The sequence below is a fragment of the Nyctibius grandis genome, chromosome Z (assembly GCF_013368605.1).
Source record: "Nyctibius grandis isolate bNycGra1 chromosome Z, bNycGra1.pri, whole genome shotgun sequence".
Taxonomy (NCBI): domain Eukaryota; kingdom Metazoa; phylum Chordata; class Aves; order Nyctibiiformes; family Nyctibiidae; genus Nyctibius; species Nyctibius grandis.
In genome coordinates this window covers 60,829,702-60,901,790 of record NC_090695.1, presented here as the reverse complement: position 1 = coordinate 60,901,790, position 72,089 = coordinate 60,829,702, and the positions used below count along the sequence as shown (strand labels likewise).

At 43.3% G+C, this 72,089-nt stretch overlaps 2 protein-coding genes across 4 annotated transcripts; one reads left to right on the top strand and one right to left on the bottom strand.

Moving 5' to 3' along the window:
- Nucleotides 1–15,679: 15,679 nt before the first annotated feature.
- On the bottom strand, nt 15,680–59,982 carry RAD23B (RAD23 homolog B, nucleotide excision repair protein). Of its 3 annotated transcripts, XM_068423044.1 has the most exons (12): nt 59,589–59,677; nt 56,139–56,193; nt 39,061–39,142; nt 38,120–38,284; nt 36,275–36,354; nt 33,889–34,136; nt 30,346–30,401; nt 25,907–26,034; nt 21,137–21,260; nt 19,856–19,983; nt 19,279–19,455; nt 15,680–17,432 (listed from the first exon to the last, which is right to left on the bottom strand). In XM_068423044.1, the coding sequence occupies exons 5-12, from the start codon at nt 36,284–36,286 to the stop codon at nt 17,319–17,321; spliced, it is 987 nt and encodes a 328-aa protein (XP_068279145.1). In that variant the 5' UTR covers nt 36,287–36,354; nt 38,120–38,284; nt 39,061–39,142; nt 56,139–56,193; nt 59,589–59,677; the 3' UTR covers nt 15,680–17,318. The 3 variants fall into 3 exon arrangements, with proteins under 3 accessions (XP_068279145.1, XP_068279143.1, XP_068279142.1); XM_068423042.1 differs by lacking the exon at nt 38,120–38,284; XM_068423041.1 differs by lacking the exons at nt 38,120–38,284; nt 56,139–56,193 and having other exon boundaries at nt 59,589–59,982.
- A 6,788-nt stretch (nt 59,983–66,770) lies between these two features.
- Nucleotides 66,771–67,694, top strand: LOC137676246 (E3 ubiquitin-protein ligase rnf146-like). The gene has a single exon (XM_068422942.1). The coding sequence runs from the start codon at nt 66,771–66,773 to the stop codon at nt 67,692–67,694; it is 924 nt and encodes a 307-aa protein (XP_068279043.1).
- The last annotated feature ends 4,395 nt before the right edge of the window (nt 67,695–72,089 follow it).

The following is a 72,089-nucleotide window of genomic DNA, read 5'->3' as shown; positions in this document are numbered from 1 at the left end:
AATCTTAAAGGATCAGAAGACATTTTAGCATCTCCCAAGAAGGAACTGCATTACTTTCGTGGATGAAAAGGAGCTTTGACCTTCTGGCTCTTAAAAGTCTTGATAAACATTTATCCTGTTCTACACCTCGTGGACTGACAGACTGATTCAGGGTAACAAGAGCCTCATTTTTCATTGTAGACAGCTGGAATGTGCAAGTTCCAAAGCACAAAAACCTGAGGAGAAGACATGACAGAAGCAGTCACTGCACCATGGTAAATGGTAAAAGACTGGTTTTGTTTCTAGATTTTCAGTACCAGCTGTTACAAGAAGTAGGACAGGTTTCCGCCTCTTCCCAGCTTCCACCCAAAGAAATAACTTGTTGACAAAGAAAATGAATTCCGTTTAGAAATGGCCACTGTGCTACTTCCCCCTTAATCATCAATGTTACTAGCTGAACTTAAAGATATCCCAACAAAGTAAATGAACTCATCTTGGCAATCCATCATGGCAGTCCCACAGTCAGAGAATACCAAAGGAAATGGTATAATGCCAAATCTAGCTCAACACCAACCCAGAGCAGAAAACAGGAACAGCAAGCACTGGCTTGTGCATCTGCTTTGTTCCCCGCTCACCAGAGTGGCCTGAAAACCCCACACACTGGCACACTGTGAAAGACTACTCTCTTTCTTCCAGCAGAACAATCTTGGCAGATAATTTTTAATCAGTCCCTGTTACAGCCAAAGGGACTCCGCTATGCGATTTCTCCCACCTTCTGACAACTCCCAGGTAGTGGAGGATCCTCTTCCTCCTCCACAAGGAGCAGGAGGAGACCTAGGGGATGGGGGGGAATGGAGGCAGGTCCCTGCTTGGGGTGGCAGGCGAATCCCATCCCAACCTTCCTCCCATCCCAACCCTCCTCCCCTCCCCACGTCCCCCTGCAGAATAGGTATGAGGTGCTGGAGCCTGAGCGTCTTCCTGAGTGTCAGGAAGACACAAATCTAGGTGAAAGACCCTCTACGGGGCTACGTAAACAGAAGCAACCAAGTAAGAGGGTTGCAACCAGCTCCAAAAAGGAGAAAAGAAAAGTAATTGTTATAGGCGACTCCCTGCTAAGGGGAACAGAGGGCCCCATATGCAGGCCAGACCAGACTCACAGGCAAGTCTGCTGTCTCCCTGGGGCTCGGGTAAGGGATGTTGCCAGGAGGCTTCCTGAACTGGTGAGGCCCTCTGAGTACTACCCACTATTAGTATTCCAGGTGGGTAGGGATGAGATTGAAGAGAGAAGTCCCACAGCAATCAAAAGGGACTTCAGGGCCCTGGGGCGTTTGGTGAAGGGGGTAGGTGCGCAGGTGATATTCTCTTCAATTCCTTCGGTGTTTGGTGAAAACAGGGAAAAGACTATGAAAGTACAACAGATTAATATGTGGCCAAGAGACTGGTGCCGTAGGTGGGATTTTGGGTTTGTTGACCACGGGGCGGCTTTCATGGCACCGGGCCTGCTTATGCCGGATGGGGAACAGCTGAATCAGAAGGGGAAAAGGGTTATGGCCCAGACGTTGACAGGGCTGATCAAGAGGTCTTTAAACTAGGTTTGATGGGGGAGGGGGATAAGACCAGGGCAGGCACAAATGAACCTAGGGGTGACAGGCCTGCGTTGGGGGCAAGGCCGCTAGCCCAGCTGAAGTGTGTTTACACCAATGCACGCAGTATGGGCAACAAACAGGAAGAGCTAGAAGCCACTGTACAGCAGGAAGGGTATGATGTGGTTGCCATCACAGAAACGTGGTGGGATGACTCTCATGACTGGAGTGCAGCTATGGATGGCTATAAGCTCTTTAAGAGGGACAGGCGAAGCAGGAGAGGCGGTAGGGTAGTGTTGTATGTTAGGGAGAGCTTGGACTGTGTCAAAATTGAGGAAGATGGTGAGGATGACAAGGTTGAATGTTTATGGGTGACGATCAGGGGGAAGGTTGGCAGGGCGGACATTACGGTGGGAGTCTGTTATAGACCACCCAACCAGGATGTGCAGGTGGACGAGGCGTTTTACAAGCGGCTGTCAGAAGCCGCCTGGTCGCCGGCCCTTGTACTCGTGGGCGACTTCAACTTGCCGGATGTCTGCTGGAAATACAAGATGGCAGAGAGGAAGCAATCTAGGAGGTTCCTCGAATGTGTGGAGGACAACTTCCTCATGCAAGTGGTAAATGAGCCCACTAGAGGAGGGGCCCTGCTTGACCTGTTGTTTATGAACAGAGAAGGACTAGTGGGAGATGTGAGGGTCGGTGGCCGTCTTGGGAGTAGCGACCACGAAATGTTACAGTTTTCGATAGTGGGGGAAGTAAGGAGGGGCAAGAGCAGAACTTCTGCCTTAGAGTTCCGGCGGGCTGACTTTAGCCTGTTTAAGAGGCTGGTGTTTAAGAGTCCCTTGGGAGTCGGTCCTGAAGGGCAAAGGAGTCCAGGAAGGCTGGACGTGCTTCAAAAGGGAATTGCTAAATATTCAGGAGCAGGCTGTCCTGGTGTGTAGGAAGACAAGCCGTCGGGGAAAAAGACCGGTCTGGTTAAACAGAGAACTTAGGCTACAACTTAAGGAAAAAAAGAGAACCTACTTGCTCTGGAAGAAGGGTCAGGTAACTTGGGAGGTCTATAGGGACGTGGCCAGGTCATGTAGGGAGAAGATTAGAAGGGCCAAAGCTCAATTAGAGCTTGATTTGGCTGCTACAGTCAAAGATAACAAAAAAAGCTTTTACAAATACATCAACAGCAAAAGGAGGGTCAAGGAGAGCCTCCACCACTTGCTGAATGAGGAGGGTAGTGTAGTGTCAGGGGATGAGGAAAAGGCAGAGGTGCTCAATGCCTTCTTTGCCTCGGTCTTTAATGTCAAGACCCGTTGTCCTCAGGAGACTCGGCCCCCAGAGCCTGAAGTTAGGGACGGGGGGCTGTGTGAACCTCCTGTAATCCAGGAGGAGACGGTTAGTGACCTGCTGTGCCAGTTGGACACCCACAAGGCTATGGGCCCGGATGGGATTCACCCCAGAGTAACGAAGGAACTGGCAAATGAACTTGCCAAACCATGCTCGATTATCTACCAGCAGTCCTGGTTAACTGGAGAAGTTCCAGCTGACCGGAAATTAGAGAATGTAACGCCCATCTACAAGAAGGGTTGGAAGGATGATCCAGGGAACTATAGGCCTGTCAGCCTGACCTCGCTGCCAGGCAAGGTGATGGAACAGATCATCCTGAGTGCCATTACACGGCACATGCAGGACAATCGGGGCATCGGGGCCAGCCAACATGGATTCATGAAAGGCAGGTCCTGCTTGACCAACCTGGTCTCCTTCTATGACCAAGTGACCCGCTTAGTAGATGAGGGCAGGGCTCTGGATGTAGTCTATCTAGACTTCAGTAAGGCATTCGACACTGTCTCCCACAGCATCCTCCTGGACAAACTGTCTGCCCGGGGCTTGGATGGGTGGACTCTTCGATGGGTTAAAAACTGGCTGGATGGCCGAGCCCAGAGAGTGGTGGTGAATGGGGCAAAGTCCAGCTGGCGACCGGTCACTAGCGGTGTTCCCCAGGGCTCAGTTCTGGGGCCGGTGCTGTTCAATATCTTTATAGATGATCTAGACGTAGGGATTGAGTGCACCCTCCGTAAATTCGCAGATGACACCAAGCTGGGTGGCAGCGTCGATCTGCTGGAGGGTAGGAAGGCCCTACAGAAGGATCTGGACACGTTAGATAGATGGGCCGAGACCAACGGCATGAGGTTCAACAAGAAAAAGTGCCGGGTCTTACACTTCGGCCACAACAACCCCACGCAGCGCTACAGGCTGGAGGAAGAGTGGTTAGAGAGCGGCCCAGCAGAAAGAGACCTGGGGGTGCTGATCCACAGCCGGCTGAACATGAGCCAGCAGTGTGCCCAGGTGGCCAAGAAGGCCAATGGCATCCTGGCCTCTATTAGAAATAGTGTAGTCAGCAGGTCTAGGGAAGTGATCGTCCCTCCGTACTCGGCACTGGTGAGGCCACACCTTGAATCTTGTGTCCAGTTCTGGGCCCCGCACTTCCAAGAAAGATGTTGAGGTGTTGGAGCGAGTCCAGAGGAGGACGACCAAGCTGGTGAAGGGTCTGGAGGGTCTGACCTACGAGGAACGGCTGAGGGAGCTGGGGTTGTTTAGCCTGGAGAAGAGGAGGCTCAGAGGTGACCTAATTGCAGTCTACAACTACCTGAAGGGAGGTTGTAGTGAAGTGGGAGTTGGCCTCTTCTCCTGGGTAACTAGCGATAGGACAAGAGGACACAGCCTCAAGCTTTGCCAGGGGAGGTTCAGGTTGGACATTAGGAAGAATTTCTTTTCAGAAAGGGTTATTAGACATTGGAATGGGCTGCCCAGGGAGGTGGTGGAGTCACCATCTCTGGATGCATTTAAGAAAAGACTGGACATGGCACTTAGTGCCATGTTCTAGTTGACAGGGTGGTGTCAGGGCAATGGTTGGACTCGATGATCCCTGAGGTCTCTTCCAACCTGGTTGATTCTGTGATTCTGTAACTCACCCAAGGGACCCAACAAGTTTTCTGCTCAAGCAAGCCTGGGAGTCTATGTCACTGAAATCTGTAGATTTTATGATTTATTCTATTCATTTCTTCCCAACCCAGACAGAATGAACAAGATCGCTGAGCTGTATGGCTGATCTGAAAATAGTAAGGGCTTTCTAGTAAGATTTTCCAAAATTACTTCAGTCTACCCTTTTAGAAAATTCATGTTCTTATTCATCTGGATGACCTGTTTTAAAAAGAAAACCCACACAATTAAGATTTTTGGGAGGGCTTTTGCCTCTTGAAAAGAAGATTTTTCACAAACACTAATAGATGCTTTTAGATGGAGGAAGAATGATGAGAAAGTGAGCCCATTGTGGAAGCAATGTTTTTGAAAATAAACAAATGGGAAGTTGCTTCCCTATCAGGTAGAGAAGGCCAGACAACTTTACAGTAAATAATAGAGATGCATAGGACATTTATATTATATGCTATTCAGAAATGCTTTTTTCAATTTATGGTAATGTCACACATCATTGGATAAGAATTGTCAGCTAACTCTACCCGATTCTGCAACTTGTTTTCCTCACGCATCAGAACCTAAGAAAGAAATAAATTTAAGCCTAATATAACTTGTGTTGACATCGCTGATGGAACTGTTAAAGAACTAATAGTGTCAGCCAAGCTTGCTTTGTTAATTTCTACAGGTCTGCTTAAAATATGAAGAGACACAGGAGGAAGGTGGCAGAACTGAGTATTCAAATGTTCTTTAGTGAGCCTCTACACTTAAAAAAAACCCAAACAAACAAAAGGACAGGATATGGAAATTGAGGATAAGCCTTCACAGAAGTTACATCCCCATCAGAATGTTGAAAGTAGTTCAATTTGAGACACTGGATCAATCAGGGACCTCAGGAGATCCTTAACCAAACCTGCTCAAAACAGGGTCAGTCATAGGATCATAACAGAATGCTCAGAGCTTCAGCAGTCTGGACTTGAAAACCTTCAAAGATGGAGACAGCACAACTGCTGTGGGCAACTTGTTCCAACATTTGACTCGAATCTTGCTTCACTATATTAAGAACAATGTCCTCCATTATTCAAATAAGCTTAGACACAAATGATCCTAAAACCTAAAATGACCCTGTGTGAACAACACATCTGTCTGCCAACCTGACCATAAAGTTAAGGCTGCCCATATGAAAGACTGATTCAAATTCCATCCCTTTGTGGTTCACAGATGGTGGTCAAAACCACACAGCCTTTCCACTTCATCTAAAGAAGCAGCTTGTAACTGTTATAGGATATTATTCTTCAAGCAGGATAGCAATAAGAACAAGATGACAGAAACTTTGTTAGTAGCCTTCACAGATACCTGCTGACAGCAGAAGACAGGTGATGCTCCAGATTATCAGGACTCATTTCCAGAGTTGAATGTGCCATAGCTTGGTGATTCATACCCTGTAATCTGCACAGTATCTGCAAGCAGGCACGCAAAGTGGTGCCAAACAGACATGGAACATCTCAAAATAATACATAAGCAAGGAGAAACAAGTGAGGAAAAAATGAAATTAATAAAAGTGCCATCAATGGGAACTCAAGTTTTACATACTTGTAAATGAAAGTTACTGTAGCAGCACAATACAGTCTCATTCGCTTTTGCTTGTTTTTAGTCCAAGTGGCTCAAAAACTCTGCCTCTTTTAACCAAAGCCTAATTCCCTGTGCTCTCTTCCTTTCCACTGGTCCTGTCCAAACTTCAAGCCTACAGATTTCAAGTGCTCTAACTTCTCACAGCACTCAAGAACAGCCACCTTTCCATGCCTACAATAAACAAGTGGTCTGTGCATGAACAGTTAAATCAGCATATTCAGAATAGGTCAGATAATTTAGGCACAGATGAGAAATATTAACTTGCTACATACAAGCTCTCAAATTTGTTGGCATGAACATGATGGATATAGCCAAGAGTTCCAGACTTCTTCCATCACAGAAGCTCTGCCTGGGCACTGAACATTGGAAGACAAAGAAAAAAAAACCTCAACCCTCATAATTTTTCCTCTTCCTAGCCCCAAGCACATAGGTGGAAAAAAGAGACCACATCCAAGAACACCTAGGTATCTAGTACCTCTGCTCAGTGAAATTAATTTGAAATTTGAAAAAATAATGCATTGCTTTTACCCCCAATATTATTTTCCAAAACAGCAGAACTAGTTTTTACCTGAAACATATCCAAAAAAAACCCCAGTCACAGGCAGACACCAAGCATGGAGAGTTTACTTTCAGATCGTTTAAAGTTGAAAAGTTAGAAAAAAATTATCAGAGGATCTTAGAATAGAAGATGTAAATCAGAGTTTCAGTTAGTGAAGTTAGCTTTCTAAAACATCCCAGAACGGCAAATATTTCCAAAATCCTCATCCTACCTCCTTTGTAATCATTACTTTTTCTGAATGTAATTGTTAGCCCTTTACACTATTTAAGCTGCTCAGATCTGCCAAACAACCTGTACTCTGATCAAGCACAGGACCAAACTCTAGTCTAGTGTCTCATACAAACTCAGATGACTGTGTTTCCCACCTCCACACTCAAGCTCTCCAAAGTTTTATCTGCTCTCAGATTTACATATTCAGATTTGGGATAACAGACTCCCTTAAGAAGTAGCATACATTCTGCCATCATGAGGTTACACTCAGTTTGCACGACGAAAGTGATGCAATTTTGAGTAGAAATAACAACTTCAGTCCAATCCTGATACTGCAAGCTACATATACTTTCATATTTCTATAAAAACCCTCACATAAACAACAGAAAAGTTTCTTCAGGTATCTACCCTCTCTAGCCACCTCATTTGCATGTTGTTAAGACTCTCTAACCTAGAACTTAAACTCTACAGTGCCTGTAGAGCTTCATAGACTGCTGCAGTAACCTGGCAAACATTCTACCTTCTCTTGCCCCAAATGCAAAATGAATCACTTTGTCCCATTCTCCCCTCTTCTCACAGTTACCCCATAGGCCAGCCATTCAAGAAGCCTGGTCAGCTTTGTGTGACCTCTATCTACACTTCTGTAGCCGCTAATTTAATTTGAGAGGTGAACTGTTCATTCTTAATTTTCATCTCTCAAGTGTAGTTCAATCCACAATTCTAAAATCTGAGTGTTAATATGAAGAGAAGCAACACTGTGGCTGGGGTTAGAGGTGAAGGGAGAACAGGATTTAAAGTAAGCAACCTATACTTCCATCTGATTAACGCCACTGCATAATGATAACCCTGCTACTGTTTCTACTAAAGAAAAACACTGCAGCCCTTTCAGGGCACTGGAGTGTCTATAAACACACAAGACGGGAGATTAGCAGAATCTAGTAGAAGGTAAGTATATAGAAAACTTTGTTTCATTTGTCTCAGCATTCTAAATTACTTGTTTTCTTCTCACCGCAAAGCAAAACTCTCAAGGAGAAGCTACATAAAAAGAGGGACAAAAACAATCATCCAGACACTTGTAAAAAACCCTAATTTTTCCATGCAGACTATAAAGATGATGTGACAACCAAGCAGAGATTTTTTTTTTCAGCTGGAATAAGTAATACGATGACAAGCTTGCAGTTCCTCCACCTACAACATGCAAGTAACATCTTACCATTAAGATACTTGTTTATGTAAGCACAGGCTTAATCACCTAGATACAATGCATTCAAAAGGTATTATTAGGGCATGTAAGGCTTATTAGGGCATAATAGAGCATTCTAAAAACACCACAAACTCCAGAAGTGCAGCAATGAAAAGAAACTGCAGCATCAGTGTCTTCAACTTCAAAATCTAAATACACAGAAATGACACAATTCTGCCTGTGCACTAGAAGAAGCTCCATTATTCAAACCTATTTTTCTTGCCACACGAGCTTCCAACGAGGTATTTCTCTCTCACTAAAAACACCACTTTATCTCTGTCACCTGACAGCATGAACACGAAATGCAGTACATTAAATGCATGACTTCAACTTCAGCCTCACTTTGCATCAGTATGCTTAAGTAATGTGACTCTTCCCAAAAAAAGGCTACGGTCTTATCACTTCATGAGTGACCTTCTCAGTTCTCCTCACTTGCATTCTTTGTTTTCAACTAGCCTCCCCTTTAAAAGCAGTGTAGGTACACAATTCACAAGTGGCAAAGTTGACTCTGTAATAAGCTTGTAGAGCAACAGATCCTTTCCAACAACTCTGAAGCAAAGCAAATGCTGAGCTGAATTCAGAACACAAGACTACCCTTATTGCCAGCAGCAGCTCATAAAGCCACCATTAAATGCTATTTACATGCCTCTCCCACAGACAATCATACCAACAGTTGTATTCAACAATAACAGCTCTCCATTCTGCCATGCTGCATGTGAGCAAGATCATCACTCGTTCACAAAACTGAGGTTCAGTATTTTAGGAATGACAGTTTGCCACCGATTTTGACCAGCGACCTAGGCACTGCACGCACACTTTAACCAGGTGTAGAAAATGGTCTTTTATGTATTTTACCTCCTTAATACTTTTATACCAGTGAAACAGTTACTTCAAATTCTGAGAAACGTGAAAAACAATATAGCTATGTACTCATTTAGCAACAATTTGAATTGAAGGTTGAATGTCTATGCACAAAGATCAGGGGGAAGGTCGGCAGGGCGGACATTACGGTGGGAGTCTGTTATAGACCACCCAACCAGGATGAGCAGGTGGACGAGGCGTTTTACAAGCGGCTGTCAGAAGCCGCCTGGTCGCCGGCCCTTGTACTTGTGGGCGACTTCAACTTGCCGGATGTCTGCTGGAAATACAACATGGCAGAGAGGAAGCAATCTAGGAGGTTCCTCGAATGTGTGGAGGACAACTTCCTCATGCAAGTGGTAAATGAGCCCACTAGAGGAGGGGCCCTGCTTGACCTGTTATTTATGAACAGGGAGGGACTAGTGGGAGATGTGAGGGTTGGTGGCCGTCTTGGGAATAGCGACCACGAAATGTTACAGTTTTCGATAGTGGGGGAAGTAAGGAGGGGCAAGAGTAGAACTTCTGCCTTAGAGTTCCGGCGGGCTGACTTTAGCCTGTTTAAGAGGCTGGTGTTTAAGAGTCCCTTGGGAGTCGGTCCTGAAGGGCAAAGGAGTCCAGGAAGGCTGGACATGCTTCAAAAGGGAATTGCTAAATATTCAGGAGCAGGCTGTCCTGGTGTGTAGGAAGACAAGCCGTCGGGGAAAAAGACCGGTCTGGTTAAACAGAGAACTTAGGCTAGAACTTAAGGAAAAAAAGAGAGCCTATTTGCTCTGGAAGAAGGGTCGGGTAACTCGGGAGGTCTATAGGGATGTTGCCAGGTCATGTAGGGAGAAGATTAGAAGGGCCAAAGCTCAATTAGAGCTTGATTTGGCTGCTACAGTCAAAGATAACAAAAAAAAGCTTCTACAAATACATTAAAAGGAAAAGGAGGGTCAAGGAGAGCCTCCACCACTTGTTGAATGAGGAGGGTAGTGTAGTGTCAGGGGATGAGGAAAAGGCAGAGGTGCTCAATGCCTTCTTTGCCTCGGTCTTTAATGTCAAGACCCGTTGTCCTCAGGAGACTCGGCCCCCAGAGCCTGAAGTTAGGGACGGGGGGCTGTGTGAACCTCCCATAATCCAGGAGGAGACGGTTAGTGACCTGCTGTGCCAGTTGGACACCCACAAGGCTATGGGCCCGGATGGGATTCACCCCAGAGTAACGAAGGAACTGGCAAATGAACTTGCCAAACCATGCTCGATTATCTACCAGCAGTCCTGGTTAACTGGAGAAGTTCCAGCTGACTGGAAATTAGAGAATGTAACGCCCATGTACATGAAGGGTCGGAAGGATGATCCAGGGAACTATAGGTCTGTCAGCCTGACCTCGGTGCCAGGCAAGGTGATGGAACAGATCATCCTGAGTGCCATTACACGGCACATGCAGGACAATCGGGGCATCGGGGCCAGCCAACATGGATTCATGAAAGGCAGGTCCTGCTTGACCAACCTGGTCTCCTTCTATGACCAAGTGACCCGCTTAGTAGATGAGGGCAGGGCTGTGGATGTAGTCTATCTAGACTTCAGTAAGGCATTCAACACTGTCTCCCATAGCATCCTCCTAGACAAACTGCCTGCCCGGGGCTTGGATGGGTGGACACTTCGATGGGTTAAAAACTGGCTGGATGGCCGAGCCCAGAGAGTGGTGGTGAATGGGGCAAAGTCCAACTGGCAGCCGGTCACTAGCGGTGTTCCCTAGGGCTCAGTTCTGGGGCCGGTGCTGTTCAATATCTTTATAGATGATCTAGACGTAGGGATTGAGTGCACCCTCAGCAAATTTGCAGATGTCACCAAGCTGGGTGGCAGTGTCAATCTGCTGGAGGGTAGGAAGGCCCTTCAGAGGGATTTGGACAGGTTAGATAGATGGGCCAAGACCAACGGCATGAGGTTCAACAAGAACAAGTGCCGGGTCTTACACTTCGGCCACAACAACCCCATGCAGCGCTACAGGCTGGGGGAAGAGTGGTTAGAAAGCGGCCCGGTGGAAAGAGACCTGGGGGTGCTGATCGACAGCCGGCTGAACATGAGCCAGCAGTGTGCCCAGGTGGCCAAGAAGGCAAATGGCATCCTGGCCTGTATTAGGAATAGGGTAGTCAGCCGGTCTAGGGAAGTGATAGTCCCTCCGTACTCGGCACTGGTGAGGCCACACCTTGAATCTTGTGTCCAGTTCTGGGCCCCGCACTTCCAAGAAAGATGTTGAGGTGTTGGAGCGAGTCCAGAGGAGGACGACCAAGCTGGTGAAGGGTCTGGAGGGTCTGACCTATGAGGAACGGCTGAGGGAGCTGGGGTTGTTTAGCCTGGAGAAGAGGAGGCTCAGAGGTGACCTAATTGCAGTCTACAACTACCTGAAGGGAGGTTGTAGTGAAGTGGGAGTTGGCCTCTTCTCCGAGGTAGCTAGTGATAAGACCAGAGGACATAGCCTCAAGCTTTGCCAGGGGAGGTTCAGGTTGGACATTAGGAAGAATTTCTTCTCAGAAAGGGTTATTAGACATTGGAATGGGCTGCCCAGGGAGGTGGTGGAGTCACCATCTCTGGAGGCATTTAAGAAAAGACTGGACATGGCACTTAGTGCCATGGTTTAGTTGACATGGTGGTGTCAGGGCAACGGTTGGACTCGATGATCCCAAAGGTCTCTTCCAACCTGGTTGATTCTGTGAATTTAATTTCTTACTGCAGCTGAAAAAAAAAAGGCTGTATTGATTTATAGCTGTATTTCATACATTCTGATAGCTTCTCATCTTAACCCTGCTGCTTTTCCGAGACTGACTATTCCCAGTTTTTGTGGCAGCTTCCCACAGGTCACAGTTTACAATTTAAGACACGTACTCATGGGTCATGAATTACATTCACACTCAAGAGGCATAATCCCGTCAGAAATAGTTGTCCAAATGGATTTTGCAGCATTGCTCCATTGGTATTCTGCATAATCTTACCTGGCCAAAGGGGAATGTGATACTTTACCTGAAGATACAAATAAACCAAACAGCAGTATTACTATGAAATGCACACTTTAGCTGGATCACTCATTTCTCTCACTTCAAACAACAAAGGCTCCTGAAGAGCCTCAAAGAGCAGATCAGGTCTTAACAATGTAACGTGTAGAAATAAAAATCAAATTACTTTTTTTTCCTCCACCTTTAAGTAGGAGCACCTCGGTGCAGTTAAGACTACCCAAGACTACATGTGGTCTGTGAGATCTATGCCAAGGTACTAACTGGTTTGTTTCTTTTTATTGCCCTGTTTGTAACCTCTTTTATCATCTCTCAGTTAGACCTGGTTTTAGAAGCAAAGTTCTAGATGAAAGACCTAGTGGCTGAAAAGGAAGCCATCATTTCCTTGTCTTTGATTTCTCCTTGAATATAAATGTTAATCCTGTTCCCAACTTCTCTATCAATCTAACTCTCGTTTATTTACACATGCAGAGTCCCAACAAAAGTTTTCTCATGAGCTGACTCTCCATTTGGTCCTGCCACACCACTCCATTCCTCTCAACCTTCAACACACTGTGTAACTAACTCTTTCACCCATGCCCTTTCACAAACACTGTGGCCTCTTCCAGGTACCAACTCCTCACTTCAACCTAACCTCCCTACAGAGGAAATCTCTACCCCAGGTACTCAGCAATCATTGTTTTGTTTCTAATCCCATGCAGAAGACTGACCATTTCCTTATTCAACACCTCAACTCTTGCCTCTGAAATCTTGTTCTTCCATTCTCTTAACAGGAGCTGACAGCACTCCCTTTACAGCTTGCATGCTTTCTCCAATAGTGAAGAGAAAAAGAAAAAAAAATTGGAGATTTAGGGTAAAGACAAAGGGGTGGGGAGGCAAGAGGCATGCTTAATTCAAATATATAATTAAAAATGTGTACCTGAATTTACACAGTTTTGACCAATTCTACAGATACAGCCACACAGGCACCTGGGAGACATTGCCCCATTTTTTCATCTTTGGTTGCTGCACATTTTAAGAGTCAAATGCTTCACATTACAAGCTGGCAATGAATCCTTCCCCTGGGATGGCAAACAGAGCTGCCTGCTGGAATATCTAGTTACTCCTACTCTATCACATCTAAAATCCCTATCTCAGGCAACAAGAATTTCAAGGATGTTGCTCCTTGCCCTCTGAGGCAGCACACAGTATTCGCATTAATGTGTTGAGCCGTAGCAAAATAGAAAGGTACCTATTTTAAAAGCAGAAGAAACTTTGCATTCTACGTCTCTAGGCACAGCTGCATAGGTATACACAACACAAAACCTTCACTTAAGTACTATGTTTAGCACCAGACTTTTACAAATGAAAGCATATAGCAGACACTGTTTTGTAAGAGTCCACTGAGGAAAATGACAAAGCAAAGGAATGAACCGGGAATAAGTACCTTCAGAGTCTACTACTGTTTTTCCAGACTACTACTGTTATTGAAGAATATGCACATCTTTATTAATTTCATTGCAGTCTGGACAGGGAATGCCACAGATGCTAGTGTCTTCATAAAATGTGCTTTGATTAGAACTGGAGTGAAACTGTGTGTCATTTATTTTTCTTGCCTAGCCAGTAAGTACTTCTCACTACCATGAAGGAGGAAAGAAGTTGAGTGCTAACAAGAACCAAGAAGGTTAATGTCCTTTTGTTTTTTTTCCCTTGCAGGTCGTATATTCTATGAGGAAATTATAAATACAGCACTGGCACTTGACAATTAGAAGTCAGCAGTATCAGCTACAGCCATCAGCACTGCTGATAAGTCATGTATTTTGTGGTAATTTAATAATTAAATTATTCCCATACATCATTTCAACGCAGGTAGAATGAGCCTGCTTCTCTGCATAGTTTAGTGAAGTCACAAAATTTTATAATTTGTGGCTTCATAACTACATAGCTGTAGTTTGAAAATAATGTTTTTTAAAAGATAGTGTGTTGAACACTTTGTTGGCATCCCAAGTCAGACAAGAAAAAAGAATTTAAAATGTTACTGACAAAGATGTTCTCTCTTCACTCCCATTTTATTGTTTCCATTGAATTATATAGTATTTTCAAGTGCAGAAACTCTAGATTTTGTGCACAGAGTTGGTCTTGAAAGAAATCAGCAAAAAAATTTAAACACTAACATGCCTTCCTCCAAATCTCTGTAAAACCAACTGACATATCCAATGAAACCACAGGTGACAGATTCGCTTACACTATTTGAGGACTTGGCTTTGTGCCTCCCAGTTTAATTCATTCATGTGCATTCCTGAGGTAAAGTTCAATCTGACACTTCAAAATCAGATCCACAGTTTGACTTCATGAGTGATTATCTCACATTCCTAAAAAGTTCTCTTAGTGTGGTAAGAATAAAGAAGAATAAAGCACATCTCTTGGGTTTTAGCTAGATTCGTAAGAGGATTCTGGACGAAGTTAATGAACCATAGCACTAAAATACAGCTGTATAAAGGACGTAAGAATAGACAACTATAGAATTAATATAACTCCAGAGTAATTTTTTTAATTCCAATTAACAGTGCATCATGAATAGCTTTTCACTAAGCAGATACTTAGAAGTTTTACTACAAAGGTAAGGACTCCAGTACCAAAACTTAGGAAGAAATATTTCATCTTCTTAGCTACTGTTCACAAAGCCCTGAGGAGACTGCTCCCCAGGCCCTTAAGAGATCTGCAGCAAACAAGTTGAAAAGCACTCTGTGCAGACAATTCCTGGTAGTACTTGGTAGAAAAGGATGCAGAGCATACCAGGCAACTGACACAACTTGCTGAGGTCACGCTTATCTTCTCAACGCTATACAAGTTCTACATATTCTTACCTTTAGGCTGCAACTACAAAGAGATACGTGATTCTCCCTGAGAAGTATTCTACTATTGAACAGATAACAGTTTTTGCTAGCATAGAACGTCAGACACCTGTTGTTCATCAGAAGTCATACACTGTTCCACTCCTGAAAAATGGGAACAGAATTACTAGTAAGGCTTCAACCCTCAGTCACTCAGCATGCAAAGTTACAAACGACCAAAGCTGCTAGCTTTTTCACAAAGACCAAGCTAAACAGTCTTTAATTCAAATACATTTATAATAAGTAAACATTTCAGAATCAAAATTGGAGGGAGTAGACTGAAACACCCACACACATTCTTGCTTTACTCTCCATCCTCCTGAAGAAGGAATGGTTATTTCTGATTGCAGTTTGATCAGTACAAAAGAGTCCTACAAATGAAAAGCTTTTGTCTTAGTTAGGTATTAGCTATGTAGTAAAGTACATTCAGTAAGTCCTTGTATAAGTTTGGCATTTTTCAAGTACTTGGCAGCTGGTCCTTTTACAGATAACAAATAGCCCCTTTTTGCCTACAGTGTTAAATCAAAACCCATCTCTTCCAGTCCATAAATACACTGAGACTCCTATTTAGCTGGTCTACTGGCTGACTTGGGTATTAGTGCTAACTTGTCTAAAATGAAAGCATTATGAAAGACTTTCTAGTTAGTAATATCACACCTCCTACTGATAGATTTGGGTTGTGCTACTGATTACTTATACATTATACACCTATGAAATTTTAGAAGAATAAAATCTGAATAATTAAAATACACAATATCTGAAAAAACATCACAGATGTCTGAGGACAAAAAGAAACAGTAAAAGGCTTTAATACATTTCACTATTTTGTGCAGATGATTATTTTACAGGCCACGGCCAAGCAATGAAGAAACAAAATACAAATACAAATGTTTCAGTCATTCTTGCTCTCTTTTCTCAGACACTTGCCTTGTACTTCGAGCTTAAGCAGTAGATAAATCCACTGATACACAGCCTAAGCAGAAAGTCATTCTTTAGTTGTACCACTAAATCGTTAATGTCATTAGTGGTACAACAGCTCAGTGCTGTACCACTAATAATATTTTCTTGTTTACGGTAGAGATAAATTTGTAATCCAGGTAGTTGGAGTACAACAGTAAAAACTCAAAACATCCCCAAGCTGTTGTACATAATAGTTTTAGATGAAATCAGAATTTGTTTTCATTGCTTGCTTTGCAATGATGGGCAAAATTGCCTCTAAAAGTCAACATATATTAAAAGGAAGATTGTTACATTTTATGATGAGCAAACAAAATAAATGACAAGTAGGTACTAGGAAGTAAGATTCCAAACTCTAAAACCAGAGCTTGGTATGACTGCATATTCTTTTGGGTTGGAATAACTTGTTTGCTTGATATCTCAAGTTATGAACTTGTCTTCCTCATAAAGCGAATAAATGCAAAAAGGTCCTTACTGAAAAGAAATAGCTTGATCATTACAATCTACTCAAGAACAACAGAATGCCAGTATCTTCAGATGCTTACAGCTGTATTGTAAAAGCTGGTTCAACAAAGGTAGGGAGGTGAAATTTGATTTGATAAATTGCAGCAGACAAGGAAGAAGCTTGCATTTTGTTTGCTGGCAGAAAAAGAATATTCAATTCATAAAAGTGCATATAACAAAACCAAATATGCAATCTATTGCTTTCAAAACTTTTACTGGAACATAACATTGAAGTGAACAGTAGGTTAGATATCTATGATTTTTCCCAAAAAGAAATGATGTAATCAGGATAATAATTTTACCTGTATGTTTACAGCTTCTCAGATCATTTGAGGGGGGCAAAGGAGGGGGTGGTGTTTCTCAATGACCAAGACACTTTTAACTAAAACGGATTTTCATTTGAAAAAAAAGCCAACATTGTTTTAATCCAGCATTAAACAAAATACTGTGCTTCTTGCACTACTTTAACACATCTGAAAAAGCAAAATAACTACCCATATTTTGGCATTCATGTTTACATTTGCTCAGATCTTTTAGATTTCACAAAGCTGCTATCCAGTGTTTCCATGAAATACAGACTGTAGAATCTAGGTAGCACAGGCTACTTCCAATACGAATACTAAGTAGAAAGGAACATGAAGAAGGGCACTACACTACATTTCTGTAACTAGTACAGTTAAGAGTGGAAATCTAGAAAAAGTTAACCTACAGTTTATAGAAGGAATTAATTATCTGCAGAAGCTGATTTTTGGTTGTATATTATTTTACACTGTGTGATTTTCTGGATCTGCTAATTTAAAGCAGACATACTTGCTGCTGTCTTTGCTTTGTTACCTATATTCTCTTTTCCTCCCCTCCACATATACCATATACCAAGCATTATGAATATAAGCTCAAATATCCCAGACAATCCAGTGAACAAAGTTAGTGTAATGCACTGGTGTGAGGTGTGAAATAAAAAATTGTCTCTCAATCTTCATCAAAGTTCTGCTGTAGAAGAAAGTTGGCAGCCAAGTTTTCATTCTTCTCACAAGCAAAATATGCCTGTATCACAAGTCCTTCAGGAAATCCTAATGCCTTTAACTGAAGAAAAGAAACACATTTAGAAAGTACATTTTGTATATTAAGCTTCTTTGTATGCCTAGTATTTTGAGATGCCACTTAAGCAATTACTGCCTTCTTGAAACAAACATTGCTGTCTAGCTCAATACAGCCTTTAGTGAGCAAAGAATAAGAAGGTGTTGCCTGTGTCTTTAGTAAACAGAATTCTCACTTGAAAAAGTTATTTCAATGAGTCTAATGAAGCACCATAAAACAAGTCACTTTTCTTTCACTGCCCCAGTAAGACACTAGAACAGACCTGGGTCACACTAATGTCGGGAAGTAATGGTGCATTGTACTGCTGCAGAACAAAAACTTGGAACAATGCCCATTTTAAACTATTAATTATACGAAGTTCAGGATTTTTAACAAAAGTTGCCTAGAGCAAAAGCTCGTAGCCTGTGATCACTAGTAAGTAGCCCAACACATGACATTAAGTCATACTTTCAATTGTTCCAACTGGACTTTCAGTTTTTAAAAAATTGACTACACATTGCAGCCACAGGAAGTAAGTTGAGAGCAATCTGTTTTTCAGAAGCCAAGGAACTAATTAATGTCTGGGACGCAATGACAACAGGGGATGAGAATACTAGAGAAGAGCTTGTTACTGTGCCAGGGGAAATTGGTTTAGCCTGCACTTAAAGACATTCAGCAAACCAATCTTTGTTTTAGCCAAAGGCAAGTACATACAACCATTTGGGGATTTTCTTAAAATCCTCACAGCACCTGCAAGGCAGTTTACATATAGGGCAGATCAAATCTCTGCAACAAATGACGTCCTATTATTCCTTATCAACCATTCTAAGATTTAATTTCATGCTTATAAACAGCATGAATGTGTCAGCTGTAATACTAAGTCACTTAAATTTTGAGGTGCGTCTTTCATGGAAAGGGAAAAAAGCATACAGATCCCTCTGTTGGAACAGGATGTAGAGGTAAAGCTCTAAGGCATAAAATAGTTTGAAAAGGAAATGCAGCAGACTAGAGAGGATGATCTCTCCAGAAGTACATGGACAGTTTTATTAGACTGACTTTATTATCAATTTCCTTGAGATCTAGAGAACTGACACCTATATTAACATTGTTCTTTTCTAATGATCCTTACATAACCTTTTGCTTTGTCAATTGAAAAACAGTCTTTGATGCACAAAACCACTACCACAATATGACATAAGTCTTTGCAATTTGTTCTAAGAAAAATCTCAGAGGCATTGCCATCTACGCAAATCCACACTTAGTCAGTGTTACGCAGCATTTATGAATGCAATATACCGCCCCAAGTATATTTTTATAGACATGTTTACCTGTATTTTTAGAAAGCTATAATTAACTAATTCTCATGGACAGACAAATAACTGGGTTAAGTAGCGACTTCAACTAATCTACTTAACTATGAGAGCTCTTACTATCCAAGCACTTTGTAAACAGTGCTCATGCAGACACACCTTTGTACCTGGAAACCTATCACAGCATGATCTACAACAGTACCGTCTGAGGCTGTTGCAAGAGGAATTACTGCCTGAGTTCCCATTCCTGAAGGAAACCCATTCAATCATCAATTATTACAGATGGCCTTTGATCACATAAAAGGCTCTGCATTTTCTAAGACAGATTCAAAAGATTTTAGCCTCAACTGCTATAAAGCAAGAAGAAATGTTATTTGAAACAAGGCTACAACAGCTATGAACTATCAAAATATGAAATATCAAAAGTGATGCAGAACTACTGAGCATAAACAAAGCTTAAGTTAAGGCATGCTTTAAGCATGCAACCAGCGTCAACACCCTACAGCAACAGCCAAGCAACATTTCAAAGAAGAAAGGCTCACCCTTTCTATAGCTTCTTTTTCCTGAGGTGTTACTTGAATGTAGTTCATATGACCATTTCCAGCTTCTGCTACTCCTCCAGTGCTGGCACCATCATCACTGCCACTTAAACCTTGGCGGGACTCTAGAACTGGCTCATTCAACATATGAATAAAATGTTCCTGGTGTTGGCTTATTTGCTGTGATGCATGGGAGAATAAAAGAAATAAATTGAAATAAAGCATGTTTAAGCCTGCCAACAGGCAAGTAAAAGTATTTATTTTTAGTGAATTAAGTTGTCAAAAGAATGTGTAAAAAGTGCATAGAGAAAAATTATTAAATCTAGCCATAAGAAATGCAATTTCATGTTTCAGCTCAGTTGCAGTGACCCTTCTTCCTGATGCCCTTTGCACCTTTTATAAACTCAGACTCATTTCTAATGTCATAGAAAATATGTTCTGTACAGCAACAACTGCTGAAAAACCAACAATAGAATGTTGTAACTGCTATTAACACACCATGCCAGTTAACATCAACATATACCTTTCTTGTAAAGCTGAATCAAAATTACTAGCATTATTTTGTTGTTTTAAGATTCACCTGCAGTAGTTGAGGGTTTTCCCGTCCAATTTGCTGTAGCAATGCCGGTAACAGAGAAGGATTTTGCTGAATAATTTGTCTCATCTGCTGGAACTGAGGCTGATTTCGTAAAAACTCAAGTGGATGTCCTGGAAATCAATGAAATTAACATATTTTTTAAAAAGTTACCAAGACTCTTAATAAAATACATCCTACACTATAACTGTAGATAGAAACAGGACATGAAAACAGACAATACAGCCCTCACTGAAGATCAGAAGAGCTTGCTTCCTCACACTAACTCACTCTAGCTGTAAGCAGGAGTTCTTTATACTAAACAATGCATTTTCTTTTCACCCAGCCTTCTCTTAAGATCCAACAGCCTTCTGTCCTTGATCCCCAGCACTTTTCTCTTTGTGTCTCATCTGTGAGTAACCTCATTCAGAGACACCTACTCAGCCTACTGTCTTGTCTCTATGCCTACAACAGAGTTCTCTACCTTCTGCAATAGGTCAGTTCTGTCTTCCTCAATTGAGTCTTGCCTTCCCATATATCCTATACCATTAGGTACTGCCTTGAATGCAGCACTGTCAAACGGCCTCTGAAATATCCCATTCCTCCCATTCTCTCTTTATGGATGATGTCATGTGTGCCTGTCACTACTACTTGTATGTTCAACACTCTGGCCTCTATCAAGGCTTAGGTCGTGAACACCATCTCTGCCACAGCCTACGACAGACCTTTCCTACTCCTTGATTATGCTCCTTTCATGTATGTATTTCCCTTTAAGACAGAATTCTCTTCAGCAGGCACTGACCACTCTGTCCATGTGCTGCGCTGCTGAGTGAGGAGTTCTAGGTTATGGATAGGTCTCTCAGGTGCTACACTTCATGGCCTTATTGCAGGTTTCTCCCTTGACATTCCAACTTCCAAGTGGAAATGCATTAAAACACTCACAGTTGACAGTGCACAATTAGCCACAGAAGTAGGAAGCCAGAGCTTAAGTGAGTGAAAACACAACTCCTCCACATTTGTGGTCTTACACTTAAATACAGAATACTGAACCAAAGGAACTGTGCAGCATCACAGCATTTTTAGAAACTTCATGTTTTATTCCAGATATATCCACATACAACAAGCCATTTGTTCCACGCAAGTACCACACTTACAGAATTTCCATGTTACAGCTCTTATCCAATTTACTTAGATCAGTTCACAAGCAACAGGAACTCAAAATTCACTGAAGCAGAGAATGCTTAAGTGCTGTGTTTATCACATCTTCTCAAGTATAACCTTTCTTACCTCCTAATGAACTAGTAGTCGTAGGTATAGTTGCTACTGCTGCTGCCACTGCTGAAGATGGAGAGGCACCAGTGCTTGCTGCTTGAGGGTGTTCAGCCACAGCCTGATTATCTCCAGGTATACCCTAAAGCCACAGTTCACATAATTACCTACAGAATGCTAAAAGATATGTGTTTTACTGCATGTATTATTTAGTTTCAGAACAAAGGTAAAAACATTAATGCTTTCACTGCAAATACAAAGCAAGAAAAGAGTAATTTATTTTTTGTCAAGAAAAATATGTGGTTTGCATAGCGAGGTAGTAAAACATGCAATGCATCAGTTTAAAGTACATTTCACTCCATAAACAAATACTTGCTTTGAATCCTGTTCTAAGATATTTGATACGTGTGAAAAAGTTAAACTAAATATAGTGTTACAATATGTTATAATGTTATGCAAATAAAGTTACATTACAGCAACAGAATTGTAGTAGACAATGCTAACAGTGAGATTACAGATGCCATACAACCTGGCAAGAAATTAAGAGATGAAAGAACGTGGCTCTTAGGACCTCCTTCCTCAAAGCAACAGCGTGACAACTGTCATTTACTGTTATGTGAAAAGGCCTCAATGTTATCAAATTTTAGCAGTTAAAAACACAGTTAACTTGCATTTTGTTTATTTTCCATGTGCAAACAACTTTATATAGGAACTAATTGCTATGGGGGATGAAACTGACAAATCTAAAAAAAACCACTTATATTAAATGAGAATGTCGCTTATACAACCGAGACAGACCTCATTCTATTACCTTTCTCCTACATGGGAATCCTTCAAACTTCCTGCCCAAACCGTGCTTTCCCCACTGTCACTGAACTCCGGCACCAAATTTATCCTTTCCATCCTCCTCCCTGAAGCCTAGAAACTTAGGCAGCTTGGCATGGGACAGACAGCAACAAAGATTCCTATTACTACAAGGTGGTACAGGCAAGGGAAGTTGCCCAACAGGAACCCAAAAGAGGCAGACTCCACAGAGCAGTAAACCTCCTGAAACACAGAGTAACAGCGGCAGAAGCCATGTTAAACCCAGCCCCAAAAGGGCAAGACTATATAAGATCTTCTACCTCACAGCACTCAGTTTCCAGGCCATCACAAAACTCCACTTCTACAGTCTTCCAAGCATATTCAATCCAGATAAGTCTGAGAAGGCAGCAGCACTGGTATAACTATTTCACCTGCCTCAAACGAAGAAGGCACCCTTCAGTTTGGGAACCACAAAACATAAGGAACAGGGTGGGTGGAAATAATCACAGAACTTCAGTGTAACAAGACAATGAAGATGTTTTGCAAACCTACCACAGAAATCAGTGATAGGTAGTGTAGATTAAAAATCCTGCTATAACATGTTCTTCACATGATACGTTCATCACTACAGCTGAACAAAAAGGACAAATACACAGCTAATATAAAGGCCACAACTAGAAAGGGAGAACTGGACAGTGCTCCAGGCAAAACTTTGCCTTACCTGTGAGATAAGAAGCACATCAAGGTATAAATCACCTGATCAAGTCCACGTTTAAGCCACTCAGAGGAATAAATGCAAGTTTTCCCTGTCACACACTTCATTACCATTATATGGCTTGGTCAGCTTGCTACACATCCCGCCCTCCACAGAAGGGGAAGAAAATTCCATTTGTGAAGTAATTCTGAGATAACTCTCTCTTATCAGTGCCTTACAGAGCACTGCTTAAGTAATTTTCCCCATCAAATGAGTAATTTCTGTGAATCTAAGTATAATATAGGAACTTGGGCTAATCTTACAAAATTACTGATTGATTTCACCTATTCACAGGCATATGTTGCCATTGCAATCTGTGCCCAAGTCAAACAGCACATGCTTGTTTGCTCTTGAATGAAAGCAGAATGGAAACTAGTCCAACCAAATTTACTTAGAGATCATTTGTCATCTTGAACATCACCTTAACTCTTAAATACAAGCTTGAAGTATCACTCTCCAAATAACCGGGACTCTGTACAATTGTAATAAGATGAGACTAGTGAGATATATGTACCCTTGTTCAGAGAGCAATCCGACAGAATAAAGCTTGCTATCAATTCACATACAATTAGTTCTGCATGTTAACATTACTCAGGCAGCAAAAAGGCCATTTTTGCCTTATGGTGGATTAAACAATTGTTTAGTGTTTAATTGAGCACCAGAGCAATTTCTAGTTGACATTGTTCTCCACAGCGCAATAATCACATCAAGCCCAGCCCCAAGGAATGTACACACTTAGAGCAGAATAATTCCAGTTGTAAGGGACCTACAACATCATCCAGTCCACCTGCTGACCACTCCAGGGCTGACTAAAAGTTAAAACATATTGTTAAGGGCATTGTCCAAATGCCTCTGAAACACTGACAGGCACAGGGCATCAACCACCTCTCTAGGGAGCCTGTTGCAGTGTTTGACCACTCTCTTGGTAAATAAATGTTTCCTAAAAATTTCCAAACTAAGAGGCTGCAACCAATGGTCTGGTTGTTGGACAGACAGGACTCCTTCCTAATTAAGGGTTAGGAAATCCTTGAGTCAAAAAGAGATCTGCATCTAAATGCCTCCAAAGATGAGTCTGGTGCACAGAAAAAGAAACAATGTCTTTTGGAATCTAGACCTCCTTCCATGACCACAGCTCAAGGACATAGGATTACACCTAGATCTTCAGCTATGAAGCCATGAACACCGAACAGTTTGTCAGCTGAACCATGTACAACAAGTAGAATCTTTGGGGCTCATTTAAGGAACAGCTACACTTTAAGCATAGATACTCTTTTAGTATTTTCTTTCCAGCACTTTACAAGTACCTTTGGTGTACTAATTCTTTAAACCAGGACAGTGGTATACACTTACAGCTCTCAACATCCTAATCCTGCCCTGCAGAATATATAAAAGATAACACTGATGATGGTTTGGAGACAGGTAGACGGTCAAAGAACAGTGTCATCAATGGACCAGTATTAACTAAAGAGAAGCTTTTTTGATGCAGCAGGATGGTAAGGAACATGTTTAGACCCCAGCAGATCAAGAACAGTTAGAAATACCATTTGCAGCAACAGGATTCTTCTAGAAGGAAAACAGAAGTCTGCCAGCTAATATGGTCTCTATGAGCAAGACTGTTCCTCCCCACTCCCTTTTCCAGCAGGAAGAAGAGGAAGAAAAGGTACTCTCAGTAAAGGATAACAAGAAACAGAAAGGGACCAGTTTATGCAACAGAAGGACCCATTTTAAACACGGGATCTACTGAAGGAGTAGAAACAAACTGCTCAGACCAGCCAGATTTAATCTATTTGGCAGATGTACCATGTGTTGAATTCCATCGTAGGGATGCTCTCTTTCTATTCAGGACTTCCTCAACAGAAATAAGGTAGAGCAGGGAAATACCAGACTGAGTGTACAAGCACTGCACGTTGTACATGACTGGCACATGCATAGCAAGGCCAAAACAGGAGGCATTGGATTTATGGTATATGTACAGACTAAATGCACAGTAAAAACAACATTTTTCAAGCATGAAAAACAAATGTTTCAGATTCCAGGCTTATGGCAGAGAGATGGGTGCTACTGCATTCGCCCTTAGGGCAAGACAATATTCGTTACTTTTCGTTGGTCTAATACTAGATAAGAACTGAACTTTTTAAATTCTGTTAATGTACTCAAATAAATGTACTCAAAACATTTATTGTCTGTTTAAAACCTGCAGGTTACAAAGTCTTGGGATCATTAATGTAAGTAGCAAGCATGCCAGTGACTTATAACTACTGAAGAAAAACTTCATTAACAAAAGGAAATTTTTATAACTGGAGGTAAAGATGATAGTTTTCTTATCAATCTATCAGAAATTCAATCCGCATGTATTTTGCAAGGACTTGTTCAAGATATCTGGCTTCAAGATTTTAATGAAGTTCAGATCTGGAACAAAGAAAAACCATATCAGGGAAAAAATGGTATGCTCGAGTGAAAACTAAATGTACCGGAAATACTGATTAAGCAACAAGCTCCGAGACAGATCCTCTGATGGTTACAATTCATCTGTCAGATTAAGGTATACAATGAGAAGTAATCCAAAAAGCCCCTAAACAACTCACAAGATTTCCATTAAAGTGAAGCTACTCTTCTATTTCCTCTCATGCCAACGAAGTTCATTTCACCCTTCAAACTGTATTAATCAAATGAGAAATTGTTTCTTCTCCAAAACACTGCTTAAATTTAAACACCAGTTAAAATAAGCACACTTCACAAAACTCTCAAACGTTTCTGTTTGGAAAGTATATTGTTAAGAACACTGTGCATTATTAGTAAAAATGATGAACTGGAACTTAAAAAAATGCCTTTGTGATGTTATAAATAGTAATGCAAAAATACAGCTAATGCTGTCACTAAGATGTGACACAAAATCATTCCTTGACCAACCACTGGCAGTCAAAACTATCACTGTAACTGGACATACTTCACATGTACATCCACATAAATCAACAAAGAATAAAAGCAAAGAAGTGATAGAGGTAATTAGGGATGACATCAGTATTTTCTGTAACACATTATAACCCTCGAAATCCAAATCTCAGCTTTCCAGATGCTCTGCTTAGAGATGTTGTTCCTCTGTGAACATGTATTACTCTCATTGATTTGATAATATTCAAAATAACAAGTAAATCAAAGTTAAAATTATTCTTCAGTGAGAACAAAATAAAAAGTGAAAGAACAGAGTGTAGGTAAAATAAACTGCTCACCATTAAAAGGTATTCCACTGCTCTGTCAGGATTGTTGAAGCTGGCTCTCAGCGCCGCAATTACTTGCTCTCGTTCATAGCCCAATGACATGATTTCAGTCACCATATTCTCATAAGACTGACCCGTCACTAGAAGTAACATGACCACCATTTTAAGGGAATAAAGCAAAAAAAGCACAGAAAAGTTTCAATGGATAAATTTAATTTCTACCCAAATTTGAGCTGTTTACTGAAGAGTAAAGAACAGCTCCTGTTAAACTTGCCATGGTTCTGCTGCTTTATCTCCAAATATATTCTGGTGGCTTCATTATCCATGGAATTTGATTGGAACAGTAGAGGGTAATGAACACAATGCAAACTTCTATTGAAAAAAGCAGCACTTGTGATACTTCTGTACTCGTAATTGAAATAATATTCCCTCTCTATGCTTTCATCTAAGGTCAAAGGCATCCTCACAGCTAATATTCAATTCCTGATGTAATCAAGATAAGTCTCCTGCAGTGTAAGTTTGGAAATTAAACTTTCTAAGCAGAAATCCGCCTATCAGCCTGTTAGCCATTGAGGCTTCCCAAATAAAGACTTCACACTATGTTATGGTTAGATGGATGGCAAATAGTGATGACCAAGTTACAACTGTGTATAGCTACATGCCGGTGATGATGATCTAAGTCATTTAATCAAATTAACATGGACCAAATCAAATCAGGCAGAAGACTTGAAGTTATATCCAAGAAAGTCACTCAAAACCTCAGTGAGTGTTTGGGAGAACAAGTTATCTCATTCAATTCATGCATATTTGACTAGACATCCATCACATCAAATCCCCCACCTCTTACAGCATAAATAGACTAAAACTGGCCCACACCTGCAGCCATGAAGACAAAAGGGTATACACACTTTACATGGAGCAATTTAAGGACAACTGATCACTGCACTGATGGTATCATAGGGAAAATTATTATCTCTTCATAATCCATCTTATTTCCCTTCCTTAAAAGCAAACAGCAGGTTTAACAATTCAAAAAAATAACTATACTATTATAAATGGCAATTGAGCAACATCTTAAAGGTTATCTTCCCATGTAAAACCAGAAAAAACCCACCCCAAACCCAGGCATTAAAATACCATTTCCTTCCTTGGATAAAGGTATTCCTGATCTCAGTGGAACCCTACTACTGTTCTGTAACACTAGCAAGTTAGTGGCAGGAGTTAAATAATTAACAGTCATGATAAAAACCAACAGATTTTAAAAAGTAGAGGAAACAAATACTGTTAGAGCTACTGTGTTAAGACAAGTAAGTCACAATTAAAAGAACCAAAGAAAATATCAAGTTTTACTTCCTTAAGAAGAAGGTGTTTAACTCAAGCCAACATTAACACAATCATATTGCCTGAGTTTTAAAGAATGCTTCTAAATAATCAGTGAATGTTATGACTGAGGGCAATATACTCAAGAACAAAAAATAAAACAGCCCTAGCCCAAGGATACTTGTGCATTATCCAGAAAGATAAATAATGGATTTACACCCTTGACTAATTTGAGTATTTATTGTTCAGACTTCAAAATAATAAAGCCAACCTGAGTTTAAGGAATGGGAAGTTCATGTCTTCTTACACAAGATCAGTCAGTTTACATCCACCTTCATTTTTTCAAAGACATTAAAAAAAAAAATCACCTAAACTTCACTCTAAAGATACATATTTCTGTACATATCTTCAGAGAAGCAAAAAAGCCAAGGCAACAATTGTCCCAGCTCAGTGATTTTGATAAACTTACTGCTCAAGTTCTTTCTTACTCAGCACTGTTTTACCCTTATTATTGCTAACAAACTAATCAAGGTAAACAGAAGACAGAACACCTTTTGATCCAATTAGTTACTACTTAAACATTTCTGTAGTGCTCTTTCAATATAAGCTACGTAGAGACTAGAACAGTATGAGACATGTGGTACAGAAAAAAAAGATGCAGGAAGGCTGACTTGCTCTGGGCAGACTGCTACATAAGCCATAATAAAAAGCCGAAGAAGGAAACAGATTTACAGTGAATTTAGGCACATGTACTCCATATACAGTCTACTTACACAAGTTGTGCAAAAATAAGACCAAGAATAATAATTCAGGAATTGCACACGAGCAATGTCATGATATAAAACCAGGCCTATCTCTGCATAGTGCTACTGGGAATGTTTGTGAAGTCAATGCTGAACTGATTCTGCTCTTTGCTTTGGCCTTTCAAATAATGTTTTAAAGCTGGATTGACTTTCAAATCCAGTTCATCACACTCCCCACAATAATTGTTGTCCCATGCCCTAAAGAAAGCTTAGGCTGCTCCAGTGAAAGATGGTTGCACAGGAACTGCATGTAGCACTGTCCTGGTTTCACTGGGATTTTGTTTCAGTTTGTGGCCAGCCATGGTGATCAAGGACCGTAGCAGCTAAATCCAGGGCAGCTGACACAGGCTGGCCCACAGGTGTATTCTGTATCATTAACAATCAAGTTCACTATAAAAGGGAGGGCTTGGTAGGGAGAGGTAGGGTTGGTTTTGCTCTTCTCTCTCCTGGCCTCTTTTTCCCCCTTTCCCCCTCATTGCTGAAGATTGCTATTCTTGGAATCTGCTGCAACTCCGTAGCTAAGTATACTTTTGTGTGTTTTGTGTTATCATTTATATTTTTTTTTTTATTTTATTTTATTAAATCTGTTCAATTCTAACCCACAAGTCTCCCTCTTTTTCCCAATTTCCTTCTTTGGTTGGGGAAGGCACATTGGGTGAGAGAAAAACTGTTATTGTTTAGCCCCAGGTGTGTGCTAAACAAAGACAAGCACAAAAGCCACATCAGTTTTCAGTCAGAGTATCTAATTGAAAACAAAAGCAATTCAGTAGAAACCTATCCCCATTTTTAAAGTGAAGTCAATTATCTTCAGACGATGTAATTGAGAAGCCACAGTAAGATCATGCCTAGGATCCTACTTACGATGTAAGAACATACTACATGAATTTGTGCAAGCAAATTCCTTTTAAGAAGTTTCTAAAGAAAAAGAACCACAGAGTTCATGCCTATTGCCTTTGAAAATTTTTTGGCATACAACTCTGGCAGTATGCTTATCTAGGAAATTCCACTCAATGCCTGTTGTTTCCAAACTCTTAGGGACATGGGGATTTACTGTATTAGATACCAATCAAACAACTTTCATATTAAATGCATAGTGAGGTGATGCTCTCTCTCCTGCTACATTGAAAGGAGATTTTCTTTTTTAAATTCTTAAGATAACTGAATCAGGACCACCAGCTAAATTAAACTTGTTGGTCATTACTGTTAACATGAGTATTTGTCATGACCACATGTAGGCCACTAAGGTATAATGAATGATTACGGAAGCCTGCAGCACCTTCAGTGGCAGCAGTCACTTTAAAAATGTAACAGAACTCGACTGGTTGTCTCCTACAGTATCTATCAGATATTTCAGGTCATATGCTTCTTCAGCCTAAAACAGATGTCATAAACTGAGACCTAAGTTGCAGTTATACAGACTAAACCTGGTGGCTACCACCAGTACAGGTAAAACATTACTACTGCTCCTAAATCACCTTGGGCTGCTTAATCACAACACCTGCCTCCAATACATCCACGCACCCCTACAGAAAAATGTAAGTGAAACTCTTCAATTAGTTTAACTTTTTGTACCAAGTTGCAGCTTAATCTTTACAGGGGTAAGACAAAATTAAAAATCTACTTCTCCCTTATTTCTGTGCCTTAATTTGCTACACTCTAAACAAAAAAATCCCCTCCGTAAAATTTAAGTAAGGGTAAGGAGTTGTGGGTTTGCCTAGTAATTCCCTAGCTACCAGAATCAGCATAAATGAGGGGCAGAACTTTCCATTGGTTTTACCCTGTTTATTCCACTGAGAAACAAAGACATTTAAACTGTTAAAAGAAAAGTGAATTGACTATAGGTATATGGAGGCATTGACTCCTCAACCCAGATAGCAGCAGATTTGGTGAATGTATCTAATCTAAATGTGTCAAAAGAAAGTACTGTCAAAGCTGGAACAAGTGAATAATAAAGGCAGCCATTTTATCAGACCTGCACACTGGGAAGCAAAGGTGAAAAGAAAAGCGTATACATATTTACATCCAGTCTTCTATCCAAGCCACTTCAAACTGAGTAGTTAGAAGAGAAATTAAGGCAAACAGGGAAAAAAAAACCAGGAATGATAAGGATCTTCCTTTTACATAATAAAAATATATGAAGTGAAATATTCTTCAGTAAAGAAGTTCTTGATGCTGGTTCTAAGATACCAACTTCAGGTCTTAGAGAAGAGTACTTTGATTATAACTTTAACAATGACAGATACAGAAGAGAATGTCAACATCTGCTAATCCGTCATTTGTTTCTGCTGCACCAAAATAATGTCTACATTAAAAAAACACTCCACTTACCAAGTGCACTTATAGCATCCTCAAAAAGATTTGATCGAGATGTATCACCTGTTGTACTGTAAGATGAAGACAAGTGCAATGGTAATTACAAAACTTTGGAAAACTTCCTGTTTTTCAAAAAAAAAAGCAGCAGCAGCTGTAACTCTAGTAGCCCGTTTTGTTTCTAAAAAGCCAACAAAGCTTTCCAAAGAGCTCTCTCTTGGTCTTACAGTGAGACCAGATTTTACAAGCTTACAATGCTACCATTTTTAACACTTAAAGGCCGACCTTCCCCCCTGCCCCCCAATAGTTTGGCTCTTGCCCATCTGCTCAGGGATTAGCCACCTGCTTCCTTGAATGCTTTAAAGGGTGGGAGAACAAGGTGAGTTTTCAAAAGCACACAGCAGTCTCGCTAACCACTGCCCGGACCTCAATGAGGACCCAAGGAGGTCAGTGGCATGCACTTATTAAAATTGCAGCATCTTACTTCCCTAGAAATGTAAATTGCTAACATTTGCAATTACTGCATCTCAAGTTATCAAAGTTGTTAAATTACAGGATTAAGGGCTCACCTCCATGAACATCAAGAAACACAGAGAGGCACAACACCAGGCAGAGGAACCCCAGTTAACTCAGTCAGAGCCAAGAGTGCTCCATTCCTGGCTCCTCCCAGGGCTGCAACTTAAAGCATAAGCCCCTTGGTCTCAGGGTGACACCTCTGGTGTGTTAATGGGAGAGGCTCTCCAGGTCTCCTTACAAATCCAGGGTATTACTGCCTACAGGCTGGTGCGACTCACCATGGGGTGCCAGGAAAAAGTGTTTGGGGATTGTGCAAGACTTACTATTCAATATCTAGCAGAAGAACCAAAGGCAGGGAAAGGGAACCACCAAGGCTCCCTGCAGATGAAAAGCATGGGTAAAGAGAGCAAAAAGAGGAGAAAAAGGGCCAGTCACGTGTAAACAGCACTTGCCTGGCCATGGCCTGCACTGATCACCAGTCTATCCTGCCTTCTAATTGAATTCCATTTCTAACTATTTTTCATGCTGTAGGGTCTCTCTAGTCTACGTGTATGTGTGTGTGTATGGAAGGCTAAGTACACACAACTGGATGGGGAACCATGAGTCACAGGGATCTGCACACCTGTGGAGCCAGCAACTGCTGAGACCAGACACTGCAGAAATCTCAGTGCCAGCAACTGGAGAAGGGGCCACAGGGGTCCATGCGCCTAGGGCATCAGCACCTGAAGAGACCAGAGTGCATGCATATTCTGTGTGGATGCATACGTTGGCATGTGTACAACCACCAGCAAGCATCAAGCTTGACTACAGTGAGTAGGGTAAGATGCTTAAGAGCCGGGTATTGAACGGCTGTAAGTCAGAGCCAGCTGCTGGAGAAACCGGAGGGTCTCGGAGAGGAGCTGCTGGTAAGACTGTAACATCTGGGGTTCAGCTACTGGTAAGGTAATAAGCTAGTGGAGAGACCTGTTTGTGTGTCCATGAACGAGGCAACTGGGAGACCAGGGGATCTAGGGACTACCTACCAGGTTCAGTGCATGTCTACAGCCAGTTCCTGGATGGATCCTCTGTGTGTGTGCACGTGTGCATGCGTGCAAAGGGAATCTGAGTATCAGCAACGGGAGCAGGGTTGAAAGGCTCAGGCAGTGACATGCCCAGGTACCAAAAACTTGGGAAGCTGGGAAATCTAGAGGCCAGCTATTGGAATAGTCTGTCTAAGGCCAGATACTGGAGAAATTCGTATTGTTCATTTGTATGTCTGTACATACGTATTTTTGCACTAGTGAGCTTTCCCCTGAGCAGCCAGAGGGGAAGAGGATGTGACTGCTGCTGCTGTATGGTAGCTTGAGTGCTGTACTTTTCTGCCTGTGTTGACCTATGCGGCCAGCCATATATACAGGTATATACATATTGTGTGTATGTACTGGGAATACATGTTCAGTCTTGATACTTGATAGACCTGGGGACATGGAACGGCACCAGCCTCACATCTACCAGGCTACCAGAGTCGGCAACTCCTATCAGCAAGTGAAAGATCAATAGATTAATCTGAAGCAGTTTTCAGAAGATGCCATTAAAAATCTGACAAGGCCTTTACAGAGATGCATTTTTTTTATATAAGAAAAATTTTTTCCAACAAGAATGCTTCACTAGGTCTACCACTAGTAAGATTTATAACTGAAAAAGATCAAAGGCAAAACAGGGCATCAGCTTGCCTCGCCATGGCTCAATAAATCTTCACCAGCCTTAGTAATCTAACTTGTAAAGCAAATCAGAAACAAGCAGTACTCACTGAAATCAAGGCAGGTGATAACTACAGTGTATTTGTTACATTATTCTCTTGATTCCTGTTAAGTATGTACATTGAGGCTCTCTTACTGCAGTTTTACAACACTAAAATCTGTATGTGGAAAACCTGGAAAGCACTGTTTCAGTTCCAAAGATTTAATCTAATCTTTGAACCTACTGGACAAACTGAGCAGCAAAAAACCCCACCCATTAACACAAAAAAAATAGGTTATTTGACTGATAAATGAAGCTTCATTTGTATTCCATTTTAAAAACATATCCATTTCTCAGAATTGCAAAATTAAATCTATTAGGGTATTTAGTGCAAGAAATTTGTGATGACATTTTCAAGATATTAGGCAATTGCAAGCTGTGTTTCTTTATCATCAAATCAATATTTCATGGTGTTTAAATACAACTACTTCAAAAATTAATGTCTAGTGCACCAGTATTCACATAAGACACAAATAATTGAAAACCAGTGTATGAAAAATGAAGACTTACGCTATGCAGCACTTCAAGGGCCATTAAATTACATTCAACGACATTTTTATCCCATGCAATACTTAAGCAACTTAAAGTGATCAAAAAAAGGCCACGGTATACAACAGGGATGACAACTCTAACTTCCATTTGATTTTCTCAAATGTAGACAATTGAAGTTAAAAGCTATCCCAACTCCCACAACTACCTGCAGATGGGCCAAGGAGCATTCAGAACAAATAAGCTTGCAGCTTTAAGACATTACATGATTAAGAGCAATACTATATCCTACATTTTGGAAGAAAAAGCTCTTTCCAGAAATCAAGAGACTCTTACTGCAATAAAGAACTTAGGGTTCAAATCTAATCAACATGATTCAAAACACAACCAGAGGTCTATGAACAGGACAGGACACATCCCTCTGAAGTCTTTAAAAGCTTTATGAACAGTAGATCCCCACACAGGTGAATATCCATAGTCTGAAAAGAAACTTGTGCCACAGTAACTCTGAAATGCCTAACGGGAGCACAAGTCCTATGTCATTTCACTCTTCACTCCATAGGTTTAGTCCCAAGACTACACTTTCCACAGGAGAAGGTGTAAGCAGGGAGGGGCATTTCTTACCATCAGTAATGTTATACTTGAGCCAGAGACTGAAGTTACATGCAGAACAGAGAAAATGACTGAACTAACACTGCAATGGAAAATTCAACTTAAAATCAAATCTAGAAGCAATATAAATGGACAGGGAAGCTATTTTTGGAGGCTCATTCATACCTGTCAGTTGATGATGGGCTGACAACAGCTGGTGCCTCAGGTGGTTTTTCTCCTGGCTTCTCTTCTTTAGGAGCAGTCACAGGTGCAGATTCACAAGGAACTGGATCTGGTGCTGGTGGTGGAGGGACAGGAGCTGGCACAGGGACAGCAGCAGGGATTGGTGCAGTGACTGGTGTGGAAGCTGCAGTTGTTGAGCTAATAGTGGTAGTAGCATTTGACTGCTGAGTCGCTCCAGCTGCTGCTTTGGGCTGTAGGAGAACAACAGAATTCAGGCACAGCACAAAGCTCCTAAACCCATGCTTTCTACAGTCAACACATTGATTAAGTTCTATTAAGACCATCTGTATTTGACATTGCTGCCTCAACATCAAGCATAACATTAAAACAATGCAAGACATTAAATCTATAATGCCTTTTATTGTGTTTAAACAGGCAACTGGTAGTGTCACTGAAGTTATTTATTTAAACACCTAAGCAGTCACACTACTTGAATATGAAGTGAAATGCAAAGATAAGATCTAAATATTTATAGACCGCAACACTCTAAATGTGAAAACAATCTTGTGTTTTACAAAAGCGCATTTTTCAGAAGAAACTAAAACAACTGTCAAAAGACATCTGACAACCATAACAAGCATAAGGTTTTCTCACCTCTCAAATCTGGAAAAAAGTGATAAAGACAAAAATCCCATTTCATTATGAATGCTATTTTCTAGAAAATGAGATGCTAAAAAAATAAAATTAACCTGCAACAAGTTTTACTTATGCACTCCTCACATTCAAAGCACTACATAAATAACACTTCACATACTTGATTCCTGTAGTGAGCACCAAAAATCCAGCAGAATCAAGGACTACCAAATCTACAGCAACAAATTTAGAGTGGGTAATATTTGCACAGAATTATGATTCAATCTTCACATCTCTATTGGAAACATGAATTTTGCTTGGATACACTATTAATACCATTATATAGAAATTACACTTTTCAGAATGCATGTAACTTCCAGCTAAGGTATGGCATTATGTTTTTGAAAGCTCTATCACTGTAGTTCCTTACCTACAAATATCCTTAAGGACGCATAAGGCTGACCCCCATCTCTGCCTCACCAAGAGAAATAGCTGAACTTTAACAAAACACAGATACTTATTCAAGGTGAATCACTTTGAGACAATGTTTGCTTAAACTAGGAAAAATGTATTTCCTCCTTCTGTCTGAAAGGAAATGAGAGGTTGAGAATGAATAGCTTCCAATTTGACGGGCACAGTAAAGAACATTTTGAGAAGCATTCAAAGAAAAACACTGAAACACGTCTGAGCATCAAAGTTAACGGTTGTGCTTACGTGACAGGGCATGTCTCATCCATAAAAGAATCAAGGAAAGGGAACCAAGCTTAAAGACTTAGCAAAAAGACCATAACACTGAAGAACTGCCCAACTCTGAAACACAGGTCCTTATTGTAAGAAGGTACTGCATTTAGCAATTCTTCGTGGAGGTCTGTGTTTCCCTGATATAAACAAAATGAAAGCCCTGCTCTGAAATCCCATCTGCACCTGTTTTCTTGTACTGATAAATGCCTCTTCTCCAGGCAAACCACAGACTAGAACACTTGTTGTTCAGGAAGACAGCAATAACACTAGCATTCAAACAGAGAATCTAACGAGCCAATACCAGACAGACGTGAAGGGCAATTTAATATAGGCTTCTTTTGTCAGAAGGAGAACCTCTAACTCCAAAATTAACTTCATATCTCAGGACAGAGATTAAGTCAGTTTTATTCAGGTTCCACGGGTCTAGAACACCTAGAAAATCAGTGGCTTGATTTGTGGAAGCAATGTGGTGACTAGTTAAGAGGACAGATACTTCAAATACACGTCACAGTCATTCCCTTTAATTTGTCATTGCAGTCATTCAAAACTCACAGGTTTGTTGATTGGCATATGTATCCTTTCTCTAGTGATTTAAGCTGTTGAGCTTGACAAAAGAAACAGCCATAAGCTTTGAAAAGCAACATGGGAAGACTGGAAGAGTTTTGTACAGAGGATTTAGTAACAAACTATCTAGGTTTCCTTCTTCCTTTTAATAATATCAGTGGAAAAATAACAGAGCGAGATAAGAAGAATCAGAAAAATTAGCCACTGGCAAGTTCTTTTCTTTGATGGAAACATTCAGCACAGAACAGCAACAACAATCAGCACAGGAAAACTAGGACTGTGAAGCAGTATTTCGTATGTATTCACACAAGCACTCATTTTTACTGTTGACCAAAACTTTCACATAATCAAATTCCACTGGTTTCAAGGATAGGCATATACAATCACTCATCACAATGAAAAAAAGAATTAAATGTATTCAATTTCCTTTTTGAAAATAAGGACTACTCACTTTTGTCACCATAACCACCACAAAGTTCTTCTCATCTATTTTGTATTCTTTAAGAGCAGTATCATCATTAAGGATTTTACCTGGCAAATTAAAGAGATATAAATTAAGAAGTTATTTAACAGATCATTAGGTGATCTTGAGATTCCCTCATATAAAGACAGTTCAAAAAAAAACCCCATAAAAAATGGTTTATGCAGATTATAAACATTAATAACCCTACAAAAAGTGGTTTGGCTATTAAGCTTTGGCAGTACAACTACAAGTAATTTTCCTCCTATGATGCCCACAGCACTAGTTATCTTGAAGTCTGTTGCCAAAGGTGTTGAAGATGCTTCAAATAATTTAAAACAGAAGCATTAAATCTAGAGAAAGATTTACTGGACCTTTAACACAGATACAAGTAATGTAGAGGAAAGGCTTTAGTACACAATAAGCTTAATTTAATAACTTCTGCCTGCTACACACTCTAGACACAGCAAGAAAACTCCTTCCCGCTTATCTTCTGTTTGCCCTTCAGATGTAGTAAACTATCTACAGTTCCCTGTCACAGACTAAGTTTATCTGCATTAGATAAGTTTGTGACTTTGCAACTTCAACAATTTGTTCTTAAAAGAAGACTAAAGCGTTAGAAAAAGCTAAAACCATTCCATATCCTGCTAACTTGACAGAAGGATGGAAAAAAAAATGATCAGACAAAACCAGAAACACTCGTTTGTTACACTACCACTTTTGATGTTTGATAAGCAGAGATAGTACTGTGGCAAAGTAGAGTCACCTCATGTCTACAAGAACTCGGAAACACATTAAACCACAGACTTTTTTTTTTTAGGATAAGCTGATTTAGAGGCAGTACCACAAATTAGAAAATTAAGTCTGTTTTTCAGTGAGTTTCATTGCACCTACTTCTACTACAGGATTTTCAGGAAATATTTTATGATTTTAATTGATTCATTTTCTGAAGATGTGCCAAGGACCACTTCCCTATTTCAAGAGGAAAATACACATTTCCTTAACTGTTCTCAGTGCTACTGGAATACACAACTGTAACTAGCAGGACTCATCCTTATCCTGATGCTTGCAAGGCAATCAAGCAATGCATATGCATTACGCACTTGGAACACAAACAAGGTGGCACTGTCCTACTTTCTACTGGTTCCACCAGTCTTGCAGGTCAAATGCACGAGAACGTATTATATGTACCGTTGTAGTAGTAATACCTGTAGCAGACACTGCAGCATCTGACTCAGAACCTACACAGGTTTACGTACAATCTTCTGCTTTATAGGCAGTTTGGAGAAAGAGATTGCACAATGTATATATGCAGTCATCCTATCTTCTCAGGACACACTACTCTGAGGGTTTCTGGACTTTACCCTAACACAGATAACAACACAACAGATCTACCTCACCGCTGATTAGAATAACATTTTTTTAAAAAAATTGCAAGCTTGTTTAATAACAAATCGTATACTTTTGATCAGGTTCAGTTGGGATATCACTCTGCTTTACCAAACTACAAAAATTCTAAAGCTCTTTTTAGTAAACGTAAAATGTCATCAATACATCCTTGCTGTATCTCTTGTCCAAGAAAAAAATACAATCAATCTTTGGATGGTTTTCTGTTCTAAATCTTATTTCCTACTGCTTGTGAGGATTATACAATGCTGCAGATAAATTCTGGCTTCTGAAAATACTCAAGTCATCATATGATCTTACACAACTCTTGACTTTTTTAATCACAGTAACATAATATTAAGAGTGTAATGCAATTATACATATTGCACAAGGCCTTCTGCTCTTTATTATATGTGCAACTTTTACATTCATGTTCTTGATGTGCATTACCTTCACTGAAGTACAAGGGACATAAAACTTGCTAAGAAACAGTCCTGGAGAGTCCGTACAAACATGGAGAGATTCCCGACTTCTCTTTCACTAGCATCTTTCCATTGTGATCAGTGGCTTTAGCTTATTAGCGGTGGGGAACCAATACTATTTACAAACCAGTACCTTGAAGAAGTAGAAAGACCACCAAAGTTTCTTTCAAGCACAGTTTGATAGGAAAACACACTACAAGGGGTATTGGAATAGAACTTTTTAAGTTCTGACATGAAGTGAGAACAAAAAACTGGATCTGTGTATTAGTGCCAGAATGGACCAGCCATGCAGAAAACAGTAAAAAAATATTGCCAAAAAAAATTCAAACTATGTTAGCTTAAATAAAGTAACTTCATGTCTTTATCTGACATTAGCCTGCTTTTTGCTAGCACATAACACGTTTCTAATGACAGAGCTTAAACGTATTGAAAGTACCTTCATATAGCAAGGATTTGGTGGTGGGTTTCTTTTGTTAATACGAAACAAATTAACATGATTTTTAATTCTCTGAGGTATATACAGGAATGCTTCAGCTATACACAGCATAAACTGAACAAAAGACAAGAGTTAACCCAAGACACAAGATGTGATCTGCTTAAATCCTGATTTCTTGTAACAAAAGTTATTTCTACTTCACCTGGCATACCCCACCCAGGACTAAAGCTGTTAGCATATGATGCTATAAGAGCAAAGGTAACAATACACACATGTATTAAAACTTGAAAAGTTCTGATTCACAATTAAGAGTTCCCTCTGACAACGAGGTTTGTTGTTGCTTTGGGTTTTTTTTAACCTTTTTGCATTTCAGTACATATAATCTTTAGAAGACTTAACATTCACATCAAAGACAAAGAAAAACATAAAAAATAAGGTAGATTCAGATACAGTATCTTCAGAATATCCATTACCTGCATAAATTAGTTTTTGGCCAGGTACTGGAAAAGCATCTTTCCCCTTTTCTGCTTCAATCTTCTCTTTCAGTGCCTTCACCTAAAGCACAGAAACAGTCTTAATGAAAAAAAAAGTTTCATAATAGAAATCTAATTAAGTACACTTTGTTTTATGTTTTAAATACTAAAAAGTAGTTTTCAGTCCTATCTTCGTTATGTCGAGTACATCAGTCTTCCAAAGATGTCACTGTAACACTTGCAAAGCAATGTGTTCTCTTCCCAAATAATCTCTTGTGCTTAATCAAATTATATAAGCAGTTTCTCCGTGAGACGTCTTCAATTACGAGTTTACAACACAGTGAAAAATTGAGAAATTTGGGCAAAAAATGCTTTTATCTACTGACCCATTTCCCCTCCCTGTTCTTTCTCTGAATGCAGGAGGTACACATGCTATACACAGCTGACGGCTTTCTTCATCATAATGACTCTTCAGGAAACGCCTGTTTTTTTGGTAAGGTCACCATGACACTTGATTCAACTCACTGGAATGACCTGAAGCCTTGATATGCAATGACTTGTGCAAACTGTCCAGTTGTTCATTTCACATAAGTAGTTTTCAACTCTCTCCCCTCCCCAGTAACTGAGCTTTACATAGCAATTTTAAGCCTATACATGAAAGCATTTTGCCTGATTTAGTTCCTTATGCAGACCACTGACATATAGTTCATGCCTTCAGAGCACCACATACAATAGCTCAAATGACACTGTGTTAGTTGTCAGAACGCCCCAATTCTCCAGACAGACTGCATAACACTATCTTGAGGAGATAAAGGATGTTCCTGTAGAAGCACTTCTGTACTGATACATTTGAAATCATGTTTTAAGACAAACTGCCTGTACACAAACACAGATACTTCTTGCTTCCTGACAGACACTCCCAATATAGGTAAAACAAAGACAACCAATCTTTTATGAACTTATTACTACAAATTAACTCAATCTTCTAAAGTTTTTTTTCCCTGAATATTCATAAGCTTTTTTAATGAAACGCTGCAATTAAGATGCATGCACCTAGCTATTTAACCAGCTAAGCACGTGAAAATGTTTATCTTGACAGCTTAATTGGACTGACAACTACTTGTGCCACAGGTAGCTGTAGTATTACTATTTTTTACTCTTTAAAGCTGTAGATCACTATTAGGGTTGCTTTAGCAGTAAATACACTGAAACAATATTTTTCAGGTGCTAAATCGTGAGTATTTACCAAGAAGTTAAGCTTTGTGATTCTCAGCATAATTAAAATCTGTCACCCACTACCTGGCTTCACTTTATTCTTCTGTTAGTGATGTCTTTGACCTTTGGTTTACCTTTCCCTACTTCCTTCATTGGTCCCCTCGCTTCTCCTCTCTCTTCCTCTCACATTTTATTTCCGTGTTCCTTTATCAAGCTCTTTCCCAGGCTAATCCTTTTAGTTTGGATGTTTGGTCCAAAAGGGATGAAACAAACTTTAACGATGGAGCTGCATCTTTCCTGCAGTATACATAAAAAGGAGTGGTTTTTTTACCAGGCTTCATGACCCAGAAAAGGAGGTCTGCAGAATCAAACCTCTTCTCTAAGCTTACATCTGATGTAGGTGATTAAATCGCTAGTCACATAAGGATACAGAATACAAGACATGACTTCCCTCTATGGGTGGGACTACATCAACAAAAGGAAGTGAACTCTTTTTTCCCTCAGCAGATGGAGGAAGGATGATCTTGGTATTCTTATTATACATGCCATCCCAGCACCTGCCAAAAGCTTCTCCATAGCAAAGCCAGCAGCAGCTCACTACCATCCTTAAGTCTTCAGGCAGGATCAAACCACTACTCGTTTTAATGATTATGTGCTGACAGCATCATCATTCTCATGCACTTACTTTACAGAAGTGTGTTCTATCCCTGGATTTACATTTATTTTAAAAGAGTATTTCCTTGAAAACTAAAAAATTAATTTGGGAATTCCTCCCCAGTTATTATTTAAGGCTGGAAGTCACTCACCTTACAACCGAACAGTCTCCTTAACCCAGGGATAAGCCATCAAACAGTTTTTCCTGAACTTTAAAGTATTAGATACTTCGGTCAACTCCAGTTAAGTATCCTGCACCCATCACGACAAATTAACCCCCCCAATCATGTTAAAAGGCTGTTATGTTTTCAAATGCCTACTTTTCAACACATTGTTCACCTGTTCACATATCTATGCACTTGTACTAATCACTCAAAGATGATGTCTCAAAGCTGCTTCTTTCACTCACACACTTCGTTTGTCACAGATCTGTAACAAATATTGTAATGTGATCAGCAGGTATAACCTATTTTGAGGGAGAAAATTAAGGCTTGTTTCATGTCCACCGCACTAAATCAAGCTACTGGTTTCAAATATCTACTTTGTCTTCCTCATGTTTGAGTTTTATTCCAGACTACAGTCTTTTGCCTACAAGGAACAAAATCAAAATCTGTTCTCTCAAATAAAAATGTCTGAACAGCTAAATGCGATGTCTGCTGCCTCCCTGGAGCTCGGGTAAGGGATGTTGCCAGGAGGCTTCCTGAACTGGTGAGGCCCTCTGAGTACTACCCACTATTAGTATTCCAGGTGGGTATGGATGAGGTTGAAGGGAGAAGTCCCAGGGCGATCAAAAGGGACTTCAGGGCCCTGGGGCGTTTGGTGAAGGGGGTAGGTGCACAGGTTATATTCTCCTCAATTCCTTCGGTGTTAGGTGAAAATAGGGAAAGGACTATGAAAATACAACAGATTAATATGTGGCTAAGAGACTGGTAGGTGGGATTTGGGGATCTTTGACCACGGGGCAGCTTTCATGGCACCGGGCCTGCTTATGCCGGATGGGGAACACCTGAGTCAGAAGGGGAAAAGGGTTATGGCCCAGAAGTTGACAGGGCTGATCAAGAGGTCTTTAAACTAGGTTCGATGGGGGAGGGGGATAAGACCAGGGCAACCACAAATGAACCTAGGGGTGACAGGCCTGCGTCGGGGGCAAGGCCGCTAGCCCAGATGAAGTGCGTTTACACCAATGCACGCAGTATGGGCAACAAACAGGAAGAGCTAGAAGCCACTGTACAGCAGGAAGGGTATGATGTGGTTGCCATCACAGAAACGTGGTGGGATGACTCTCATGACTGGAGTGCAGCTATGGATGGCTATAGGCTCTTTAAGAGGGACAGGCGAAGCAGGAGAGGCGGTGGGGTAGTGTTGTATGTTAGGGAGAGCTTGGACTGTGTCAGAATTGAGGAAGATGGTGAGGATGACAAGGTTGAATGTCTATGGGTGAAGATCACGGGGAAGGTCAACAGGGAGGACATTACGGTGGGAGTCTGTTATAGACCACCCAACCAGGATGAGCAGGCGGACGAGGTGTTTTACAGGCGGCTGTCAGAAGCCGCCCGGTTGCCAGCTCTTGCACTCGTGGGCGACTTCAACTTGCCGGATGTCTGCTGGAAATACAACATGGCAGAGAGGAAGCCACCTAGGAGATTCCTAGAACGTGTGGAGGACAAGTTCCTCATGCAAGTAGTAAATGAGCCCACTAGAGGAGGGGCCCTGCTTGACCTGTTGTTTGTGAACAGAGAAGGACTAGTGGGAGATGTGAGGGCTGGTGGCTGTCTTGGGAATAGCGACCACGAAATGTTACAGTTTTTGATAGTGGGGGAAGTAAGGAGGGGCAAGAGCAGAACTTCTGCCTTAGATTTCCTCCAGGCAGACTTTAGCCTGTTTAAGAGGCTGGTGGACAGAGTCCCTTGGGAGTCAGTCCTGAAGGGCAAAGGAGTCCAGGAAGGCTGGACGTGCTTCAAAAGGGAATTGCTAAATATTCAGGAGCAGGCTGTCCTGGTGTGTAGGAAGACAAGCCGTCGGGGAAAAAGACCGGTCTGGTTAAACAGAGAACTTAGGCTACAACTTAAGGAAAAAAAGAGAACCTATTTGCTCTGGAAGAAGGGTCGGGTAACTCGGGAGGTCTATAGGGATGTTGCCAGGTCATGTAGGGAGAAGATTAGAAGGGCCAAAGCTCAATTAGAGCTTGATTTGGCTACTACAGTCAAAGATAACAAAAAAAAGCTTTTACAAATACATCAACAGCAAAAGGAAGGTCAAGGAGAGCCTCCACCACTTGCTGAATGAGGAGGGTAGTGTAGTGTCAGGGGATGAGGAAAAGGCAGAGGTGCTCAATGCCTTCTTTGCCTCGGTCTTTAATGTCAGGACCGGTTGTCCTCAGGAGACTCGGCCCCCAGAGCCTGAAGTTAGGGACAGGAGGCTGTGTGAACCTCCCGTAATCCAGGAGGAGACGGTTAGTGACCTGCTGTGCCAGTTGGACACCCACAAGGCTATGGGCCCAGATGGGATTCACCCCAGAGTAACGAAGGAACTGGCAAATGAACTTGCCAAACCACTCTCGATTATCTACCAGCAGTCCTGGTTAACTGGAGAAGTTCCAGCTGACTGGAAATTAGCAAATGTAACGCCCATCTACAAGAAGGGTCGGAAGGATGATCCAGTGAACTATAGGCCTTGATCCAGGGAACTATAGGCCTGTCAGCCTGACCTCGGTGCCAGGCAAGGTGATGGAACAGATCATCCTGAGTGCCATTACACGGCACATGCAGGACAACCGGGGCATCGGGGCCAGCCAACATGGATTCATGAAAGGCAGGTCCTGCTTGACCAACCTGATCTCCTTCTATGACAAAGTGACCCGCTTCGTGGATGAGGGCAGGGCTGTGGATGTAGTCTATCTAGACTTCAGTAAGGCATTTGACACTGTCTCCCACAGCATCCTCCTAGACAAACTGTCTGCCCGGGGCTTGGATGGGTGGACTCTTCGATGGGTTAAAAACTGGCTGGATGGCCGAGCCCAGAGAGTGGTGGCGAATGGGGCAAAGTCCAACTGGCGGCCGGTCACTAGCGGTGTTCCCCAGGGCTCAGTTCTGGGGCTGGTGCTGTTCAATATCTTTATAGATGACCTAGACATAGGGATTGAGTGCACCCTCCGTAAATTCGCAGATGACACCAAGCTGGGTGGCAGCGTCGATCTGCTGGAGGGTAGGAAGGCCCTACAGAAGGATCTGGACACGTTAGATAGATGGGCCGAGACCAACGGCATGAGGTTCAACAAGAAAAAGTGCCGGGTCTTACACTTCGGCCACAACAACCCCACGCAGCGCTACAGGCTGGAGGAAGAGTGGTTAGAGAGCGGCCCAGCAGAAAGAGACCTGGGGGTGCTGATCCACAGCCGGCTAAACATGAGCCGGCAGTGTGCCCAGGTGGCCAAGAAGGCAAATGGCATCCTGGCCTCTATTAGGAATAGGGTAGTCAGCCGGGCTAGGGAAGTGATAGTCCCTCCGTACTCGGCACTGGTGAGGCCACACCTTGAATACTGTGTCCAGTTCTGGGTCCCGCACTTCAAGAAAGATGTTGAGGTGTTGGAGAGAGTCCAGAAGAGGGCGACCAAGCTGGTGAAGGCTCTGGAGGGTGTGACCTACGAGGAACGGCTTAGGGAGCTGGGGTTGTTTAGCCTGGAGAAGAGGAGGCTCAGAGGTGACCTTATTGCAGTCTACAACTACCTGAAGGGAGGTTGTAATGGAGTGGGAGTCGGCCTCTTCTCCCAGGCAACTAGCGATAGAACAAGAGGACACAGCCTCAAGCTTTGCCAGGGGAGGTTCAAGTTGGACATTAGGAAGAATTTCTTCTCAGAAAGGGTTAGTAGACATTGGAATGGGCTGCCCAGGGAGGTGGTGGAGTCACCATCTCTGGAGGTGTTTAAGAAAAGACTGGACATGGCACTTAGTGCCATAGTCTAGTTGACTTGGTGGTGTCAGGGCAATGGTCGGACTCGATGATCCCAGAGGTCTCTTCCAACCTGGTTGATTCTGTGATTCTGTGTTCCTTTAGGTCAGGAAACAATAAATATATGTGTTAATTACTACACAATAATTGGATCCATGCGAAGGAGTTAAGATATTTACTGTACTAAAATACTAACAGTAAAATTCCAATGATCAATTTGCCTTCGCTCTCCACCTCGTGAGCAGTGCTTCCCCATATTACAGTGTGATTGATGTCCTGCAAGTGACCTGAGGCACTGTCCTCTTTCAAAGTGTGCTCCAGTGTACCCAAGACATCTCAAGAGCAACTGGCTGAAGGCCCTTGCTAGCACCCTGTCCTCTAACCTTGGCGTGTCACCCCACAGCTTGTCATGAGCAAGGCTGGTATTACCCTCCTCCCCCTTCAAGTCTAGTCAATGAGCCCCACTACCTTGTGAGCAAAGACCTTCTTCCCCCTTTGAGAAAGGTGAATCCCATCCAATGCCAGCAGGCCTGGTGCCATGTAGACCATCACATTATTGAAAAACCCAACACTGTGGCAGTGACACCAGCCACAGAGCCATGTATTAATAGAGTGGGTCCATCTGCTTCTTCCAGTGTCGCTGCTTGCAACTGGAAGGACAGAGAAAAAAACACCTGTGCTCCAGATTTCCTTACCAACCATCCGAAGGCCTTAAGTCTCTTTTGACTGCCCCTGGAGTACATATTGCAGCTTCACTGCCATCCACATGGAAGAGCAATAATGGGTAATAGTCTGAAGACTGCACCAGGCTAGTAAGTTTCCTAGCATAATCCTTAACCCAGGCCCTAGGAAGGCAGCAGACTTCCCTAAGAGGAGGGTCTGTCCAACATATTGGTCCCTCTGTTCCCCTCAGAATGGAGTCACCTACAACTATAACCCACCTTTTGTTCCTCATGGAGGTGGTTGTGATACAGGGAATGTTTCTGACCTTGGCAACACTTCTGGTATAGATGGACCATCATCCACATCATCAATTGACTGACTTTCTACATCCAGAGCCTTGTACCTGTTGTACAGAGGCACATGGGAAGGCAACGTAGGCAAGGAGGGGGTTCACCTGCCACTCTGAGCACGGACTTGCCTCCATTCACTCCTTTCGTTTAAGCTACTTCCTTCTGCCTGGTAGGGGGAGGATACAGGATCCCCTTGATGTTGTTTTTTTGGTTTTGTTTTTTTTTTTTTTGATGGCTGGTCCTGTTTCTGTCTCAGGGAGGGCAGAGCACGGTTCCACTAGTCTGTCTCTTTTTCAGACTCCCTGATGCTCCTTAACCTTTCTACTTCCTCTCATAGCTCTGCTACCAGGCTGAGCAGATAGTCCAATAGTCCACTTGGTAACATCTCACAATGCTATTCTCACTACTGCTGTCCGTTACCAGTGAAAGGCTCTGGCACACCCTGCAGCTTGAGACCTGGATGGCTGCCTGTTTTCATGGCAGCTCTGTCTGGGCTGCCGCATCCCTTCTGGCGAGTGCAGAGGACATAGCTTTCTGCCAGATGGACACCATAGCTAAGCTCCTTCTGAGAGGGTGATGACCATCAACTGAACTCACCTCTTGAGCTGGTAGGGTGACAATGCCCTTCCTGCATGCCCTCCTGTGCAAACTGCCACGCCACGTCCTGGCTGCCCTGTCTGTTGGCAGCACTCTTGGTCTCTCGTGCTCCCTTGGCTGCTTTTTGTAGGTGCATGGGTTGCCATGGTTGCTCTGACAACGCCCAGGCCTTGTTGGGGTCTTTGGTGAGAGCTGCCGTCTCCTGGCAGGTCTCTCTGCTGCCCTGGCGTTTCCCTGCCTCAGGAAACCTCACTGCATGCCAAGATCTGCCGCTCTGCTGCGTATCGGGCTGACTCCAAAGCAGCTCCCCTCAGCTTCAAGTTTATACCATACTTCTAGCACATCTGGTACTGCCGCACTGGAGGGTGGTGCTACCTCATATTCGAACCTCAACAGTACACAGTTAATCTGCAATATCCATTGGGTTTTCACACATGGGTTAGACATGGCTGTTGAAGGGTGAATGAATTCATGCAATCACCCCTTAACTTTCCAGTTCTTTGACAGGACCATGTACAGGACAAAACGAATCTGTTGGTCCAGTATTGTAATCAGTGCTCCATTTGAGTTGCAGCCAGCACTAATCAAAGTGATACCTGTAGTTCTGCTACTAACACTCCTTCTAAGAGGTCAGGCAGTTGAGGTATCAAAGGGGCATCATTACTTATTTCCACAATAGCAATGTTAAACACTCAATGTCCTTGTATCAAAAAAGACAATGCCCAAGATGCAAAGGTAAGTCTCATTACAACATCATGAGGTTTACAGCTTCCTTTAGTGAGACTGAATTCAGCTTCTACTACATGCAGCTTATGCTGGCCTATATAAAGTAGGAGTTAATGTTAACTTACCGATGCATTACTGTTATCCTATATACACTATTAACACACAAGCTCCAGCTTGAGTACTGTGTGCACTGCCTGCTAGACTCACACCTGAGCATGAACCCTCAGGTTCCACAAGATCACTCCCAGGAAAAATAACTCAGCAGCCACAGGCAGTCTCAGCCTCGTGGATGTTCAAGAGACCGCACTTCAGCTGTAAAGTCCCCTTGCCACAGTCCAAAAACCCACTTTGGATCCCGCTCCTGACATTATTTTTATTGATGTTGTGGTTTAGGTCAGGACAGACTAAACACATACATTAATTACTACGCAATAACTGCATCCATGTGAAGGAGTTTGTATTTATTGCCTTGGTGAAGTAGTTCTTATTAATGCAAATAACACTATGAAGCTATGTGAAAGCAGTCATCTCTGCTTCCCCTTTGCTTTCTGCCAGGAGCAGGGCTGCAAGCAGTCAGGAGGAGCAGAGTGCCGAGTTGGTGGTGCCATCTGCCTTTGTTTGCAGCATGGTGACTCCAGCTGTGCAAACTTGGTCCCAGGCATCCCCACAAGTCCTCCACAGCCAGGGGTCACGAACCACAGTGGTACTGAACACAGGAACAAACTACACTTTTGCTCCTCAAAGAACAGAAGGAATCTTTAGCTAAGGCCTATCAATACAGTGGCCATGACTAGCTTCTCAAAGGAATTTGAAAAAACTGGAAATGCTGAAGAGAAAAGGCCATTACAATTTTCAGTACTGGTCTTCTTTATTCTCTGTACTTGCCATATATGTCAATCAGTTTAAGAACAGATCATACACTACATTCAAACACAAATTACTTCAGTGCTCAGACACATTTCTCCAGCTAGTAGTTTACAAAAATCTGAAACAAATTTAAGCTTAACATAGCTCAGCTAATTTACAGTATTTTGCTAACTGTATCCATAGACACATTGCCACTTGCAAAGGCAAAGATCATTAACATAGGCCTCTAATTTAAATGGACATTCACTCTATTGTGAACTTTTGCCATTCAAAGATATTTAATGTGTTATGGTGATTAACAGTAACTTAACGCATCATGAGCTCCAAATTATTAATTAAAAATTCTGTAATGTAGTTCAAGTTGTTCCTATAAAACTGAAAATATACAAAATAGTCAAGTAACTTCCAGAAAATACATTTCAGAACATTGTTTAATACAGAACACTGTTTCGTACAGAACAGTAATTAACATAAGCGGATTTCTTTCAAATACGAAAGATCATAGCTATTCAAAGGAGCAAATGAAAAAGACTTCTACCTAAGCCAACTCTTAACTACTACAGCTTGAATCTACAAAAGAATGCAGTCAGCTGCAGACATCAGCATTTTCCTGTCAGAGGCAGAAGTTCAAGAAACACTCAGGCTAAACTAAGTTTTTATAAACAGTGCCTGCCTGTTCTTTTGGCTTTCATCACTGCCTAGCCTAAGAGGCCAGAAACACTTCATTTGCTGAGGCTACAATACTAATTCTCAGAATAAAAAAGGAAAAGATAACATCAGATACATCCAATTTAACAGTAACATGCTAGTGGCAAAAAATTTCCTCTTGTAGTTCTAACTGGAGTGACCTGAAGACCTTACACCCACTAACGAGAAGATACTCATGCCCTTAATTCTGCCAACAGAAAAGAATACATAAGAGCACTCCCTAAACAACCTATGTGTCATCAGACACAGCAGTCTGAGCCATCTTCATTTAGAACTGTAAATGCTCCTTTTTCAAGGAAAGAAAAAAGAGAAGCTCTCTCATTGCTCTTCAGAAAGGCAGCTGCATCCTCCAGCTGCTGAAAAGAGCAAGACCCTAAACTTTTCCTCTAGAAAATTAGGTCGCTTAGAATCCAGACTACAGCATCACCATCAGTTCAGGGTTATTAAGTGAAAATTAATTTCAGGAAAGCACACCCAGCACACTGATCTGTCAAACTTAGAAAGCAGGTTTAAGATATACAGTGAACCTCTGCATCCATAACATTATGAAATATTTTTCTCAAAAGTACAGATCCATAAACCAAACCTCCAAGCTACCTAGTTTTATTCCACCTGATCAGAGTTCAAAACATTTCAGTCCTCAGAGAATCCCATTTTTCTTCTGCCCTAACAAATCTCGCAGCAGAATAAAGGGAACCCATACTTTACAACACCACCTTTAAGAATGAGCATCAATTCATCTGGAAACACTTACCCTAAAGATGCAGAAACAGCATACTTACACACTACAGTGGCCAGCCTATAAGACAAGATGATCTTCTTCTGCCCGCTATGAATTTAGATGTGAAACTCTCCCTGCCACTCAGAGACTGTACTGAACACAATGTCCTCAAGATAGATGCCATGCAATCTGTTTAATTAAGAGTCAGAGCTGATTGATTCCTAACTGAAAAACTGAGGTCTCACAAATAAATACTGGTCCCTAACTGCATCCCACTGGGCATCCTAAGAATGGGTTACAGGAAACTGCTAGTGCTAAGTCACCCAGTTGTTCCCTACAGCTATTTTAGCCAGCTAAGCAAGCAGGGCATGCACCTAGGCAAGTAGTTCCCATAGTTCAGTACCTTGAGCAAACTCCCTCCCTTCCCTCTCACACACCAATTTCCATTGCTCCTACCCTATACAACCATACTAAAACAGAAAAGAAAAAAAAACCTGTTGATTCAAAGACACATTTCATAATTCCTTATAAAAAAAAGTGAACAGTATACTTCCATCAATTTTAATTTATAATTACACAGGCTGTACAACACAGGCAAGATAAATTTCTGGGTTTCTTGAGATCTACAGAGAAACTGCATCTAAAACTAAAAAGAACCTCTTCTGACATCAAGCCACATACCCACCCTCCACATTACAATCTTCATCGGGAATCTGATCTACCTTCACCTAAAGACAAGTAAGGTCATTTGCTGCTTCTTCTACCACAAGGCTGCTACAAAGTTTATTCTGATGTTGGACGCCTTTTCCTGATTTCCAGCACAAATTAATTCATGGACTACTAATACTCATTTATTCTTATGCTGATGTTATAATTCAAGCACAAATAGCCTTCCCACCTCTCATGTTGCTTACCACTGTCAAATATTTATACAGCATTATCAAATCTTTCTCCCAGCTTGTGAGCTAAGCTAGCCAGGGCCTTTAGCTTCCTTTTACATGGGAGTCTCAGTCTTCCATACCCTCCTAGCACCTCTTTCCTCTACCCGCTCTGGTGGAAATTCATTCCCCTTGGGAACAGGTGGCCAGCACACACGTAGTAGAGCAGCATCACTACTCTTACTGGAAGTTCCAGCTTCAGGGCTTCATTCTTCAGTGAATCCAACTCATTAATCTATGCTGCTCATTTGACAACCATTTCTAAAGACCGACCCCCAACCAGTCAGCCAAGTACAAACGTTAAACTTCATGTTCTTCTATTCCATCATGTTTCTATTGATTTGTACTCAAAATCATCAAATTATCATCACATTAATAAAAGGACTATGAAGAGATGGATCCCAAGATTAACTCCAAAAGATCTTCGGTACCAACCTACCCACAGTTGAACTGTTTCTCTTCTTGAGAAGAGACTCCGAGCACAGGGGTTTTTTAAATCTACCTTATAATTCTCTACCAATCTCCATCTCTTCTGTAACAGACTAAAAGGTTTCTCCCAGACTTTGGGAAAAGTAATCATTTAGACAAGATGAAAGCTTTCAGTCCAAAGGGCTTTGCTCTCCTCCTCGTCCTTGAGAGAGGACATGCTAATCTAAACACTTCTGTTTAGAACTTAAGCTTAATATTCCCAAGTTTTCCCTTCCACTGACCTTGAAAACATATTTACCACACATTATACTGCCATTATACCACACATTATACTGCTGTGCCAGTTGGACACCCACAAGGCTATGGGCCCGGATGGGATTCACCCCAGAGTAATGAAGGAACTGGCAAATGAACTTGCCAAACCACTCTCGATTATCTACCAGCAGTCCTGGTTAACTGGAGAAGTTGCAGCTGACTGGAAATTAGCAAATGTAACGCCCATCTACAAGAAGGGTTGGAAGGATGATCCAGGGAACTACAGGCCTGTCAGCCTGACCTCGCTGCCAGGCAAGGTGATGGAACAGATCATCCTGAGTGCCATTACACGGCACATGCAGGACAATCGGGGCATCGGGGCCAGCCAACATGGATTCATGAAAGGCAGGTCCTGCTTGACCAACCTGATCTCCTTCTATGACCAAGTGACCCGCTTAGTAGATGAGGGCAGGGCTGTGGATGTAGTCTATCTAGACTTCAGTAAGGCATTCGACACTGTCCCACAGCATCCTCCTAGACAAACTGTCTGCCCGGGGCTTGGATGGGTGGACTCTTCGATGGGTTAAAAACTGGCTGGATGGCCAAGCCCAGAGAGTGGTGGTGAATGGGGCAAAGTCCAACTGGCAGCCGGTCACTAGCGGTGTTCCCCGGGGCTCAGTTCTGGGGCTGGTGCTGTTCAATATCTTTATAGATGACCTAGACGTAGGGATTGAGTGCACCCTCAGCAAATTTGCAGATGACACCAAGCTGGGTGGCAGTGTCAATCTGCTGGAGGGTAGGAAGGCCCTACAGAGGGATCTGGACACGTTAGATAGATGGGCCGAGACCAACGGCATGAGGTTCAACAAGAACAAGTGCCGGGTCTTACACTTCGGCCACAACAACCCCACGCAGCGCTACAGGCTGGGGGAAGAGTGGTTAGGAAGCGGCCCAGCAGAAAGAGACCTGGGGGTGCTGATCCACAGCCGGCTAAACATGAGCCAGCAATGTGCCCAGGTGGCCAAGAAGGCAAATGGCATCCTGGCCTCTATTAGGAATAGGGTAGTCAGCCGGGCTAGGGAAGTGATAGTCCCTCCGTACTCGGCACTGGTGAGGCCACACCTTGAATACTGTGTCCAGTTCTGGGTCCCGCACTTCAAGAAAGATGTTGAGGTGTTGGAGAGAGTCCAGAAGAGGGCGACCAAGCTGGTGAAGGGTCTGGAGGGTGTGACCTACGAGGAACGGCTGAGGGAGCTGGGGTTGTTTAGCCTGAAGAAGAGGAGGCTCAGAGGTGACCTTATTGCAGTCTACAACTACCTGAAGGGAGGTTGTAGTGAAGTGGGAGATGGCCTCTTCTCCCGGGCAACTAGCGATAGGACAAGAGGACACAGCCTCAAGCTTCACCAGGGGAGGTTCAGGTTGGAAATTAGGAAGAATTTCTTTTCAGAAAGGGTTATTAGACATTGGAATGGGCTGCCCAGGGAGGTGGTGGAGTCACCATCTCTGGAGGTGTTTAAGAAAAGACTGGACATGGCACTTAGTGCCATGGTCTAGTCGACATGGTGGTGTCAGGGCAACGGTTGGACTCGATGATCCCTGAGGTCTCTTCCAAACTGGTTGATTCTGTGATATAGACACTGTTCAAAGTCAGCTGAGGACAATACAGTTGTATCAGACAATAAACCAGCTAACGAAGCAACAAACTTGCTTGTTTTAAGGAGAAAGCTTACATTGTCTGAGTGATGACCCTTCCATGATCATGTTGATTAGCATAAACAACCCTCCAGATAATTTTTACAAGGATATTCTCCACTAACTGATCTACAAGGAGTGTAAAAGCAATACAGTGGTTTGTGTATGAACAAAATTGACAAGACATTTTAAGTCATTATAAAAAGACACTTCAAAAAAAAAACTTTCCCAATACTGCATACTGACAAACCAGTTGGAAGAGTAAAACAAGTTTTATTTAGATATGCATTAATGGCCTTCATTTAGATAACCAAATAAAAAACAAGTTAGAAATACAAGGCATGAAGCTCAGACATTCAAGCTGGGGGGACGGGGATAAGGATTTCAGCCCCAGTTCTGTTCTCTCCCCAGAGACAGGGACAACTAGAGTCAGTTAGCCTTCAAACCACACTCGACTCAGTATGCTTCTAGCAGTCACAAGCCTTTTCCTCTTCTTTTCACGTTCATTTGATGCTCCCTGGAGGGCAGCATGCAGAGGAGAGCGGCTGAGACCTCCTGTCTGGCCCTTAAGGGCCTAGATAAGACATGCTGCACTTCTGCATACCCTGTAAAATAAAAAGTGATTTGTTTTAGTGAGTCCACTCCATCCAAGTATCCTGCCTGGAACAGTGACCAAAGATACAAACCTTGGTGGGAGAGGACATTGGCAGCCATATCCTTCAGTCCTGTAAGTTTACATAGCCGTACAAATTTCCCTTCAATAAAGTATTTTCCTACGTTTCAGAAATACAATGAAAACACTATCAAAAGGTTTACCAGTGAACATGCCCTTGTATGAACATGGGCAGCAATGAGCCTGTAGAGAGTAGCATGGTCATCTGCTCATATTATTCTTCAATTAACATGCACTCTCCACTCCCCACAAGTTCCAAAAGGAACACCTTCCAGCCTGTTGTTATCCATATCAAGGACAGGTATCTTTGCTTACCAATCATACCTACAAAACAGACTTTAAATATAAGACACAATTATGTACAGAGCTATCCGTTAAGTGCATACAGCCTGTACATTTAACTTCACAGTTCACTGGCCACCTTGGGAATGGTGGTCTAAGAAAGTTTGGATTGTTCAGAAATACAGCACATAATATTGACAAATTATTAGAAGTACAAAGGTAACTTTTTCTTGCTGACAGCTAAGATAAAGAACTGGATAAGAACATTCCAAATAAAACTGTTGTAAAATTATGGTCATAGAGCCAATGCATTTGAAAAATGGCTAACAGGTAAAAGCATATTCTAATACGAATAAAATTAGTTGTATTCATAATTTGTGCTATCCTAACATTTCCTTTATTAAATTTTAAAGAATATGTGTCATCCTCCCCAAAGTTCTTTGGAAATTATATCAGAACACTCATTCGAATTTAAGGAAAATATTCCTGAATATGTGAAAGCCTAGCTTTCTTCAGCCACAAATTAGAACAACTTCCCTGGCTTGAAAATTCTAACTCTAACCAGGAAACAGGGAAAAAGACTGCTACCGAAGAAAAGCACTAGCAAAATCCCAGTTAATAAAATAAACATGAATTAATTATCAGAGAACATAACTTAAATGTCTACATTCTGCAAAGAAAGTATAAAAATAACGCCAAAAATGCAAATATTCCCTGACACACTTATTCTGGCAATCTCCGAAGCTACCCTTTTTGCAGAGTCATCTATCAAACCTCAAGCAGCAAGTACAAGCCCTTCAAATTCACACCTCCTCTGACTGTGCAAGTACATACACTCACCAATAAAATCCTAGGAGATGCAAGGACACCAGAACAATCCTCTGGAAGAGGAGAAAGATACTGCTGTAAAATCAAAGAAGAATTAGACAAAAATACCAGGACTTAAGACAGAAAGACATCTTCAACCTTTCTGGATTTTGAACAGGACCATGAGAGCACTTTTCCTCTCACCACTAAGATTATAAACTCTCAGGGAAATATAAAAACAATCCTCTTACCAGCAACTGCTGCAGGATTAACCTACACTGAAACACATGTAGGAAGGAGGTTGTCAGAGTTAAGTTCACACTTCCTCATAGGTTACAAGCCTCAAAGTCAGATTTTACCGTTTAACCCAGCAATATTCTCTGGGTCTTGCAGAACTGTTTCTAAAGTTAATTCTTCCGACAAATACAATAAACCACAAATTCAGCAAAACTATTACTTTTATACCTTCTTATATAATAAAAAAAATAACTTTCTTATGAGATAAATGTACTACTACTTACAATTCGTTCACTTTTATATTGAATTGTGTTAACCCTTATTCTTCACTAATGCTGCTAGATCAGGTGGTGTTTTTGCAACAGAAACACACAGTTTACCAGGAGAGCTCTAGGAAATATGACCGATACCTTTCACAACAACCCATTATTTATTTCCATGCATTTTTCCTAGCCCCGGACAGAACAAGAATTGATGCAAAGTATGCTTTAAAATTACATAAGCTTTCAATATTCATCTCCTTTTTTTATTAGATGCTTTAGTATAGCTCTCAATACGCTGAACAGATACACACAGACGTAACTGATAAAATTCTGTGGGTTCACAGTATTCACTTTCATAGGGGTTCACAAATCACACTCTATCCATTCAGATGACAGTCTGCACTAATTTAGAAATTTATCACCGCACTCTGAAGAGAATGAAAGCAGCTTGTCATTTTATCACAGATGCCCCTCATGTACGTATTAAAAAGTATCTCCTGTATATGTACCACCTCCTTGTTGTTACAAAGTCAAAATGTTTTTTATACCTCCTACAAATCAGAAAACACAAATTCTTTGCTATGATATCATCTTTTCAAAAATGAGAGTAGTATCTCTTTTTCCCTGCAGTATACCCTCTTTATCTGGAAAAATGAAATATATGCCAAACCTTACTTTTTCCTTATTACATGTCCTTTTGATCCTGCTTCGCTTATGCTGAAGCACACGCCCCACACATTTAACACAGCTTCGGTTAGTATCTAGCCTAAATTGCTAAGCTTAAAAACCACCAGCTTCCAGCAGCAAAGGGGCGTAATGTTAGCACCAAAAAATCTCCATACATATGTTTAAGGATAAACCATAAACATACTAAGGATGCACCAGAACACACAGAAGTTCAAACTTCCACAACTAAGTGTCCTGTTGACACTGTGTTAAACAAGCAGGCATTTCCTGGGTGTTCGAACACTGGGGCGAAACAGTGAAATGTGAAAGCCCGTATTAGGTGACACAGAGACCGCAGCCAAAAGACTACTGACATGCTGAATATACCTTGCTCTTCTCTGCATTTTGACAATCAGGTTTTTAGGTTAAGAGCACAGGGAAGCTGAAAAAGAAACATGGCAGACTTGCTTTCAACTGGTATTTCACTTTCAGAGCAAGTTAGGAATGTTTGTTGTGATTTTTTAAAAGCTTATTTCATGCCTACATAGTGATAAATACAACAGAAGCGCTAGATTTAGAAGCCTACAATGCCATCACTGTCACCTCAGACAACAGATGTGACTACACAGGTCTGCATCAGTTCAGACACGACTTATTATTCGCTCCTAACACAACTCTTAATGTATCTACTCTCCCACAGACAGCCAACAAACACAAGCAGCAGCTCGTGTAGATAAACGTACATTTTTATTTATCCTGGTTAAGTCTGAATGCTCAAGTACTGAACTGCCCACTCAGAACACTAGAATGATTACAACGGGTAAATCCACGTCTCTACAGAGCACAGTGAGTTGATTCCGGTGCACTCTAGAGGTTTTTCCCCCAAAACATAACAAAAACAGCCATGTCTACAAAAATTTCTCCATATGACAAGCCTTTGCAAATAATAAGGCCTGAGGCTAAATCTTTTCAACTTTTTCAGCCAGTCAAAATATTTGATAGTCTCTGTCTAGCACTTTCACAAACAAGAATACTCCACACTTCAAGTCTAATTTTAATTCAGTCAAAATACTCAGTGGGCCAATACTTTAAAACACAACTAAACCAAAACTAAAGTCATATTATTAAAAGCATGTTTTGAACTTTAAAAATTCATCTGTCCGATAAAGCAGGGAAAAAAAAATCAGTTGCTTGTGTAAAAGCTGTAACAAGCCTTGTTAGTTATTAAGAAGTGTGCTGCTTCAAATTCTCACTGGAATGCTTGTTTAAATATTCCTTACTATTAATGACAGCTTTCATTTACAAGTGTGAACTCTTGTTAGGATGCTACCTTGTACTGTAACATCACGTCTCTTCAGATTAATTTTGTATTTAGAATAAGGGGAGAAATTGCTAGAACCAGAATCCAATTTTAGAGCAACAAGTTTTCTGGGCCTATCACAACTACATGATTTTTGGCCTAGTCACAGCATAGGGCACAGCTCCAAGTAAACAAGCCTACCTCTAGCAGAGAAACACACACATATAGTTCAAAGACTAAAAGTAATGTTTCCTGAACTCCGCAAAACAAACACATTTGTTTCAAGTTGTTAGAAAAGTAATCTAAGAAACCTGCGCACTTAGATAAAATTAATATTTTTCACAATCAGACTGAGAACTTTCAAACGTATACTTGTGAAACACTTGCTTAACATTATATTTTGAAGCATTTTCCAGTTTTAACAGATTTGGTTTCTAACTGAAGGCTCAAAAGTGTTCTTCTCTTTATTTAGTTCTACAATTTACAACATTTTCAACATGAATTTCTTCATAATTTTCTAAAAAGTAGACCAAGGCAATTTAAATACATTTTTCACCTCCACACCTCTGCAGCTAATAAAATCAAGGCTTCACCCTGCTCACTTTAAAACAAAGTTCTCCTCAAATCCTACCCACATTTCTTCTATCTTAGCACCCATTCCTAGCCAAAACCTTAAGTATTACGCTCATGAGAAGCATTCAGTTACTGAGCTACTCTAGCAACTACATTTATTAACAGAAAGTGCAGTCTAATTCCCCATAATCCAATTTCTAGCTAATGCATTTTGCTGTCTCATAAGCTGGTGAGGGTTCTGAATGGCAACATTCCTTCAGTCGTATTCTTGATTTTATTTCCTAGGACCTCACTGAATACAGAGAACAGGAGAAAAGATGAAAAGGGAGCTTTTCTCAGTAACAAGTAAAGACTGTTTTAAATCCTTTAAGGTACCTAACACAAGCTTCAGCTAGACATTTGCCATCTAAAGTCTGTCACACTGTTCAACCAAATGAACTTAGTCCGACTTTAACTGTCATCCTTTTTCTTAAGATGGCAGTGGAAGAGGGTAAACCAACAGACTTTACGAAAGCAGAGGCAATGTTCCATAGTTTCCAGAGTTTCACTCCCCAGATGTCACGTGAAAGGCTGCTGCAGACACACATTCAGACACTAAACTCCCCAAAACTTTCAAGAGAAGGCCACAAGGATGTCTGCACTCGGCTATCAGAGACAACCATCCATGCTCAGGCAAGTGACAAGGCAACTTTCAACCCTGCAAACTCACTTAAGGCCCTGCCTCTCATCTCAGAACGCTGTATTTCCCTCAGGAAAACATTCACCTCCAACCAAAACACGTCCTCTCCCTCCACCCAGTCTCTTATGTACAGAGGTGGACAGTCACTGCAACCTGCCAGTAAGGGAAACTAACTCTATTACAAACCTCGTCACACAGCCAAACGCCTGCTCTGCAGGAGACACCACCACACACCCTACAGCAGTTAGCAGAAGCTCACATACACTCCCTCACCTCCTAAGCGCAGATTAATCACTGCAGCTCACGCTGTAGGCAAAACAATAAAGCCTCCCCACAATCACTCACCTTCATCAAACACAGTATACACTAGTCTATGGGTACAGGGATGGATCTAAGAGCAAACGCTCATAAGGCTCCTCTCAAGTACACATGCCTGCAGAGAGGAGCCCTACGACTCTCCCGACATTTCCTTTCTAGGCGGGGTCCGTACAGAGCAAGCACCACATTTTCCTCCTGCTGCACCACCGCCCCCCCCCCCCCAAGAGGTCATGACCTACTCCCAGTACTCCCTATATAGAACAGCAGAGATTACTACTTTGCCCCATTACCCACTAATCCACAGCTACGGGAACATGTATTCATGAAAGGAAAAACTGTAGCTTCCTGTAGTTCTCTTGCTCCTCTCCTCCAGAGTACAACGACGCCAGCTATTCTCCTGTCCCCCTTCGGCGCACCCTCCTCCGAACCAAGGATGAAAGCCCACCCGCTGGGGGACTGCCCACAACAACCCCTTTCCTCCAGCCACGACAAGTCACTCGCACCCAGCAGGAGACCTCGCTGCACCCCGAGGGAAAGCCGTCACCCCACGACGGCCCGCGACTCCCGGAAAGGGGTCTGCATCACGCCGCGCCCCCACGCTGAAGCGCCCCGCTCCTCTCCTCCACGGCGGAGCTCACAACTCCCACCCCCCCACCCCGCAACTCCTCCCGGGCGCTCACCACACCACCCCATACAACCCAGGCCCTCACAGAGGCCCCAGCGACCCGCCCCCCAAGGCAGTCGCTGCCCGCCCCTCCCTCCCCCAACGGAGGGGTCTGTCCTCCTCCTTTCCCCATCTCGCCTCTCGCCCCCTGGATAGGGGAAAGCTGCCCCCCCCACCAGCTCTCCCCATGGCCGCCGCCCGGGCCGCGCTCTCTCCGCCGGGAAGAGGGAGCAAGGCCTCGAGCCCGGGAGGGAACGGACCGCGGCCCTCCCACAGCCTCCCCCCCCCGGCGCGGGCCCGCACCGTCTCCTCGGGGTCGATGTCGATCCGAAAGGTCTGCTGCTGCAGCGTCTTCAGTGTGATCTGCATGGCGGCGGCTGCAGGCCGCCCGTCGCGGTCACGCTCCTGCCGCCGCGTCCCCCGCAGCGCAGCGAGACAGGCTGGGGAGAGGAGAGGGAGGGAGAGAAGGGGAGGGGGGAGGAGCAGGAGGAGGAGCAACGGCTCGCCCCGTGCCGCGCGGCCCCGGGGCGCCCGTAACACTCACCGCGCGGCGGCGGGCGAAGCGGGGCGGAGCCGGCGCTCAGCCCCCGCGGCCCAGGTGACGGCGTGGGGAAGGAAGAGCAGCGGCAGCGGGGAGACGGGTTGGGGACGGGCGGCGAGTGTTCGCCGCCACCCGCGGGAGGGGGCGGGGCAGACTGTGTGCGCCTGCGCGGACTCACCGCCGCTCACTCTCCCGCCAAGGGCCCGGAGAGTCACGCCCAGAGGGGGGACGGGCGCGCATGCGCAGCCGGCCCGACGGGGTGGGCCCCCTTGATCTGCCCGCCACCGCCTTGTTACCGGCCCAGCCGCACCTCGGTGCCATCTGAGGCCCCCGCAATGCGCAGGCGCGGGGAGCCGCGCGGCGGGCGGGCGGGCGTGGGGCGCGGAGGTGAGGGCGGTTGAGGGAGGGTCTGCCTTAGGGGGAAATAGGGTTGTGTATGTGTACGTATATACCTCGCTTATAAGTTATTGTTACAAGTTTATTAATACATACATACATGTTCATAGAGGGCAGGGGGTCCTGAAGGCTGCAGCCGCCTCCTGCAGGGTGGCTGTGGGTGGTGTCGGGTCATTGAGGCCGTGCATCTGTCTGCCCATCCAGCTGGTCCGCAGTGGCTGCGAGCTGGTGTGGTTCAGTGTCTGCTCACAGGAACGTGTATTGTGAGGTGGCTGTGCCACTGAGTGAGCCAGCTCCTTGCCTCAGCACACTGAAGGGTGCAGATTGCTCTGTTGGCTGGTGTATGCACAGTGGGTAATAACCTTTCCTTGCCAGTCTCTTCCCCACAACAATGCCATGAGACGGTGGGCCCGTTCAACATGGGTGCAGTTCGTTAGCAGCGTTGACCTCAATGCAGAGGTGCGCAGAGACCTCAACTGACACGTCAGGAAGGAAGCTTACCTGTCACCACAGCAAATCTCCAGTTCAGCATCGTGAAAGTCTTTCCTCCAAGAAGTTGATAACAACATATTGTTACATCTAGGACAAACTCCTTGAAGACCAAATGTCATTTCAAATTTGTGACAAGCCTTATAATGCGCATACTGCAAAAGTTTAGACTAATTCACTGCCATAGTTGTCCCTAACTAACATTTGTATGTTGTTTGTCTGCTTTTCCTGAAGTCTGTGTCATCTCTTTGGCATTATCATTTCCACTTCACTTTGATTCCATGCATACAAATAGGGAGCCCAGGAGGTTACTTGCTTATCACAGAAACTGGAGGTGCAGTGGATGGGACGACATAGTGCCTCAGTTCCACTAGTGCTGGTTTCAATAGTTAAGTGCTTACCTTGATGACTTACTAACCTCTTTTTCCCCTGGTACTCCTTAGGAAGTGAAAAGAGAGCCCTGCTATAAATAGCCTTTAAAGTTGAGCTAGCTGTACCGCTAAAAGAGACCCCTGCCCCAGCTCCTTATAACCTCTATCATCAGTACATGTGGGATGTCCCAGTGCATTTTCTTTGTAACTGTGGCTGTCTGTCTGCAAAAGAGGACACTGATGTTAAGCTAACTTAATACTGTAATGTAATCAAACCCCAAATTTCTTAGTATTGTGTAGTTCTACTCTGCCACATTGTCAACATAATGTTTGTAACAAAAAACACCTTGTAACTCATTATTACGTAAGCTTGGCTTCATAACAGTGTTTTTTCCAGCAACGCAGCAGGGCAGGGTCCAGCAGGCTGCATTGCAATACAAAGGGCAAGTGGGAGACACCTCTCGCTACAGAAGCGTATGAATGTGTACGTGTTGCGCACACAGCTGGTAGTGCTGCTTCTGTCATCATCCACCTCAGGCTCTGGTGCACAGCTGCTAGACAGCCAAAGCCTCTTGGGGCTTTTGCAACCAAAAAGAAACTGCTGACTGTTGCTAGTAGGAATCTGGCATTCTTGGCAGCACAGAATAATTTGCTTGCATTGCACAGAGTGCCATTAAAAAAAAAAAAAAAAAAGAGGCGTGAGATAAAATATCGCTTGCTATTTTTTGCATGAGTGGTCACAACTTGAAATATGCTGCTTGTTCGCTTTCACTGTTGCCTGATACCAGATCTGATTCTGTACTTTGCAGATAAAATAAAAGAGATTTTTTTTAAACTTTTCGTTCAGCAGTCCAGCATATGTAAGTGCTGAACTTCACATGCAAATGAAAAAGTACCTCATGCTGAGGGGTTGTATCAGTTTCACTACTCTTTTCTGCTCAGAATATGCTATATGTAAACTACCCATATTCTGATTTTTGTGGTTGCTTGTTATAGTATGAAACAGCTCTGCCCAGTTTGTGGTGGTTTGAGGGTTCATTTACGTAATGGCTGTTTAGCTCTGCTGTGAGCGCTTGTAAAAGCCTCAGCATAACTGAGAATCAACTCCAAATGCTGTGAACTCCTAAGGATGAAGTTTTTCATGACCATTTATTTGAACTTTGAGCAAATAGAAAGAGAAAACAAAAAAAAAAGCTGTGATTTTTTCTCCCCCCCGCTGAGTGGTACAGGAACTTAGGACGACTCACTGTATGCAGCCTAAATTAAATAAACAAGTTCTTGATGTTTCCTCTAGCTCAGCCTCTTCAGCTGTATAAAATATGTTATGGCAGAACTTGACTCTCCAGGTCTTTCTTCAGGCTGCTTCCCATCAGTTGCAGAATTGGGGGTTGTTTTTTTTTCCAAGAGTACTCTTGTCTTTTAGTTTCATAATGCTTCTCCTTGACACCCAGTGCTTGGGTTTTTTTCATGTTGTGTCTGAAGTATTTTGGGTAATTGCCCTGTGTTCAGACTGGAGTATCTCACTGACTTCATTTATAACAGTTTGTATGCTGACTCAGTGAGCTCACAAACCTCTTCTATGCTGTCCTGGTTTCATAGGGATTTTATTTCAGTTTGTGGCCAGCCATAGTGATCAGGGCCATTAGCAGTTAAATCCAGGGTAGCTGACCCAGGCCGGCCCACAGGTGTATTCTGTATCATTAACATCATGTTCACTATAGAAGAGAGGGTTTGGTGGGGAGAAGTGGGTCTCTGTCTGCTCTCCTTGCTGCTCCTTCTCCTTCTTCCTCACTGTGATTCTTGGAGCAACTTGTCAGTTATTAGATAAGTATAGTTTTGTCTGGTTTGTGTTGTCATTTATATTGATTTCTTCATTTCATTAAATCTGGTTAACTTCAACCTACAAGTCTCCCTCCTTTTCTCAATTCCCTTCCTCATTTGGGGAAGGGACATTGGGTGATAGAAAAATTGCTATTGTTTAGCCCTGGGCGTGGGCTAGAAGTGGACATATGCAAACACAAAAACTTACATTAATTTGAAAGACATGTGAAATGAAGCCCAAAAGTTAGAAGGATATTTTGATGGCAAATGCATACAGCAATTACTTTTTGTTTTTTCAGAACTACTGGATTTTTTTTTCCAAGTAACTTAATCTCCCTGGTGCAGTTACTCCATCTTCATGGCACTGTGGCTCTGTCCTGCTTGGCTCTTTTCGGTTGTCTGTGACTCCCCAGGAACTGCTTTCTCCCAAATAGAGGTGTATAGTTTTGTGTCTTACAAGTTACTAGGTGAAGCCATGAATTACAGCTGGCTCTTGTAGAGGGGGAGGAAAACACAGTGAAACCAAAATATGGTAGGGGAGATAACTGGAAAACATTTGTGCCTCTGGTACACCTTTCCCTGCAGCCAGGTTTCCTTACATAACCCTAGTGCTTCTGGAAGTTAGAAAGATACCCACATTTAAACCGCAGAGACAGGGACATGAGTCAGCGCTGTCCCCTTTCTGACTCAAGAGTTATCCAAAGCTTAGGGTCTTGCTGATAGTGTATCATGGTGCATACACATGTTATGGAGCCCACAGTAGCTAGCAGCTGGAGTCTGTGACCCCCTAGTCTCTCTCAGTAATGTTACACTTAATGGAAGAAGAATCTGACAGCCAAGACAGTAAACAGGTCCGATGCAAGCCCGCTGATTTACCGAAAATGTGCAAGGACTTTATTCTCAGCTGCTGGTGGCCCACTAAAAGCGGTTTTGCTATTGTTGGTAACAGACCACAGTCCTTATGCTAACTTTGTGAGACCAGAGGACCAAGGTCTACTGTGCTTCTTGACTTGTAAGAACTTACTTCATGAAAAGAAGCTTTGTAATGGTGTCTCAAGTTGTGATGTGCAGTTTGAGTATAAGGTAATAGCAGAGGCCTTGAAAACATGGGTGTGGGCTAAAAAAGCATCCCCAAGGCTATAAAAAATTCATCATGAAGACGACTTGTCAGTGAGGAGAGGAAGGCGTTGAGTTCTGTATGCTTCAAGAGAGTTTATTTGGAAATGCACAAATCTTTTTATCCATGAAAAGTTTCGTTATTTAATCACTGGTTTCTTTGGAGTGCTAGACAGTTGAAAGGGAAGGGAATAAAAATGATTTGGGTTTGACAGTTGCCAATGTGTGTCTCTGAGGACAGTTATCTGATGGCTGGGTCTGTTAGCAGGGGGTCTGTTGTTGCCGTAGGGGGATTTTACAGTGTTTCAGAGTGCAGACTATTTGCCAGCTATTTTAATATTTAGGCTTTGTTTGAGCTTCTGTCCTGTCTTTGTCCCTGCCTGTGCTGTAATAACAAGCACAAACAGAAGCCAGAAGCTGCATATTGGCCTTCTGTAGTTCTGCAGTGCTGCTATGGAAAGGCCAGATGTCTGAATATTTCCAAAGCAAGGCCAATTATTGTGTGAGATGTTAGAATGGCAAATAATGCGGTCAGCCAGGAAAGCACATTGCTATTTCTGCAATTTGACAGTGTCACAGGGAGGGTCTTCCCAACCTCAGGGGTGGACTGAGCAGTTGCAGAATGAATTGCTAAGTGCACTATGAAAAGTTCCTAGGGAATTACATCAGAAATTGTCACCAATTAATCTGGAACATTGATTCCAAGAATAATATTTATCTGAAAAATAATGAATCAAATTCTACAGGTCTAACTGGCCCTACTATGAATAAATTAGATAGGTTTATTTTTGTATGAGTCATTAATCGTATTACAGTCATCACTGTAGTTATCTGAAAGTATTTTAATTTAATCAAAATGCAGTTAAAACTCATTTAAACAACTTTGGCCTCAATTGTACTGACCCACACACAGGCTAATCTTTTCCAGCATTGTGTGAGGAATTAGACACCAAAACAGATCTTTCCATAGGGACCTTGCTATGGATTTATGCATTACTTGATTTTGAGCATGCATTTTCCAACACTTCATTTTTTATCCTGACTGCCAGATAAAAGAGAACAAAATGGCATACTCTGAAGCTTTTGTCACAATGTTCATAGCTTGTACAGGCCATCTGCTGTGGAGTAAAGTAGCTGCTCCAGTACATTGCTTTCCTAGCATATGTATAACCTGACAGCTGGAGAGTGTAAGCCCTCTGGATTCATCAGAAATTCACTTGTATGTGTAGCTACTCTGTCCACGTAAAGCCATATGTAAAACAATACTAACTCCTAGGTCACAGAGACCACGGAAACATTGTAGTTTGCAGGGTCATGGGTAGCTTCTAGTCCAAACTTCTACTTGGAGTGTGGTCAAGAATGAATTCAGACCCTGGTGCTCAGAGCTTTGTCCAGCCAGACTTTGAAAACCTCCAAGGACAGAGATCCCACAGCCTCTGTGGCTCCTGCTACAGTGCTTAATTTTTCTCATTTTCTTCCCCTTCTAACCATACTGAACCTCTCTAGTTTCAGCCGATATCATTGTCTCTTGCCCTCCTGCCAGGCACCACTGGGAAGAACCTATCCCCATCCCATTGATACCACCCCTATAGGCACTGGGTTGTGCTATGAAGTGCCCCAAACCCTTCTCTGCTCCATGCTGAACCAGCCCTGGCCCCATAGACCATTCTCTCAGGGCAAGTACTTCAGCCCCATGGTTCCAGTGTCCTCCCCTGAGCCCCTATGGTTTGTCAATGTATCTCCTGTCTGGGACTCCAAATGGGATGTAGTGCCTGGATGAGGCCTGATGGGTGCTGAGCAGAGGGGATCACCCTTGTGCCCTCTGGCTAAGGGAGAAAGATAGGAGAAAACCTGCCAGAGTGAGCCAAGTGCTGCCTGTGACCCGCCATGGGAGGAAAGAGGGGAGCCCAGCGGGCTGGCCAGCAGTGCTGGGGAGGGGCGAGAGCCTGTGGCACTTTGTCCTGCAGCCTCCCAGGGAGGCACGAGGAGTTACCGAGTGAACCCTCTTGCCATGTGTGCCTGGAGACGTCTGCCCCGGCCAGAGAGACCTGACGGGGCCCTGGGAAGACACAGCTGAGGCCTCGGTGACTGGCGTGAAACACCGACGCCGAGCACAAGACAAGCGATGGGGGGATGGAGTGGGCAGTGACGCTGCGGTAACTCCAGGTGTGTGTGCTGGGGCTGCAGCGCTGCCTGGGAGAGCGCTATGGGCGAGGATGGCCCGTCGCGACGTCCCCGAGCGATGCCCGGTGATGTCACCTGCGATGGACTGTGACATCCCCGACCGATGCATTGTGACGTGGCGTCACTCGCTGCTATAAATTTGGGCGCCAAGTCTCACCCGGCCGGCTCGTGCCCACACTCCAGCTGAGTGAGGTCGTGAGGTTTGGAGAGCTGAGCGAGGCCTTTGGTGCTGGTGTCGTGCTCAGGGAGTTGTTCGTTCCAGCTCTCGGTGCCCGACCCCAGAGCCGTCGGAGGATTTCCCCCGGCCCTGCCACGTTCAGGCAGCCGGGGCACCCAGCAGGCATGCTCACAGCAGCACAGGTGAGCTGGGAGGGGACAGTTCACCCTGGGGAGCTGGGAGGCTTTCGTTCTTGGGGGACCTGGCCATTTCTTCCAGCCCTCCCTGGGCCAGCCCACGACCATGGCCACTCTTCCCTTTCTAGCCTGGCACCTGCTGCTGCAGCGCCTGTCAGAGGAAGCGGCTCGACATCCCCAGCTCCCCCCAGCCCACCGCAGCCCATGCAGAACATGGCCACGGAGCTGGACAACCACTGTCCAGTGTGCCTGGACAGCTGGGAGGAGGTCAGCTATGCGATGCCGTGCCACCACCGGTTCTGCTACATGTGCATCACGCAGTGGGCTGAGGGCAAGCCCGAGTGCCCCCTCTGCAGGAGGACGATCACCTCCATCTTGCACTCGGTGCGGGGGGATCACAGCTTCCAGGAGCATGTCATCCCACCGTCTGCAGCACCAGAAGTTGCTAGTGCTCCTCTGGGCGGCCTCCCTCCCTATGTCTGGGCGCTCCTCTTCCGGCAGAACCCAGCTGTGCTCTGGCCCGTGCTGCCATGGCTGCAACAGCAGCTGTGGTTGATCTTCAGGCGTGGCCGCCGGGAAGGAGCAGAAGCAGTGCAGAGGCTCGTCCTCTTCAGCCTGCAACTCTTTGGGCTGGATGAGGAAGTCCTGGTCCACGCACTGCGCGCTGACCTGGGCTGGCACACGAGGGGCTTTGTACGCCAGCTGATTGTCACCATTGCGGACCGGTGCGGCAGGGAGGCCCGACGTCAGATGGGCCTGGAGGACGCCAATGCTGCCGAGGAGCGGGCGGGCAGCCCTGTGGCTGCCCTTGGCCCCGCTGCCTCCCGAGGGGGGTCTCCTGCCCCGAGCTCAGCCCCCTCCAGCAGCCCCGGCAGATCCGAGGCAGAAGAGCTTCTCAGCGCTTCGTCGGCTGCCCTTGGTGGGGGTGCTGGCAGCCCCTCCTCTGCCCCCGTTCCCACCCACGAGGAGCGAGAAGAGCCACAGGAGGACCCAGAGGAGGCTGTGGCCGGGCCCTCCGCTCCCGGTCGGGGCAGCGGACGGTCCCCTGGGGTCCCCCAGCGAGCCCCGAAGAGGAGGGCTGGCAGTCCTGAGGCCACCTCACCTCCGAACAAGAGGCCACCCTGCCGGCAACAGTAGCAGGCTGCCCCAGGAGCTGGTGAAACCCGTGCTGGGCCAACAGCTGGGGCACCCGCCAGCCCCCAGGGGGACCGGGAGACTGTCATTATTAGTCCAGCTCTGATGATCAAATCATACAATAAATGTGTGAAAACTACAGAAACAGTCTTGGTATTTCTAACAATGTACTTGGCGTCGCTGTCCCCACCTGTGTTGGTTTCTCATGTGGCCAGAGACGGCTACCAAGAGGACTCAGTCCCTACTTTCCCCCGGGGCAGAAGCGAGGATGACTGTCCTGGTCATCCTCTTGCCTTTTCTAAAGATGGGGTGCAACATTTGGTGCTCTCGAGCCTTTGGTGCCTCCCCCAAGCTCCACAACCTTTCCAAGATGACAGAGAGCGGCCTTGCAGTGACCTCAGCCAGCTTGCTCAACACCCTCAGACAAATCCCATCGGGGTCGATGGACTTATATGGGACACGATTTCTTAGGAGACCCCTGCGTTGAACATGTTCTCATTCTGGAATTCCTATACTCCTTGATCCCTGCCTCTGGGCTAAAATGCCTGGGAACAGCGTCAGTGAAGACTGAGATGAAGAAGGCACTGAGTACCTCAGCCTTGCCCACATTTGCTCTTGCTGTATCACTCAAGCCATTTGGCAAGTAGGTACGTACTTTCCTTGCCTGATTTACTATTGATGCAGCAGCAGAAGCCCTTCTTGTTGCTTTTCATACCCCTTGCTAACCCCGGCTTAGCTTTGGTTTTCCTGATTGGATCTCTGCACACCTCAGCAGTGTGTCTATATTGTCTTTCAGAAGCTGTCCTAACTCCCACCACCCGTATACATCTTTTTTTGCATTACCCTGCCATGAATTCCCTGTTTAGCCATGCCAGCCTCCTGATATATCTGTTGTGTTTTTTTTCTTGAGCATCAGCATGGGCTTTTCTTGTGTTTGGAGAAGATTATCTGTAAAGGCCTGCTAGTCCTTTTGCGCTCCTTTGCCGTTCAGAGTTGGCTCCCCTCCCACAAGAGCTGCCTCTCACCTACCTCTTTCCCTGAATGAGCTGCAGCTTTCTCTGGTGAGGTCCAGGGCTACTCACCCTCCTAATCTGCCCCAGGATCTTGACCTCCTCTGTATCAGGATTGCTACAGTCATGGCTCCCATTCACTATCACGGCCCTTCCTTGTTCTTAAGCAGCGCGTCCAGGGCAGCATCAGCCCAGGTTGGTCCATCCAGCAGCTGTGTTATCCCTGACACCTCCAGAAATCTCCCTGATGGCCTTTCGCTTGCAGCAGGTGCCAGGGAGGTTGTTGTTCTGTTCATGAGGAGTATTTTCTAAATTTTGATGCTGGTTTTCCTGTGCAGGTGGTTCATAGTAAGCATTTTCTTAAGATTTTTTTTCCTTTTGTGGTTGCTTACATGTGAGGTTTTTTGGCGGTGGTGTTGGTTTGGTTTTTTTTAAACAAAGCATACTTATTTTGTTTGTCCCTGTGTTATTTACCAGGAAAGTGATTCTGCATCTCAGACAACTCAGAATAACTTTCTACACAAGTTCAGTATTTCCTCTGTTTCAACTGCAGTAATTTTCCCTGTCGTTCAAATGTACGCTGAGATGATCTTTACTGTGTTCAGCTGTTGTTCAGCTGCTGGTCATGGCTATGTGCTACACCCTCATCACAGCAGGTACTTATTCTGAAAGTAAATCTCTCTTACTATTGAGGTCATACACTGTAGTCACAAGATCATTATACAGAAGCCAGTAACAAATTGGAAAATTGCTTTTTTTCATGTAATCTTGCAAAAGTACTTAACAACTGCAGTTTGGGTAAAGATTCTTGCCAATGCATTCACAACACATCTGTTCAAATTCGTTTCTGAACCTCTTATCTGAGACTCTGTAGGTTTGATTCATGGTGGTGGAGAGAGGTAAACAGTGCCTAGAGCTCCATGAAATGCTGATGGCCATCCCTAGAGTCTACCGTCCTTGAAAACTGGGCTTCATCTGGCCAAAACTGTCCACCCAAAAATTAAAACATGGGAAAGTCTAGTAGCTCGTGATCATTTTAAAGAAGGTTGCATGCATAAGGCAGATGAACCAGATCAGAAACTTCCTACAAAACCTCCAGCCTCATCTAATGCCAAGAGACCAAGTATTGGTTTTGAGTACTGTTCCTCTCTGGTTTCAGGGGAGCTGCCACAAGGCACGCCCGAGCAGCCATGATTTCAGATGGAAGCCCACACCTTGCAGAGAAACATGTGCTTCCAAGGAATTGAAGGACTAAGAAGGAACGGGAAAGGAGTTCCTAACTCCTCTGGGAACAGATTGTAAGGCCAGTTCCAATGACAATACTCCTTCAGGGGAGTTTTGGTGAGTTAAGGAGGAAAAAACAAAAAAAAAAGGAGGCTTGAGTATGTTTTCCTCTCAGCTCACAGGGCCACCAAAGCCACCGTGACATCAAATCTTCCCTTCTGTGCATCACTTTTTCTGAGCTGCTCTTCTTTCATGCAGCCTAAGGCATGCCTTTGATTCTGGCAAGAATGCATTCCTTGCTGGGGATTTGTTGCTTAGATTACTGGGTACCAGGGGAGGGAAAAAAGAGCAGTCGTTGAACTGATGTGGTACTACTTTGGCCTCTCCTTTGTGCATTTGCATATTTTTCTTGCCTTGTTGGTTGCTTTGTGGCCATGTGGCACAAGAAGTTATAAATATACGATCAAATTAGAGGCTGGCTTTTGATAACGTAATGCATTCAGGAGTCTTTTTTCTATACACTTGTTGATGACATGAGGCAACTTCTATTGAAATGTCTGATGAAAATAACAAACGTGGGAACGTAGAAATAATTAGAGGCCACGCTATTCTTTCACACTCCCTATAGCACACTGTACTCGTGTGTAAGTGGAACGGCTTTAACCCCTGAATAGCAATGTGCCTCCCGCTCCCAAATCCTGTGTGAGCAAGAAGGGCCATGCAATACGATAAGTAATGTTACCCTTTAGTTGTTTAGATCCTGTTGCACCATTGGTCGGTAGGCAGAGTTTGTGAGGGTCTCCCGAGGCATTCTGGGCCTTGCAGCCCAAAACCTCTGTTGCAAACTCTATCAACAAATCTCAATAATGTTGCAAAGTTCAAAGCAAGGAGGGGAGGGAGATTTTTATTGCAAATCAAAACTGATTTCACCCATCCACGTGCATGCTGTCGTATCCACTTATTTGCAAGCAGCTAAATGTGTTTTTCCACTTAGTCTGGACAGAATGATCTGAGGTGAGACAGAGGACACGAGACACAACCTTTAGAGGCCTCCTCATGTCTCCTGGATTGTCCCTGCCTGGGTGCCCCGAGAAGCTGCATGTGGGTGTGATCCTGAGGAAGTACTCGTGTGAGGGCCATCAACACCTGCCATTCTCACAGCCCTTTTTCTGCCAGTCCTGAGGCTTCCGTGCTCAGGTGTCCCGCTTCGTGCTGGGTCATAGCAATAACCAAAGCACTGAACCACACCTACTAGAAGGGTACTGAGGACATCTCTTGTCCAACCACAGTCTCAGGGAAGGGTCAACAATGAATATAGGCCTGGATGCTCTGGGTTGTGGCCACTCAGGTCTAGGAGATTGACCTCCAGGCTCAGGAATCCCACCTCCTCTCTGGACAACCCATTCCAGTGCCTCATTATCATGACAAGGATTTTGGTGTTGATTCCTTATCTGCAGCCTGAACCTCTCTAGCATCAGAAGGTGCCACTGTCTCTCACACTCCTGCCAGGCAGTGCTGGCAAGAGCCTGTCCCTGTCCCCTTAAAGCCTGCCCCATAGGCACTGGGATGTGCTGTGAGGTGCCCGACACCTTCTGTGCTCCATGCTGAACCAGCCCCACAGACCCTCCTTGCCTCCCCTGAGCCCCTCTGGTATGTTGGCCTCCCTCCTGCCCAGGACCCCAAATGGGACGTAGTGCCTGGATGAGGCCTGATGGGTGCTGAGCAGAGGGGATCACCCTTGTGCCCTCTGGCTAAGGGAGAAAGATAGGAGAAAACCTGTCAGTGTGAGCCAAGTGCTGCCTGTGACCCGGCGTGGGAGAAAACAGGGGAGCCCAGCGGGCTGGCCAGCAGTGCTGGGGAGGGGCGAGAGCCTGTGGCACTTTGTCCTGCAGCCTCCCAGGGAGGCACGAGGAGTTACCGAGTGAACCCTCTTGCCATGTGTGCCTGGAGACGTCTGCCCCGGCCAGAGAGACCTGACGGGGCCCTGGGAAGACACAGCTGAGGCCTCGGTGACTGGCGTGAAACACCGACGCCGAGCACAAGACAAGCGATGGGGGGATGGAGTGGGCAGTGACGCTGCGGTAACTCCAGGCGTGTGTGCTGGGGCTGCAGCGCTGCCTGGGAGAGTGCTATGGGCGAGGATGGCCCGTCACGACGTCCCCGA

Bases quoted from the DNA above. Each gene is read 5' to 3' on its own strand.
- RAD23B (XM_068423041.1), bottom strand. From the start codon at position 59,654: ATGCAGATCACACTGAAGACGCTGCAGCAGCAGACCTTTCGGATCGAC. The intron at 36,355-39,060 runs GTAATGGATATT...TTAATTTGCCAG, and splicing joins CCAAAAACTAATTTATGCAG to GTAAAATCCTTAATGATGAT. The intron at 26,035-30,345 runs GTAAGTGGAGTG...TGTTACTTCTAG, and splicing joins GGATGCTATAAGTGCACTTG to TGACGGGTCAGTCTTATGAG.
- LOC137676246 (XM_068422942.1), top strand. From the start codon at position 66,771: ATGGCCACGGAGCTGGACAACCACTGTCCAGTGTGCCTGGACAGCTGG.